Source organism: Sprattus sprattus, assembly GCF_963457725.1.
Source record: "Sprattus sprattus genome assembly, chromosome: 12".
In the NCBI taxonomy this organism is placed as follows: domain Eukaryota; kingdom Metazoa; phylum Chordata; class Actinopteri; order Clupeiformes; family Clupeidae; genus Sprattus; species Sprattus sprattus.
In genome coordinates this window covers 12428416-12495915 of record NC_137910.1, presented here as the reverse complement: position 1 = coordinate 12495915, position 67500 = coordinate 12428416, and the positions used below count along the sequence as shown (strand labels likewise).

The window sequence follows — 67500 nt, the reverse complement described above, 5'->3', positions numbered from 1 at the left end:
GACCCAGCGTCATACCCAAGAGCTCCACAGAGAGGACTCCTAGAGACCCAGCGTCACACAAGAGCTCCACAGAGAGACCCAGCGTCATACCCAAGAGCTTGACAGAGAGGACTCCTAGAGACCCAGCGTCATAACCAAGAGCTTGACAGAGAGGACTCCTAGAGACCCAGCGTCATAACCAAGAGCTTGACAGAGAGGACTCCTAGAGACCCAGCGTCATAACCAAGAGCTTGATAGAGAGGACTCCTAGAGACCCAGCGTCATACCCAAGAGCTTGACAGAGAGGACTAAGACATACGCCAAACCCCAAAGGCAGGCTGCAACATGCCTGTAGAATACTGTGTGTATTAACCAGTCTATTGGATTGACATGCTTGAGGCCACCTTAAGGCCGACGGCCACTGGTGGCGACATTCTGCGGCGAGTCATGGAATGCACCTGATGATCGGAAACATCCATCCGTCACCGTCAAAACGGCTGAAACGAACAGCGCTTTTTGAGCGATAGTTTAAAACAGAACAATGGCAGAGAGTTTCAGTGCAATTAAAATTTAAAATGGCTAGATGGACATTACTGTACCACAGAGTAATCATCTTTATGAGTAAATTACTTGCTATAAGCAGGGTAACGTTAATTCATTTTGTTTACAGGTGGCAACGGTTGCTAAAGGAAGAAATGCTCCTAACCCACTGAGCCATAGAAGTTGGCTCAAATTGTTTAAGACTTTAAAAAGATGTTGATTTACCTGAAAACCAAGCCTTCTCTATGGACCTGAGGCTTAAGAAATAGAACCGTGTTCTAAACTTTGGCGTCGACACGCGCCAGCCGCCGCCAGTTGGCATTGCCACGTTAAAAAGAATTACAGATGTTACTTCTCATAATGTCTGTGCTGTCAGTATGAAGCTTATAATGGATGGCTGAGCCTGAATGAGGGAGGGCCTGGGGGCTGGGGCACCTTGGCAAAGGGCCCTGTGTGATTGCTGCTGATGAGGTGGTGACGGCCACGATCGGTGCTTGTACTCAGACGAGCAGCCGCTGGTTTTCTGTCATCCTGATTAGTGTGTGCTTGTGTAGGAGTGTGTGTGTGTGTGTGTAGGTGTTTGTGTGTGTGTGAGAGTCAGCATGCATTTGAGCCATGTTGGGTACAGTTGATCAGGTCTGTGATAAGCTGTGGGATGCTTGAGGAGGTGGTGGTGGTGGTGGGGGGGTGACTGTTCCAAGGCTGACACAATCATCTCTTTCTTGACTGCACTCAAAACACAAGTCACAATCAGACACACACAAAAACACACACACACACACACACACACACACATGCTCCCAAGCACACACACCCACACGCACAGACACATGCACACAAGCACACACACTGGTTTCCAAAAGAGATGCTCTTCACCAATCAAACAAGGGGGTCTGAAATCTCATCTCCAGCACTGGAAATAGCCAGAAGGAATCCAACACACACACACACACACACACTGCAGCATTGCCTGCCTGCCCAGGAGCCCTGGAGAATAAACAGAAGCTCCTGCCTCCCTCTCCTCTTTTCCTCTCCTCAGTAGGTGCATGCTTGTTAGCGTAGGCAGTGATAGCAGGTGATATTAACCCTTCACAGCCTCCTCACTTCACCCAACACGAGCCGAGCCTTCACTGATCGACACACTGCTAGTGGAACACAGTACTGAGAGAATCCCTTTAATCATGCCTGAGTATGCCTTTTGGAACACCCTAATGGGCCGTAGTCATTTATAAATGACGGTACCCCAAAATAAAGGTCAAAGGTCAAATGTGGAAAGTGAGCTCCAAATATTTATTCTAGACCTAAACACACTTAAAATCAAAGGTCTGTACATTTTTTCCATTAATAATCTCCACAAGGCCCATAGAGGGTTAATCATGCCTGAGTATGCCTTATGGAACACCCCTCGGAAATCTGATGTTATTTTTGTTATGGATTCAACAGTAAACAAATTAACGAAAGCTGTGCAATGTCAAACACACTTGCTTGAGGAAATGCGGAAATCATAGCCGTCTGCCAAAGCAAAGCAGCCATCATGATTGAGAAATGTATTGTGTGTTAATGGCTAATCAGACAGCATCTGCAGGCATCCTAAGTGCTTTAAAACACATACTGGGCCATCATTTCCCCCCATTAAATGGACATAAGTTCACTTCTAGGTGTACAGTATGAGTAAAAATGGAGAATAAACCAATCAGTCTATCAGTGTGTAATAGTACAATGACATTGTCAGGACCATAATAATGCAGCATCTGAATGGTTAATGGTATTCTACCTGGAAAAAAATACAATACTGCAGGTGCATCAAGAGGACACTTGATTGTATTCACAGTGCACACTCTACCACACACTGCCAATACACTCTATCCACTAAATGAGCTTATGTAGGGTGAACATATTTGAGTTTGTGAAAAATGTAATATTTGAGTTTGTGAAAATGTGGTAATGTATAGCATACAGATGACCCCGCCCCCTCAACAAAGTTTTGACATCTTTTCCACATTTAATTTCGGATTCGCCAACACATTTTTTTTGTTTTAATTGTACCATGTACTGTATATAGGCTGAAAACACAAAATTAAAGCAAAACTAAAATGTGTCATTGTTTTTTTTCTTTTAGTTATGTTTCCGTTCATCTCTGATGTCACAATAAATAAAACTATGCAGTCATATTTGTGTAAAACCTACTCTACCTAGTCAGTCAGTGTGACAGTGGTGTAATACCTCGCCACTCTAGGGGGAGCTCAGTAGCAAAACAGGGGTAACAGTTTTAGTTTTGCCTTGTTGCAAAACATGATAGAAGTGACTGCGTTCCCCCTAGTTCAAACAAGGCCACAAGCAACATTGTGTGCAAAGGCCTTGTCAGTGCAATGTCAGTTGTCTGTCATAACTGGCAAAGAGTTGATTCTACACACACTAATGAAATAAGCCAAATATAAGAGCAAAGGCATGTAACATGGAGAGATAGAGAAACCCCTGTGTTCTGTGTGTTTCTACTGTATGTTGCTATGTATTAGTGCCAGGAGGTGGATATCTATTCGCACCCAAGGCAAATACCAGGACCAACTGTTCTGACATTCAGAATAGAAATCAGCTTCCATACTACTGTCGCTGCCAAATATCTCTCTTTCCCTCTTCTATTTTCTGTCTCTGTCATGGAATCTCCCTCTGTCTTTTTCTCCCTGTCACACACACACACACACACACACACACACACACACACACACACAATGCTATCTCACGTTACTTCCATTCTCCTCTGCATACAAACTTCATTATTTTTAATGGCCCCACCAATTACCTGCCCCTGTTTCCTCAATTTCTCACAGCCTCCTCTGCTCATCCCTCATCCCTTGTAATGGAGCTGTGTGGAGAGGAGAGGAGAGAAGAGGAGAGGAGAGGAGGGGGTGAAGAGAGGAGGGCAGGCCAGTGAAGGGGAGGGATGGGAGGGAGGGATGGATGGATGCAGAGCTTCACATTCAGCTGTTCTGAGCAAAAGTCTATCCTCAGCAGGTCTAGGCCACCGAGGCCAGTGTGAACATGGACTCAGAGTGAAGACACACAGCTCAGTAGGCACATTAGACCAAGTGTGTGTGTGTCTGTGTGTGTGTGTGTGTGTGTGTGTGTGTGTGTGTGTGTGTGTGTGCACGCGCCAGTTTGTGGTCCATGCGTACACCTGCTTAGAAAAAGAAAGAGAGAGAGCGAGAGAGAGAGAGAGCGAGAGAGTTCATGTCTTTTTTTCTTTGAGTACACACAAACACCTACACATTCTGACACAATGCTGCTTTGTTACACACACACACACACACACACACACACACACACACACACACACACACACACACACACAAAGAGAAAGATTCAAAGTTGTCTGGGCCCAAAAGCATGAGTCACTCAGCCTCCCCGTTGACGTTCAGCTTCTGAGCGTGCGTCAGCGTGTGAATGGGCAGAGCGCCTTTCTTCTCCTCTCAATTCAGCACAGGCACAAAAATCATGATCTGCTTGCGTCAGTCACCCCTCAGAGACACCCTCCTCCGCTGCCCCCGCTACCCGCGCCCTTTTCAGTGCACACACAATATCGCCCAAGGCAGCATTTTTCACCCAGCACTATTTCAGGTGTTCTCTTTTGGCTTGCAATTCAATCCGGACCTCTCAGATGAAAAGACACCTATATTTGGCCTGTGCTAGCCCAGCTCACCGGCTCCATTAGGCAAACAGGACCGCTGTAAATCACAGCCTTACAGTTACCAGTGAGTGGTGTATACTAGAACTATGGCACCACTGATGTCTTTGTCTGCAGTAACCAGGCCCCACTGAAGACTTTGAGCCACATTTAGTAGCAACGTGATACTCACTCACTGATGAGGTCCTGGAGCCCAATTAACTCGTGTTGTAACAATCACACTACATGAATCTCATCATGTGGTGTGTGTCAGAGCTGCTGTCTTCAAGACCCTATTTTAATTTAAGGCCTCAGGCCCCAACCTAATGGCTTGAGAGCCTTGTCATGGTGTCAGCTAACGCCCCGACAGGTCAAATGTCTCTCTCTCCTTTCCCCGTTAACATAGAAACGAAGGAGACAGCAAGTCTGGCAAGTCCAGCATAAGTCAAACGTCCACCAAAGCAGACATGATCACATTGCCCTCTTTTTAATACTTCGTCTTACTTTCATGCAATAAATTAATATAAAAGTTGCAATGTTATAGTATATAAAAATTATTACCACTACTATCTACATTTCTGCCACATGCAAAGCATAATGACAGGAGTTAATCAAATAATCTAATCGTTCTAACGTTCTAATGTTTATTTGATGCATACTTATTTTGGGTGAGTCCCATCTCCTCTGTACAAGCAGTACATAGCTGTAAGACAGCTCTGGTGCAGGAGGCACTGTGCTCAGTTCGTGCGGAGACGAGAAGCTGATACAGGAGCATTGGCGCGGCGTTTCTGCCTATACTTAGTAATGTGAGCCAGGCAGTCACGGCCAAGCCCAAAAGAGCAGAGCTTTCACAGTGAAAAATGCCCTCTCTTCCCGGGTGCACAAGCAGCATCATTTCTCTCTCCCTCTCTGTCTCTCTCTCTCTCTCTCTATCTCTTTCCCTCTCTGTCTCTCTCTCTCTCTCTATCTCTCTCTCGCTCTCTCTCTCGCTCTCTCATGCTCTCTCTATCTCTCTCTCCCTCTCTGTCTTTCTATCTCTCTCTCTCCCTCCCTCTCTCTATATCTCTCTCTCCCTCTGGCTCTATCTCTCTCTCTCTCTCTTTCACTATCTCTTTCTCTCTCTCTCTCTCTCTCTCTCTCTCTCTCTCTCTCTCTCTCTCTCTCTCACTCTTTCTCTCTCTATCTTTTCTCGCTCCTTGTCTTCCCGTGGTCCGGTTTAGCCATCTGTTGCAGTCCACACCAGAGCTGACCTCAAAGCAACTGCTCCAAATATGCAAAAACAAACTGCTTAGTCCAACCAAAAGCAATCACCTAAGGAACAAACACACACACAAACACACACACAGACACACACAGACACACACACACATGCAGAAAGAGAGAGAGAGAGAGAGAGAGAGAGAGAGAGAGAGAGAGAGAGCTCCATGATAAAAATACCTTATGCAAGCACATCAAACATGCATTAATGCCTAGCCACCAATTCTTCTATCATCACTAATCATGTTAACACCCTCAAGTTCTAAATGGTGCACAATCATGCATGTATAAGGTCAAGAAAACAACACAAAAACAGAGATGCCTTAGCAGGGATGCCACGACTGATCAAGTACAGCCCACAAGCTATTAGCATATTAGCATTTAAGCTATACTGATCTGTGCAAGTAAGAGAATGGGCAGGGAATGAACACTGACGCAAAGCACAGCGGTCATGAAGCCCAAATAAAATAAGTGTATGCGTTTGTGTGTGTGTGTGTGTGTATATGTGTGTGTGTGTGTGTGTGTGTGTGTTTGTGTGTGTGTGTGTGTGTGTGTGTGTGTTTGTGTGTGTGTATGTGTGTGTGTGTGTGTGTGTGTGTGTGTGTGTGTGTGTGTGTGTGTGTGTGTGAATGTGTGTGTAGGTGTGTGTGTGTGTGTGTGTGTGTGTGTGTGTGTGTGTGTGCGTTTACAGTGACACTAGTGCCATGTCTTCATCACAGACGGAATGGAAGCTGTCAGACTCGTGACAAAACCTGCCTTGTAGAGCAGACAAGAACAGGTGCTGTGTGTGTGTGTGTGTGTGTGTGTGTGTGTGTGCGTGTGTGTGTGTGTGTGCGTGCGTATGTGTATGTGTGTGTATTTGTGTGTGTGTGTGTGTGTGTGTGTGTGTGTGTGTGTGTGTGTGTGTGTGTGTGTGTCTGTGTGTGTGTGTGTGTGTGTGTGTGTGTGTGTGTGTGTGTGTGTGTGTGTGTGTGTGTGTGTGTGTGTGTGTGTGTGTATGTATGTTTGTGTGTGTGTGCGTTTACAGACTTGTGTAAGTAAAACTCGCCTTGTAGTCAGACTAGAACAGGTGCTGTGCATCACGGTGCAGTAAGTGAAATGTTAAAGAACATGGCGGAGCAGGCTATGCATGTTCTGCTCTGTCAGACATAGTGCTGGATGTCACATCCCTGAAAGAGGCAGGCATGGTGGAGAGATAGAGGAAGGGGGCGAGAGAGAGAGAGAGAGAGAGAGAGAGAGAGAGAGGGAGAGAGAGAGGGAGGGAGAAAGAGAGGGAGGGAGGGAGAGAGAGAGAGAGAGAGGGAGAGAGGGAGGGAGGGAGAGAGAGAGAGGGAGAGAGAGAGAGGGAGAAAGAGAGAGATGGAGAGAGATTGAGGGAGAGATAGAGGGAGAGAAAGAGAGAGCTGCTCATCTTTTTGCTGCTTGTCATATATAATGTAAAGGCTGAAAATGACAAGGACAGCAGTTAGCATGACTCCCTGTGTGATTACCCAGCATACACCTGTGCAGGGGCGATGGGCGTGCGGAGGGCGTCCCTTCACACGCTGCTGATGTTTATTTTATACCTGCTGGCATGGTCCTCCTCTAAGTCACCGCCCTCTGTTCTCCTCTGTTCTGTTTCGGTGGTGCTCACGATGCCTGACGGATCAGCACTTCTGCTCAATCTGGTCCCTCTCTCTCTCTCTCTCTCTCTCTCTCTCTCTTTCTCTGTCTCTACCGCTCTCTTTTTCTCTGTCTCAGTACCTCTCCTCTGTATCTATCCCCCATCTTCTTGGTCTTTATATAAAAGGCCTCTTATTTTGAAATGAATTGAATTTTGTGTCTTGCTCAAGCTGCCTTTCTGTACTGTATCTATTAATCCATCCATACCTTCACTTTAGACTTCCCATCCCTTCATCCATCCATTCATCAATCAATGTCTTCTTCAGTATTCTTCTACCAAAGATTTTCCCTTGTGACTATCTGATGAAAGTCAGGTCAAGGTCAATGAGTCATTCTTCCCTCCCTCCACACAAACGCATCTATCTCCATGCCAACACCATATAGATTGATGCAGCTCAGCCGGATCGCAGCCTGATGGGCACCAGACCCACGGTCATATTCAGCTACGGTCTGGGATGTCCAGGACTCTTGATGCTCCACCATCCCCCCGACTCTAGACCATGCCTGTGTGCTGGAACTGTACATTCACTGTCTATGGCTAGTCCGGGCTCTAGAGTATCATCCCTCTGGTTCTGGCTCTGGCTCTGGCTCTGAGCTTGTTCTCTGTGTTCTCCGTCAGTGGGGCCGAGGTCAATGAGTCCTGTGTATTCAGCCAGCCAATCTGGAGCTCAGAGAGGCCCAGGGCAGAACACTGTATCCCTGCAGTGGGGAGCGGACAGCGGGCTCAGATCAGCTCACGGCGTGCCTTCCATCCTCATTTTGATGGATGAGATTACTGATACACACTCACACACACACACATGCATATACACACATTCACACAGAGACACACAACCAAAACCGCATCCACCCAAAGAAACACACACACACACACACACACACACACACACACACACACACACACACACACACACACACACACACAAACATATACACAACACAAATAACCACAGACACGCTTCCTTTGCCCCAACAACCTACACACACAAGCAAACACAAAATAGAGACATACCACATTCAGACAACCAAACTCACTTTCAACGCCAACAGTGAATTTGGCAGAAATGGATATGCAGGATGTTCTCTACAAAGCAATCCTGTCATAGGTCAAAAAGTTAGTTTGATAAATGTAAGTATGTGTCAGCTAGACTCTTCGCACAAGGTCTTTCTAGCAGACAAATGCATCAAAATGATAAAGTAGCAAAGGGGAGGCATACGACCTATCAGCCGTTGTACTGCTTGCAAAACAGGAGATTTGACATTGTTAATGCCATGCTCTTTTAACATTGGAATAGATGTATGCAAAGGATATCACCTGTGGTGATATGCATAATGTGACCTTCATGTGTGTGAGGGTAGCCTCTAGTAGTGAAGGCTGCTGAAGCACAGGTGTGTGTGAGGGTAGCCTCTAGTAGGCTGCTGAAGCACAGGTGTGTGTGAGGGTAGCCTCTAGTAGTGAAGGCTGCTGAAGCACAAGTGTGTGTGAGGGTAGCCTTTAGTAGTGGAGGCTGATGAAGCACACATGTGTGTGAGGGTAGCCTCTAGTAGGCTGCTGAAGCACAGATGTGTGTGAGGGTAGCCTCTAGTAGGCTGCTGAAGCACAGGTGTGTGTCAGGGTAGCCTCTAGTAGGCTGTTGAAGCACAGGTGTGTGTGAGGGTAGCCTCTAGTAGTGGAGGCTGATGAAGCACAGGTGTGTGTGAGGGTAGCCTCTAGTAGTGGAGGCTGCTGTTGAAGCACAGGTGTCTGTTCCAGAGAACCTATCCAGGAGGCAAAATCACAGATGCTCTCACTTTTGGTGGTGTGTGTCTGTCTCTCTCTCTCACACACAGACACACACACATCTCACACATATACACACAGACACACAACTGTCACACCCACCTCTATTTTCCCATTGAGTGTGTGGAGATAAGGAGAGGGTTAATCTCATCCCTCTGGGCTCGGTGCTAATGTGAAACGGAGGAATGTTCCGGCAGATTAGGTCAAAGCCCCGCTGCCCGCCTGCCTGCCTGCCGGCCATCCGCCCTCTCACTGCCACTCTCCCGGGGGACGATCGATGCCTGCCCCCTTCCACCCCTCAGCCAGCAGGAAGGCAAGGGGGGTTATGGGTAAAAAGCCAAGCAGGCCGGCTTTTTCCAGAGCCTTCCGCCACTCAGCTCCAGCCTGAGCTCTCAATCTCCCATCTAACACACACACACACACACACACACACACACACACACACATACACTCAATCTCCCATCTAAAACAACCACTGGGCTCCAACGCGCCTTCATTTCCAGACACATATCACATTTCACCAGGAACGCACAAAATCATTTTCTTGGCAAAGTGGATTGTGTGTGTCTATTTGTGTGTGTGTGGGGGGAGCTGATCCGCTGATCATTTTTCAACTCTCAATTCAACTCTCTTTAAGCACACTATTCTAAAAGGATCAGAGAGAGAAGTCCAGCTCACACACACACACACACACACACACACACACACACACACACACACACACACACACACACACACACAAACTGTTATACAAGGCTCAAGTTCAGCACCTTCACCGCCCTTCAGAGCCCTCAGACAAATGACTGGACAGACAGAGAGGGTAGGAAGTAAGGTGAAGACGCTGTAAAGAGATATCCACATTGTTTTTTTGTTGGTGCCATGGCAGAGCACGTGTAAGTGTCATGCTGATGTCAGGAGAGGTTTAAAATAAAGTAAGAAAGGGTGGGACAGTCCAAGACGCACAGTGTTGTTACGCAAAATGAGGAATCATCGGGAACAGTTTTCCTGAGTCATTGTGGTGTTACAGTAATAACCGGAAGGATAAGATGGTTTCTCAGAAGTCAAATCACAGTAAACATCATCTGACTTGCCTCTATTGCTTCTGGGTAACCAGGAAGTCATTGTTTGGTGTGATTGGTGATTGGGGATTTGTGTGAGTATAGCTTACGCATAGGGAGAGGGAATGGTCAACACATACACACACACACACAAACACACATTCACACACACACACACACACATTCACACACACATAAACACACATATACAAACACACAGTCACACACACACACACACACACACACACACACACACACACACACACCACAAATGCACTGTAGGCTTCATGATGAGAATCAAATGCAAGTATTCTTGCAGAGAAAATATGCAGGAATAAACTATCTGCTGGATTTCTGCAGTCAGATCTAAAAGCTTTGCTTATCTCCCTGCAGGGCAGATAAATATGATAAGCCTTTGTGTGTTTGAACTTTGTCTTACTTTGAGTTTGACACAATATTATGTCTATACTTGACGTAATGTCACGACTTTTCATTGTTAGGATTATTCTCTTCTTGTACCCATCAATTATCTTGCACATAAGATTGGAAAAGACCAAAGGGTCTATACAGAGCCTGTAGATTGATGGCAACATGTCAGTATGTTTACCAAAAAGGGAGAGAGTTTTTTGCCTTCCATACTGGGAGCAAAGTTGAAAAACCAACGAATTGAAAAGCTCTGTCCCAAACAGATCCGTCATATCTTCTCTCCTCGTGTTCGGACACACACACACACACACACACACACACACACACACACACACACACACACACACACACACACACACACACACACACAAACACACAAACACACACACACACACACAAACACACACACACACAAACACACACACACACACACACACACACACACACCTGCCAGTCTGTGGGGAAGGGGTTCAGCACATCTAAAGGAGTGGTCAGATTGTCTGTGTGTCCTGTTGGAACAGACTAACTGACTGCAGACTGGACTTCACACTATGATAAATCAACACCAACACCAGGGTGGTCAGGAACAGATATATAACATGACTGAAGATGGCTGTGGACACATGGGCATTTTATTTCAAGTTGCTCAGAGTCTGAAATTATCTCTAGATTTTCTCCCAAAGAAAAGCTATGGGCAGGAATGCCCCTGATCTAGGCAAAGACAACATTACAGTAATATAACCTCTCTCCAAATACTCCTGTCTGATATTTATTAATAACTTAACTTAACAGGGACTAGCTCAATCACACTGAAAATACTCAATCGAAAAAGAGCACATCTTAAATAACATTTAACCTGCTTTTGGAAGCAGATGGGGGATGAGCTTCGAATGCACAGGAGCCTCTGGATCTTTCTATGTGGTCTGCACAGGAGCTTCTGGATCTTACTATGTGGTTTGCACAGTTCCCAGCCTGAAGGAAATAATTTCCAATAACATTCAGCTCATGAACACAGGCAATTATCCTGACAGAGCTACAAGTTAAGGGCCATGTTGTGCATACTTTACAAGAGCTTCTGAACCGCAGCAATAGTTTCCAGAATGTGAAATGGAGAGCTCTAGTCTTTTCACATGGAAGCAATACAATACGAATATGGTTTGGAGGGTTTATGATGCTGTTCTTTTTATCAATATTTACATACATGTGATATTGGCCTCCATCTTCCATCTTTGGTTCATTTTATTTGAAGGTAGATCTTTACTCTGCACAATTTCACCATTTCATCCCAATACATAGATGGTTCAAATTCTTCACACTAATGAATCATTTTCTGAGCTGCACCTATGGTGACGATGAACAATATTCACGAACGACTCAAAGGGACCACATTGTAGTGGTGCAGTCAGCATTAGTCATTCCACAGGGGACTGTGAGATATTACTTCAGAACAGGGGCATTTTAGGGATGATAATAGGAGATGCATTACACGTTCCCGGTTAGAGCACAGCATGGGTCCTTTCTGAGAAAACACATTTCCATAAGAACACAAAAACCCACAGAAAACAAACGAAACAAGAGATTTTTCAATTTTCTCACAGTTCCCATCTTAACTGCAGGACTAGAGAGAGCAATAGCTGTTTGGGGAGGGAGAGATGTAGAGGGGGGGAGGAATCAAATTGCAGGTAAATATAAAAAAAACAAGGGCTCGGAAATGCCTCCTTCCATTCAATCGAGAGAGTGGCTCAGCCTGAAAATTAAATGACTCCAAATAGCCAAACAGTGTATACGTGACATCGGCCCTGGACTGCGACGTACCGTGAAGCGTGAACAGCTAGTGGGCTTGTTCCGTGTCACATTACCAATGCAAATTTGCCACGGCCTCGGCTTCGGTTATTCATTATTTACAGCCTCATTGACAGGGCGGAGCTGACTGACGGACGGTTTGAGAGCTTCTCCAGAACAACATCCAGGGAACGTCAGGGAAATACTGAGAGGTCTCCCTGAAGACAGACCCAGGGCCAGCCCATAGGGTTACACAAGTACACTTAGTGCCAAGATGTGTGTGTGTGTGTGTGGGAGGGGGGGGGGGGGGGGCAGAGAAGTGCTTTCAAGGTCACAGGGCAGCTTCCCCTTCCACTGTGAAATATCTGACCTGACCATAAATGGCCCTCCCTGGGGTAAAGACAGTGTGGGGGCACTGTGAGGAGGAGATGGGGGTTGGGGGGGGGAGGGGGGGATTGGGGGGGGGGGGGGGGGGGGTGGTGCCCAGAGGGACTGTGATATGGCCAGAGAGCACTTCGCCTGGCAGAGAGAGAGAGTCTACTGGTGCAACAGAAGCGTGCATCACCAACACTTTGCTGATGCTGTGTGTCTCTGTATGTGTGTGTGTGTGTGTGTGTGTGTGTCTGTATGTATGTGTGTGTGTGTGTGTGTGTGTGTGTGTGTGTGTGTGTGTGTGTGTGTGTGTGTGTGTGTGTGTGTGTGTGTGTGTGTGTGTGTGGGCCTGTGTGTGTCTGTGTATGTGTGTGTGTGAGTGTGTGTGTGTGTGTGTGTGTGTGTGTTTGTGTGTGTGTGTGTGTGTATGTGTGTATATCTGTGTGTGTGTGTGCGTGTGTTTGCATGTGTGTGCATGTGTTTGTGCATGTGTGTGCGCATCTGTGTGTATGTGCGTGCACGTGTTTGTGTGAGTGTGTGTGCACGCATGCATGTTTATCTGGGCCTGAAGTGACTGCACAGGGTGTTCTGTTTTATCTAGAAACAGCACATCACCAACTCAGTTAGCTGATTAATCTTGAGCCAAATCCCACCCCTTACTGTTTGGATCTAGCAGAAACTGTAATATGGTGAAACACACACACACACACACAAACACACAAATACAAAGAAACACACAGACACACACACACACACACACACACACTCACACACACACACACACACACACACACACACACACACACACACACACACACACACACACACACACACACAGACACACACACACACAGACACACACACAGACAGACACACACACACACACATACACACAACTTTGTATGATGAACCAGTGTCAAACGCCATGACTGAGCCTGTGATAATTCTGCTAATCTCATGGGAAGAGTTCACATGACCCGAGCCTGAATCCACCTCTGGTTCAACATCTATGCTCTCAGCCTCCAGGTCCCACTGAAACAAGTACACAAAGGCTGCAGCAGATGTACCTCCATCACACACCTTCATTAGGTCGAAACGCAATCAGAAAACGCTTAACATGCCGTTCCAATGACTAATGACGAGCCTCCTGCTGCTACAGCATCCACCCTGTGTCTTATATCACAGAGCCCGTCTCCTGCATAATTCAGCAAAATGGGTGTGGGAAACAACCAGGCCTATATAAGTAAATTAAGGCTATTTGTTAAGGTGCCAGGGGCTGCCATGGGGAAGTCGGCGGGGGTCGGTGTCGGCTAGCTGCTCTTTAAATGAGCTCTTAACATAAGCCATCAAAGATGTGGGGGGGGGGGGGGGGGGCTGTGAGAAGTTTGGTTTTACAGCTGAGTTTGTTCAGGAATTAAGCGCTGGCATTGCTGACTGTGGGGGGTGGGGGGGCGATGTGAGGCCGATTAACAGTACATTCCAAATTGCTTTGTTTGGATGTGCTTTTTGCCAGGTTCAATATTCCATTTCACAACACAGAATAGCTCATGTAGGCTAACGGCAGTCACAGCGCACTAGCCTTCGAAGTTGAGCTATAAACAGCTGGCCTTTTGGAAAATGGACCCCTCCCCTGAGGGATGATGCGGGTGAAGAAGGGGTGGGGGGGGGGGGGGGGGGTATAAATCTGTCTGTCAAAACCCTCTTAAGAGATAATCCTGCCTGACTGGCCATGGGCAGCGTGGACATACTGCTGTAATTCCCTATTCAGTGCTGTTCTGTTCTGATTTTGGCAGGAGGCAGGGGAGAGGGTCACATAAGAGGACATTAGACAGATAGATAGATAGATAGATAGATAGATAGATAGATAGATAGATAGATAGATAGATAGATAGATACATACATACATACATACATACATACATACATACATGGATAGATACATGGATAGTTAGATAGATTTGCACAAAGAATATCAGAGGTAGTTTAGGAAAATATGAGGAGGAAAAAATAAGAGCAAGTAAAGTCATCATATGACTGTGATGTAACATTCTACCACTCTAAATTCTGTTCTGTTCTCTTTACCTGCTTTCCTCTGTGTGCAAACTATGACATAACAACTTAACCGCCAAAGCCCTAATTCACCAAAACACCAGTGTGTTCAGGATGGGACTGGCCCCACTGACTGAAATGATTTAATTTGCAGTTTGGAGGAAGAGGATGTCATGGGGAGAACTCCCTGAGGCTGGGCGGTCTGGGGAGAGAGGCTGCTCTGAAACATGCAACCCCAGAATGTGTCGCTCTGCTGCCTTATCAGTGTGCCGGAGCTAAGTTTCAATCCTCCGTGCACTATGCATCAATCCTCCGTGCACTATGCCTCGATCCTCCGTGCACTATGCATCAGTCCTCCGTGCACTATGTATCAATCCTCCGTGCACTATGCCTCGATCCTCCGTGCACTATGCATCAATCCTCCGTGCACTATGCATCGATCCTCCGTGCACTATGCATCAGTCCTCCGTGCACTATGTATCAATCCTCCGTGCACTATGCATCGATCCTCCGTGCACTATGCATCGATCCTCCATGCACCCATGCACTATGCTGCCCTCACCTGTCATGCAAACTCGGCTCGGGGGCTTTGAGGCAAAGGGCAGCTAGTCCCAAAGAGGAAGCTTTGACTGCCTTCAGGAGAGGCAGGTGTGCCCGTGACCCTGGCAACACGCAGCATGGCGCTGCATCAGCAGTGGTGCCACACGGCCATCGCAGCAGAATGCCATTTTTTTCCATTTACACTAATAAGAATGATATTTTTAACGATTTTTCAACAGGATAAAACGATAAAAGATAAAGAGATGAAGAGCGAAAGAGAGCTGAGGAGGACAGGTGTATGAGATAAAAGGAGTAGAATGTGTGTGAATGTGTGTCTGTGTCATGAAAGAAAAGGAAAATTGTCTCTGTGTGTGTGTGTGTGTGTGTGTGTGTGTGTGTGTGTGTGTGTGTGTGAGTGTGTGCGTGTGTGAGTGTGTGCGTGTGTGCGTGTGTGTGTGTGTGTGTGTGTGTGTGTGTGTGTGTGTGTGTGTGTGTGTGTGTGTGTGTGTGTGTGTGTGTGTGTGTGTGTGTGTTGTGAGAGAGAGAGAGAGCCAGAAAGAAAAAGAGACTTTGAGAGAAGCAGGCACAGGAGACAGAGAGAGGGAGGGAGAAAGAGAGGGAGAGAAAAAGCGTGAGGGAGGGAGAGAGAAAGAATAAAAGAAAAGGCAAAGTCGACGGTACAGTGCTAGGCGCCGGCCTCTCCTGCAGCCTCTGCCTCGTTAGCCGGCCATGTCACAGAGGTGAACGGACAGCAGACAGGAGCATCCATCTCAGAGCAAACTGTCTATGCTCCCTGCCGCACACTGAAAAGGGCCTCTGTTCTCCCCGGAAGCATCCGGAACAACAGACCCCCAGAACCCTAAAGGCCGCTGACAGATTGATTAAGAATGCCTATCATTTTAATTCACTTCCAAATTATCTAGCAACAGATAAGAGACAAAAGCTGAATTTTCCAGATTCATATGTGACTTATAAAATGCAAACATAGTGCTGCCCTATCCTCTCTCAGGTTAGAGGATTCAGGCGTTAATTAGGCACCATTGTATCACCCCTAAACGCAGAGTAAGGTAAACAGGGTCTTGATGCCAGCGAATCGACTCAGCACTTTTCTAGTCCAAGAAATCATTAGCAGCCTACTGCTGGAGAGAAAACCGCACCGGGCGACGATACAGCTCCCCTGTTCCGCTTTCTCTCGCCTTTCTTCTCGCTTACTTTCTCAGTTTCTCACACAGACACACACACACACACACACACACACAAACACACACACACACACACACACACACGCTTTCTCTCTGTCTCTCTCTCTCTTTCTCTTTTTCACACACACACACACACACAAATCTCTGCTCATCTACAGGGCGACAAGAATATCAAGGTCTGAAAATGATCCAAAGGCAATGACTATGGCTTTGCACAGGAGTCTGATCTGTATGCTAAAGGAGCTCATTAACGTTAGTTACACAAGACATGAGACATGCCCACAGCACTGAGGACCCTTCCCATTACACACAAGCGGCCATTTACTGGGAGAACATTTAGATTGCCAGGGGTGCTCGAACTCCACACGCAGTGGAGTGCGTTGCCAAGATCATAGCTTCTTGTGAATGTCATCTGCTTAATGATTTGTTGAATATATCTAACAATCTATAAAACAACTGCTGTTAGCCTCCTGATATATTTCTCTATTTCTGTTACATCGACTAAGCATCAGCTGTCCCCTGAACCTAGAGCAAAATAACGGGTTGGTTTTGAAGGTTAGAAACTATATTTACTGAAACTACATTTTAATGAAGTACTGTGAAAGGACCCTGCTGTGCTCAGTGGTGTACTCCAGGATATCTGTGTGTGTGTGTGTGTGTGTGTGTGTGTGTGTGTGTGTGTGTGTGTGTGTGTGTGTGTGTGTGTGTGTGTGTGTGCGTGCGTGCGTGCGTGCGTGCGTGCGTGCGTGCGTGCGTGCGTGCGTGCGTGCGTGCGTGCGTGCGTGCGTGCGTGCGTGCATGTGTGTGTGTGTGATTCATTCATCTGACTCATCCACCTACATATGCACAAGGGTTACCTACACTGTCAACAGACACCCTGGGAGCAGCAGAGTCCTTGGGACTGTTCTGTACCTGAGACAGTGTGTGTGCATATGAGAGAGAGAGAGAGAGAGGCAGAGAGAGAGAGAGAGAGAGAGAGAGAGAGAGAAAGGCAGAGAGACAGACAGATAGACAGACAGATAGACCAATAGACAGAAAGACAGACAGACAGCTAGACAGGCAGACAGATAGACAAACAGACAGAAAGACAGACAGACAGACAGAGCACAGTGGTTCCCTATCTGCAAACCACCAAAGAGTTTCAGGGAGAGTCCTTATGCATCACCTGCATCTACTGCCCTTCACATACCTGGGAGCTTTTGATAAAAACTGTGGTGTCCATTCCTGGTCTTGGAGGGCTGCAGTGTCCCCGGGCTTTGTTGTGCCTCTGCTCATAATGGTTTAGCTCAGGTCCCTGATCAGATGGACTGGATGAGTTCCCCTCTCCTGGCTTTTCCCCCAAAGCGCAAAAAAAAAAAAAATGGATCCCAGGATGTTTGCAAATGAGAGGCTGGTTCAAAGCCGAACAATGAAAGCCTGCAGGAAAATTGTGTCCCTCCAGGACCAAGACTTGACACCACCGGTCTGCACCATAGCTCAGGAGTTGCTCGAGCCAGACACTAAAACATTTAGCTTCATTGATTTGACTCGCTCGCCATTGCAAAATAAAGGAGCAAGAAAATGAGTTCAATTAAGAGCGAAATTGGATTTAAATGCAATGGGTTAGTGTCTGGCTGGATGGCAAGACTGCAGACTCTTATAAGGCCCTTTTTTCCAGGTCCATCATTGCCCATGTTTTGCCAAAGGCTGCATATTTTTTACAGACACAGTGCTCCGTGGTCGCTTTCTGCATGAATAAAACAGAGCTACAGTAGGCTCCAGTCGGACCCACCATTCATGCCATTGTAGAGGCTCCGGTGATGGGGCGACATTTCCTCTCCTCCCTTCCTCTTCTGGACTATCTCCCTGCCAGGGCTGCCGAACCTGCCGTGCTCCGGGCTGGCACTGTACTTGTGCCTGATGGACTCGGGGCTCCCGGATATCACCCGTCCCTTCTGCAGGTGCTCGGGTGTTCCCGTCAGCACCTGCTTGGTTTCGGGGCTCCCGCAGACACTCCCCATGTTCCCCCTCTGCTTCCTGAAGAGCTCGGGGCTGCCGGATACCAGCAGGTGCGGGTGTTTGGAGTACTGCTCCGGGCTTCCCCGGGCCAGGCCCTTGCCGTGCTGCTTATCCGGGCTGAGGCCCCGGAGGAACTGGTGGTCGGGGCTAGACAGCGAGCCGCAACGGGGCCGACACACCTGGGGCAGGGTGTGGGCCGCGTACTCCGGGCTGGTGCTCCTGCGTCGGCCCGGACGGTCCCCGCCCAAGTCCTCTCCTCCAGGCATCAGCCCGGCCCGTGGCTTGTTGAGATGGTCCGGGCTGCCGGTGCCAGTGCCAGTGCCAGCACCTGTGCCAGCCAGCAACTGCTGCTTGTGGTGCAGGTGGTCGGGGCTGTCGGTGCTGCCCGCGCTGGAGGTGCTGCTTCCATCGCCCACGTCCCTCAGCAGCCCCGGCCCCGGCGCCGTCATATGCGACAGGCTGCTCTGGCTATCGATGGAGTTCCGACACCCAGCCACGCCCGTCCCTCCGCCCAGCATGCTGCCCTGCTGTCCCCCCAGGCCACCCCCGACACCAACACCACCACCGCCGCCAACACCACCTCCTTTCTCCTCGTCCAGCATGAGGCAGAGCTCCTTGAGCTCCAGGTTCTCCTTGATCACCTCCTCCTGCCGCTGCTCCAGCTCCTTCAGCTTCTGCAGGTAGAGCGTCACCTCCTTGCGCATGATGCCGGTGCTGTAGCGGCCCAGCCGCTGCCACTCCCGCGACACCTTCTTGCCCTTCTGCCGGTCGTCGTCCAGGAAGCAGCAGAGGTCGCGGAGCTCCTGGTTGTCCTCCTGCAGCTTCTGGTTGATATCCTTCAATGACAGGAAGTGGCAATGAGACAAGCATAGTAAAACAGATAGACACGTCCTTACTTTAGCAACATAGCAGTAGTGTTACGGAATGTTCTTGTTAAATCTAGCATAGCTTGCACCTCATAATGATTTGCACCTCAAGCATCAAGGTTTCCTCAGAACAGTCTATCTATCTATCTATCTATCTATCTATCTATCTATCTATCTATCTGCCTCTCTATCTATCTTTCTATCTGTCTGTCTGTCTGTCTGAGGATAGGTCCTTGATCTAAGGTTTCTCTTATTTGCAAGTAGAATTTGATTCACACGAGTGTAGTGCATGTAAAGCTAATTTTACTTTTGAACCAGACAGATTTTCTCAAAGGGATTATGATTTCATTCCATGTCTACCATGCTCTTTCATGATTGGTTCAAGATAGGACTAAAACCGGGACCCAGGACACAGTTAAGAGTCCAACTGACTAACTACCAACATTCTAGTTTTGGCTGTGGTTTGAACTGAGATTTTGTCTAACTAACCTACATTTTCATGTTGTTGGATTATTCTCTAAACTGTTTACCCACTACCCCTACCCCCTAATCCCTATCCCATGTCTAGGCAATGACATTTCTCCATTTTTGTATAGGCCGTGAGGTCGCTGTTTTGTCCACTAATGCACGAAATTACTGCAAAGCATAGCAGGCGTTAAACTTTACATTGCATACTATACAGATTAGCATTGTTTTTCCCGTTTGAGAGTCCATCTTAAATCACATAAACCGAACAGCAACAAGTGTGAGTTTCATGCGCATTATTGTTGGAGGAATGAATCAGAGAGGGCAATTAAGGCCCTTTCATTTTTAAATTCTTAAAAATGTAAAATGTGATCATCAAGAAAGACACTGAGTTCCGTCACGCTGTCTGTATTATGTTTGCATGCATGATGTGCATTCAACTATATTCGATTATTCACCTGCATTGCCAGATGCAAGCCGAGAAAAAATATTGCCACAGGCACATTTGCTGCGAGAATGTATGGCTTAAACCGAATCACTTTTGCTCTGTATTTCTAAATGCTCTATATTTATTAGAGTGTAGGCCACCTCGGTGCTTTGAGTTAGTGTCCTCATATGCTCTGGGCGCGTCTTACCTTCAACCCGCGAATCTCATTAAGATGCTGCTGAAGCCTTCGGTTCACTTCTCGGATGAGGTTCCCGTGGTCCAGAATGGCACTCATTTTATCTGCTTCGGCTCTCCTCAGCCGGCGAACTAAGTCCTCCTTACTCGACTTCATTAAATCCTCATCCGACAGTTTGGACAGGTCCTCGGATTGACTTTCTGTGTTCTTTGCCATGGCCGCCTGGTGCTGAGGCTGCGTCGGTTTCTCCATCAGAACAAACTTACTCTGACAACTGGAAAAGTGCGTCGGAAGAACGGAAGGAAACTGCCGGAACCCCCTCGCCTACACTCAGCCGAAATACCCTCTTTTCGATGGCCGGGGATACTGTACGTTGGCTATAACATGGTCAATCCCTCTGTAATACCCATTCCGCCTCCTAAATCTAATCGAATAAACCCCAGTGCTGAGGGACTAGCCCAAATTCAGCACCTTCTCCAAATGGGTGAGCAGCCCGTCTCAGGGAGAGCCACCGGCCGACTTCAGCACTGCAAGTGAGCATGTCTCCCCATACCGTGTCCACCCTAACGGAGGCGCGGCCCGGTAGTGCGCGCGTGGAGAGACGCAGAGGACTCGCTGCTGAAGCACCTCCGCTCTTAAACGTAAAGTGCAACGGAGTGATTCGGCTGAGTGGCTGACTCGTGGTTTAGCGCTCTCTCGCGCTCTCTCTCTCTCTCCCTCTCTCTCGCTCGCTCTTTATTACACACACACGCGCGTGCACTCGGTGATTTGAGAATCAGGGACTGAATACTGGAAAACTAGCGACATCTGCTGTTTTTTGTAGCACTGTGAAATACTCTGTGATGCAGTGTACAAATTACATACATGTGCGTTTTGAACTACTAATAGTAGAAACGCTGTCTCAACATCAACATCAACACATAACATTTATCAAATGTACTCAGACATACTGTAACGAGGGGCACTTATAACGTTTATCAAATGTTGAAATGAATTATATTAAAGTTTATTTAAAATGATAAATGTTTTGAGGTATAACCACATGGATGGATTGACTACACCAAGCATAGACCCACCACTACTTAACAGTAGATGGAGCCTAATTGTAAATGGTGGATTGCTTTCCTACTCAAAGCACTTTCTGTACAGTCAAAACAACTAGATTACTACTGTGCTCAGACAGACTATTTATCTATCGCAAGATATGCACTCAAGACATAACCAAAATACCCCAATACTTAGTCTTGTGTTTTCTATTCTGCTTGAGAGCTGGGCCCCCGTCTGCAAGTTGGTAATAAACATTTAATCCTTTGCAGGGTGTGCTTATGTTTGTGTGTGTGTGTGTGTGTGTGTGTGTGTGTGTGTGTGTGTGTGTGTGTGTGTGTGTGTTTGAGTTCATATAAATTCAAAGGCCATTTAAGCAAATGCTTCAAGATACCCTAAAAATGGGGAAGCATGTGGACACACACACACACACACTCACAAACGCACACGAACACACGCACACACACACGCAGACACACACAAGCAATCAGCCACACTTGGACACACAAACCTCCAGTTTTTTGTAACATATCGAGTTATAGTACATTCTCTACATAGATACCAGAAGCAAGGTTTAACCTAGGAGAAAGTTTCTGGTACAGGCATCACACTAAGAGGTAAGATAAGATGGCTCCTATCAGGCTCTGCTGTGTGATATGAATAAGCGTCACATGCTGACCTAGCTCATTGGCAAATGTCAAAGTGTCCATATCCAGCCCATTTGCATGAAGGGAGAACACAGTATTTGAACACTACATATAACTGGCTGAAACACAAGGAAACATAACATTTTTCTTGCACCTGGGTGCCATTTTCTGCATCCAACGACTGTCCTCCTCTTAAGGGAAACTATTTCTGAAGCTTCCTGAATTTTTCACAGCTTATTCCATGTGACAGTTCATTCAGAAGCAACAAATAAGGTGGGTACAGATGCTACATCTTATTTTGTTTTTATTGTCTTGATGTCATTTCTGTGAGCCCTGTGTGTTGATCTCAACTGCTCTAGCAAATGAATTCCCTCTTAAATAACAAGCAGAGACAAAGGATTTGGTCACCTTAGCATCCAAGGTACTTTAGGGTTTCCGTGTAAAGCAAAGCCAAGCATGTCATTACATTTGTGGCTGTAGAACTGGCTATAATCGAACTACACCTTTAACCTTTTGCCTGGCAAACAACCCTGTTGCCACTGAAGCCAGATAGCTAATTGATCTACTTTATATTTTGATGTATATTCTTATATTTTTTCAAAGCATATTGTATATAGCCTGGGCGGTTATTGGGAAGATCACGTGTTTTCAAATAAGTTTGCTGATAGTCTGTACTCCTTCAATAATGGTAATGTTTCATAAGCTGAAATAAAATATCCTAATGAATCCTAATTTCATCTCAAGTACATGCTTTATTTTTTTTGTTCAAGAGAACCAGCACTTTGTTTTGAAAATAGTAAAATGGTTAGTATTTAAACAGAATGATGATAAAGATTGAAGAAATGGAGCACAAATCATTGTCTATTTATCATATCTTGATAAATGTAGTTTTAGGGGACTCTGATATTTTGTCATGATTCCATGAAAATAAAACCCATTTCGCTATAATTCATTACAGCAACACAACTTGATTTGGTCAGTGTTCCTGGAACCTGTGTGACCATGACGTTCCAGAGGCTCATAGCTCTGTTCCCTCTCTTCATGGTTCCTGTCCAAGGGTGGGAGGCTCCCTGGTTCTGCCATGGAGAAGACTGTCCCCAGTTCAGCGTTGTTGACACCTATGAGGTAAAGATCATTTACAATAATAACCAATGGAAGACATCTTATCGTGTGAGTCATTCTTTTCAAACAACAACTTGACCTGTGAAACCGGCATAAAAATGAAATGTATTTTTCTTATTTTCAAACAAGGGCTTTGAGGAGCGCTTATATAATGCTTCTCATTGGATCACTGTGGATGTTGGAATCTCTACAAAGGAGGAGGTCCAAAAAGCCATTTGGAAGCTCCGTGATTACACGAAAGGAGAGAATGAGGAAAGTATGTGTCATCTGCTTAATAACATCTGTTATTGAAGAAAAGATGTGAACACACTATCTCCTTCAGTGTACTCACTGACATGTCATGGTGATAAATGTGACCAAAATGCTCTGAAATCTGAGTTGAATGTTCTGAGACTGTTCTCTTGCTGTGATTGCACAGAAGAGCATGTAATCCTGCCCTGGCCTTCGATTATCTCAGTGAAGGGGGATGGTGATGAGAAACACGGGTCTGTGTCCTGGCCAGTCCCTTTTGGCACTCACCTTCCCAAACCTGACGATGCCACCATCAGGGAGACAGACATGCCCGCTGCCACGGTCTATGTCAGGTAAGAAGCTGTACCCAGATACGTTTTTTGTCGATCTGCCTCTCCCTCTGTCTTTGATTCTTTATCTAGCTATCTATCTATCTATCTATCTATCTATCTATATATCTGTCTCTCTTTACCTGTCTGGCTGTCTGTCTGTCTGTCTGTCTCTCTCTCTGTCTCTCTGTCTGTCTGTCTCTGTCCTTTACCTGTCTCTTTAATTCCATGTATCTTTCTGTCTATTAATTTCCATCCTGACTTTCAGTCACGGCTCGTCACTGTTACACAGGAAAAAATATTCTCTCTCTGCCCCTCCCTCTGTCTTTGTATTTGTCTGTCTGTCTGTCTGTCTCTCTCTCTTGCTCTCTCTCTCTCCTTTACCTGTCTATTTACCTCCTATTTATCTTTCTGTCTATTCATTTACTTCCTGACTTTCACAGTCACCAGTGCACACACTACCTCCATCCTCAACACTGTGACCTCATCTTTGCCTTTCTCTCTGTTTTACCCTTTTCTTCATCAGGAGTTTTGGTGGGTTGGCAACAGAGACTAATGGCCGTGAGAACCTCGAGAAGCTGAAGGAGTCCATTGAGGCTGCGGGGAAGAGCTTCGTGCCGGACCGATTTGTGGTTGCAGGATACGACCCCCCCTTGCGACTGTTGAACCGTCACAATGAGATCTGGATCTTCGCAGACTAAGTGACCCTGGGGTTGAGTTGCGTTTAGATTTGTTGAGTAGGGAACACAATTGTAGCAGGTGTAAAAAGTTGAGTTGATGAGAAAATAAAGAAAACTAAAAATGAGATAAAGCTTATTCATGCATGCAAAAACCTGTTTCCATATGAATGCCAATGGCATAGCATTGTCATTCCGCATAGGTAATCTAAAATGAGTTCTCTCGTTGAATTAATTGTTTCTTTACATCCCATTAATGTGGATAGTTACTGTAAGCACATCTCCTTCAAATGATGTCTTTATGCTTTTATATGTATATATGTACCGTTTCCTGGAACAGAGCTCAGGAGAGAATGACACGACACATTCTTTTGTGTGTTTGCTCATCAGTTCCCTAGGAGACATCAGCATTGAGGTGTGTGCTGACGTACTGATACTGAGCTGACGTCATATCACAGCTGACCTTGATCACATAAAACATATAAGTAAAACAACTGGAAAAAAGACTTGACAAAGGACTTTCAAAAAGATTGTAGCTCTGTAATGGATTGTGATGTGACTCCCTCCAGTGGCTATTAACCTTTTTATATGGAATCCGCTCTGCTTACTAATGAGGCCAGTGTGATGCTACTCTTATTTAACCCCCTCGTTTGACCCTTGATGGTCCTCCTACCATCTTCAGCGTGTCCATTATCTCACCCTGCACCCAGCTACATTACTATACTGCCCATTGGGAAAAAGTTGAAATGGACTGTAGGCTGTAGTTTGTTCAAAATGATATAATTATCATGTTAGTTTGAATAACATTTCTTTGAGGTATAAACTCATGGATGGATGTACTACACCCAGCATAGACCACTTCACACCAGCAGATGGAACCAAATAGTAAATGGTGGATTGCTTTCCTCCTCAAAGCAATTCCTGTCCAGTCGAAACAACTAGTGCACTACTAGGCTCAGACACACTGCAGTATTAATTGTATTTTATAGTGCTGCTCAGGATACCAAGGTGCAGGGTGCAGTTTACATGTATAAGTATACATTATAATCCCTTCTAAGCACTTTCTAGTTCAAAATAACTGTGCTCAGACAGACTATCTATATATCTACCGCAGGACATGCACTCAAGCGTGAGAGTGACCCTATAGCCTCAAGACATAACTGTTACGCCCCAACTTAAGTGGCCCTATGGGCCGAACAAACAATCCACCACTGACCAAAGTAACAACTAAAACACCTTTTAAAAGTACCAAATCCATGGGATTTATTACAAACAAGTACACAAAAACAACATGACAGACTATCAAGACACTACAAAATCCCAGGATGAGGCAGCAAGACCAGCGCTCTGTTCCGTTGTCCATACCCTCCGTACCTACCATCCTTAGTGTGAGTATGTAGGGTGTTCCGTTTTCCGATTTCCCATTTCCGCGTCGAAAAGAAGTATACCCAAAGGACCCGTATCTGTACTCATAACGGTCAAAACGCTGAGTGTGGAACCAGGGTACACTTTCCACACTCAACGGCCGCCATCTTGTCAACGTAGCGGAAGAGGCGGACCCAGGCAGAGCCGCTCAGCTCGAAAAAGACGAACACGGGGCTTGTCGCGATCGTAATTTCCGGTAAGTGCACCATGGAGTATTAGATCTGGAACAGCACTCACCTGCTGAGAATCTGCGTACCTAGTGAGTGTGTACTGTGTACTGCGTATAAGTATAGGTACGGTAGGTACGGTAGGTAGGGAAAATGGAACATAGCGCAGCAGTCCCCAACCTAGAAGCGTCTCTACTGCAGCAGGAAACTGGAGTCTTTATCTGCTGCTTGATCACCTGGCCAGGTGCATTTCATCTGGTCAGGTGCATCTCATCTGGCCATCAGGGGAACACCACATGGGCGGAGCAACAGAAAAGGGAGGGAAAGTGACAAAGAACACAACACATGTGGTCGTAACACCCCCACCCTTAAAACAATGAATATACAGTGAGTCACATACAATAACACTTACAAGTTCATTGTGACAAATTTTTAATCATTGCAGTCTAAAAATAAAGATAGGGACTGCTTCTTACAAAAAGGTTTTAACTTAAGGTCAGAGGGGAATCAAAAAGCTTGCCGTTATGACAAACAAAGTCTAACAAGGTCTAAGTTCTTTCAAAAAGGCCAACAAAACTACTGCTACTTAATGGAAGCATAGCAACCGAACAAACAGGTAGCCATACAAAGTGGGTCCCACTCCCACAAGACAAAATGGCTACCACCATGAGGTGAACAAACTAAATCCAAACAAAGTTAATGCATCTTCCCACAACCACACAGCCACATAGGTGCCTAACACAAAGTGGAGTGCCACAGCCACCAACCCACAAAGGTCACACAGTAGTCATCACTACAAACCAAAATGTTGCCGGCTTACACCTAAGCTGCAACCAAACAGTGACCCAAGTGAAGTGAACTGCCACCACCACTACACAAAATGGACACCACGTGGTCTTCAACCACATAAACAAGTTACCGTGATGGATGGAAACACAAAGTGACCTTATGTAGTGGGTATGGCCTTCCAAGCCAAGATCCACTGATCTCTGGAGCGACCACCTCCCACAAACAAAAAGGGCACAACACAACTGATTAGCTGCAATTAAAACATGTAAGGGAATCAACACACAAGTGGACCAACCAACCGTGGATTGCAACAACCACAACTCACAAATGGGTCACACAGTAGTACTCACTACACACAAAATGTTGCCAGCTTACACCTAAGCTGCAACCGAAACAGTAGTTCTCATTACACACAGAATGTTGCCAGCTTACACCTAAGCTGCAACCGAAACAGTAGTACTCATTACACACAGAATGTTGCCAGCTTACACCTAAGCTGCAACCGAAACAGTGACCCAACCAATATGGAGTGCAGTATCCACCTCTCAAAGGTCACACATCACAAGTCATTACTCCGCATACAATTCCAAATTTACAGCCGCACAAGACAAAATTACCATATAACAAATATCAACCCACTCAAAGATAGACCCGTTGCTGTGAAAGTGCAAATGACTGGAATTTCCTCCTTAGAGAAAACACCCCAACCTGTCTACAAAGATGGCTAATGTTCCTAGCTAGTATTCAGTGGCGCCCCGGGAGGCTCCTTTAAACGTTGAGCTCTGTAAGCAGGCAGCAGACCCAATACAAAGCCTACTGCCACACTCAGAAACCTACCCACGTCCAGGTATACCACCAAAAACAAAAAAGGCAAAATAACAAAGTGGCAAGACTCTATTGTCCTGCCCGACGTCTATCTAATTAGGATGCTCTCCAAACCTCCAGGTCACTCAGGCAACTACCAGTCACAAGCACTAAGCAAACAACAAATTATCTAACAAAAGGATGACCACTACTCAACACAAAGGCCATTAGCTACACACAAAAAGCCTTACACATCTCCCTCATAGATGTTCAATCCCGGACGAGCCCCCATATTTGTTACGCCACAACTTAAGTGGCCCTATGGGGCGAACACACAATCCACCACAGACCAAAGTAACAACTAAAACACCTTTTAAAAGTACCAAATCCATGGGATTTATTACAAACAAGTACACAAAAACAACATGACAGACTATCAAGACACTACAAAATACCAGGATGAGATGCCGCAAGACCAGCAGTCCCCAAGCTAGAAGCCTCTCCACTGCAGCAGGAAACTGGAGTCTTTATCTGCTGCTTGATCACCTGGCCAGGTGCATTTCATCTGGTCAGGTGCATCTCATCTGGCCATCAGGGGAACACCACATGGGCGGAGCTACAGAAAAGGGAGGGAAAGTGACAAACAAAGAACACAACACCTGTGGTCGTAACATAACCAAAACACCCTAGTCTTTAGTCCTGTGTTTTTATATTCTGCTTGAGAGCCGGGTCCCCGTCTGCAAGTTGGTAATAAACATTTAAACCTTTGCGGTGTGTGTTTGTGTTTGTGTGTGTGTGTGTGTTTTTTGTAACGTATCCAGTTATACCACATTCTCTACATAGATACCAGAAGCAAGGTTTAAACTAGGAGAAAGCTTCTGGTACAGAATCAGGTTTTATCGGCCAAGTAAGTTTGCACAAACCAGGCCCACCCAGCCGACCACCAGATACTCTGCCCCTGTTTGGCCACCTGACAGGCCAGCCACCAGACACTCTGCCCATGCTTGGCCACCAGACTCTTCGGCCGTCAACCCGGCTGGTCGCTTGACCCTTGGTCCCTATCCCGCCTGCCTTGCTCTTGACCCCCTCCACCTACCCTATGTGGACTTGTTCGGTTCATTTTGGGCCGTCTGGCATCCGGCCCATAGAGGGGGGTACTGTAAGGTCTGTGCTCTGTCCCTGTCCTGTTTCCTAGTATGTATCCCTTGTGTTCTCGCGTGTTCTTCATTTGTGATTGTTTACCTTTGTCTCCGCGTGTCTGACTCCTCACGCCCTCCCCTTGTTATTCTGCCGTTCTGTCTCTAAGTTTGTCTCCCTTGTGTTGTCATGTTATCTTTGTTTCACTGTCTAGTCATTGTGCTTCCTTGTTCCCGCCATGTGCTTTCCTGTGTTTGTTTGTGTATGCCATGTGCCCTCTTGTTGTTGTCCGTGTCTCCACCCCTCACCTGTTCCCAATCCTCACTCGGTTTGTTAGTCTGATTGGTTTGTCCTGTGTCCTGTTAATTCCCCTTGTTAAGTCCACCTATGTTTTATTGTCTGCCCCGCCTTGATTGTTCTCACCTATCCCTCGTTATCTGTTGTGTGTGTATAGTCCATGCATTCTTGTCTCTCTTGGGGTTCTCGTCATAATTGTTATGTGTTTGAATCTCTTTGTCTCCTCCGTGTTTTCGCCGTGTTCCTCCGTGTTCACAGTAATTATTTATGTTTCTTGTGTTGCTGACCCTGGACAGTATATGACTTCTCTTTTGCCCTTGCCCATTTGGATTGTTTGCCTGCTTCTTGGACTGCCTTACTGTGTACCGAAACCTGAAAAGTAAACGTTTATTCTGAAATCTACTGCTGTTTTTTGAGTTGTGCAATTGAGTTCTACACACCCACCCGCAATCCGTAACAGTCTTGAGACAAAGAAGATGAGGGTCCAGAAAGTGCAGGAATAAATAAATTCTATACAGCATGAGTATGATGGTTATGCAGTTGTGTGTGCGTTTGTGTGTGTGTGTTTTTTGTAACGTATCCAGTTATACCACATTCTCTACATAGATGCCAGAAGCAAGGTTTAAACTAGGAGAAAGCTTCTGATACAGAATCAGAATCAGGTTTTATCGGCCAAGTAAGTTTGCACAAACAAGGCCCACCCAGCCGACCTCCAGATACTTTGCCCCTGTTCGGCCACCTGACAGGCCAGCCACCAGACACTCTGCCCATGCTTGGCCACCAGACTCTTCGGCCGTCCACCCGGCTGGTCGCTTGACCCTTGGTCCCTATCCTGCCTGACTTGCTCTTGACCCCCTCCACCCACCCTATGTGGACTTGTTCGGTTCATTTTGGGCCGTCTGGCATCCGGCCCTTACAGGGGGGTACTGTAAGGTCTGTGCTCTGTCCCTGTCCTGTTTCCTAGTATGTGTCCCTTGTTCTCACGTGTTCTTCATTTGTGATTGTTTACCTTTGTCTCTGCGTGTCTGACTCCTCACGCCCTCCCCTTGTTATTCTGCTGTTCTGTCTCTAAGTTTGTCTCCCTTGTGTTGTCATGTAATCTTTGTTTCACTGTCTAGTCATTGTGCTTCCTTGTTCCCGCCATGTGCTTTCCTGTGTTTGTTTGTGTATGCCATGTGCCCTCTTGTTGTTGTCCGTGTCTCCACCCCTCACCTGTTCCCAATCCTCACTCGGTTTGTTAGTCTGATTGGTTTGTCCTGTGTCCTGTTAATTCCCCTTGTTAAGTCCACCTATGTTTTATTGTCTGCCCCGCCTTGATTGTTCTCACCTATCCCTCGTTATCTGTTGTGTGTGTATAGTCCATGCATTCTTGTCTCTCTTGGGGTTCTCGTCATAATTGTTATGTGTTTGAATCTCTTTGTCTCCTCCGTGTTTTCGCCGTGTTCCTCCGTGTTCACAGTAATTATTTATGTTTCTTGTGTTGCTGACCCTGGACTGTATATGACTTCTCTTTTGCCCTTGCCCTTGCCCGAAACTTGGAAAGTAAACGTTTATTCTGAAATCTACTGCTGTTTTTTGAGTCGTGCAATTGAGTTCTACCCCGCAAACAGGGAACGTCCCCAGGACGTTAACAGGACATTCGCAAGGTCCCCAATCGTCCCCAATTGGTCCCCGCCTCAACGTTCGCTAGAGGACGTTACCAGAACGTTGTTGACGTTCGTAGCAAGTCTACGTTTGGTCCTTCTGTGACGTTCGCATGAGTCTTAAATCGGACTTTTAGAGAACCTTATAATTTGGTCTGTCAGCACACCTCCCCAGGACGTCATTTAAAAACGTCCCCGTAACCTTTACCTGCAGGTCCTCTGCGTGACGTTCGCATCAGCCTTAAAACCGACTATTAAGGAACGTTATAATTTGGTCACTCAGCACACGTACCCAGGACGTCATTTAAAAACGTCCCCGTAACCTTTACCTGCAGGTCCTCTGCGTGACGTTCGCATGAGCCTTAAAACGGACTATTAGGGAACGTTATAATTTGGTCACTCAGCACACGTCCCCAGGACGTCATTTAAAAACGTCCCCATAACCTTTACCTGAAGGTCCTCTGCGTGACGTTCGCATGAGCCTTAAAACGGACTATTAAGGAACGTTATAATTTGATCAGCACATGTCCCCAGGACGTCCTTTAAAAACGTCCCCGTAACCTTTACCTGCAGGTCCTCTGCGTGACGTTCGCATGAGCCTTAAAACGGACTATTAAGGAACGTTAGAATTTGGTCACTCAGCACACGTCCCCAGGACGTCATTTAAAAACGTCCCCATAACCTTTACCTGTGGTCCTCTGCGGGACATTCGCATTTGGTCCTTCCAAAACGTCCCCTTGACGTCCTCTGATGGTCCTCTCTGAACCAGAAAAATGTTTTTCATTTGACCGACATTTTAATGAAAAGCCGGCCAAATATCTAACCTATTTCTGCTTCTAAATTAGCCTATTGAAGAAAACTGACCGCCTGCATAGCTTAAATAATAACATAATCAGGTAGTTTAGAATGCAACATGTTTATTTTCCTAAGTTTACAATGGGAAACAAAAACATTTATGTCTGATGCGCGTCAATAAGTGGCCTTTAAGCGCAGCCTGCTGTGGCGTTAAAATGAGCGCCGCAACATGGTCATTGCTCTGTTCAATGAGTCAGGTATTCAGTGTTTGGAAAGTTCACTTTCTACATGAACTTGCTCAGTTCATTGTTCATAATTCAAAATTTTGAACTAAGTTCAAAGCTCCAATTTTCAATATGCTGCGAGTGCTATAATTTTTCGAAATCTCTGTCTGCAATACCGCTCGCGGCTCTTCGGCGCGCAGTAGGCCTATAATAAAAGGAAACGCGCAACACTGCAGGTATTACAGGACAGGTTCATCCTCGTCAGAAGGTTTACCCTCATCACTGTTGTTCAGTTCAGTTGGCCTCTGAAAAAAAGCTTTTAAGGCTAGTCTGCTTGGCCATGTTGGATCCTTCTCACTCAGTTCGCTCCTCGTTTGAAACCGAGGGTTTGCGCTTTATTTAAAATGCAGCATATGCGTGTTGTTAAATAACTTTCTAACGGCATATTAGGCTGTTCCTTTAAAACATAATAAGGGCAGTGCACGTTTGCTTTATAGGCCTAAATATTAGAATTGTTGTCAAATCCAGATTCTGCTTGCGAGACGGGATTTTTAAAGAAATTTCAATCAGACAATTTGACCGGTGAGCTCTTCGTTCTGTTGCAGCATCTTTGAAGGCCTATGGAAAGCTCAATATGTTAAAGCTAGACACTTGGTCACCTTCCTATGTATGCATTGTATTGGAATCATGCAGACATTACATTTATAGCACAGATCAGTAAAGAAGCATTCATATTTATTTTATTTCATCATTCTTAGTTTGGCTAGTTATTCTGCCTCCCTGCCCGCACGTCCGTGATGTGCCATGGATGTTAATTTAAAAAGTAATCATTACGGAAAACCCTCAATGCGTAGTGACTGAGATTGCTACAATATGCTTTTCCTCAAACCCTCGGAAAAAAGACTAAGTTTGTTGGCTGTCTCACACTGTGATAAACCTGTTAAAGTGACACAATTGTAATCAGACAGTGTTAGGACAGTAGGTAGCGGTCTCGTTTAGTAATAGGAAGGTTTACGGTTCAATTCCCATGCCCGTAATCGTCTGTGTATGTGTCTATGCATATCATATGAAATGTGTAAAATAAATGAACTTGTGTGTGTGTGCTCCCTGTAAGCAAAATGACGGCTCCGCGATCTATTATTATTTTATTTTCTTCATTTAGCTCAGCAAAAACGGTCGTGCCTGCTACGTCCGCGGTGCATCCTTGAATAACGTGCCCAGGACGTCTAAAACACGTTTCCCAGATGTCACCACAATGCCCTCAGGACGTTCTTGCAACTTCCTGCAGAACGTCCCCAGGACCTATAGAAACACGTTCCCCAGACGTAACCACAATGCCCTCGGGAGTAGTGATGGGAATTTCGATTCACTTAGAAGATTCATAGTCCTTTGAGTGAATCACTAAAAAGATCCGAATCTGTTGAGTCCTTTGAATCTGAATCAGTATAAATTTTGTCGCTGAATGAGCCAGCAGCCCACTCCCTAGTGCCTAATGCGCACGCTCCCAGCAAACCACTGTAATGCAGTGCACACACACACACACACACACACACACACACACACACACACACACAGTAAGCCTAGATACATTGAACAAATTGTAACATGATAGGCTTGGCTGGTTAGGCAGCTTATCAGAATTAAATATGTTATTTCGGAAATTGTGAATAGATACTTATTTTTTATTCTTACTTAATTTAATAATTTAATTGTCACGTTTACAATAAACAAATTTCAAGAAAATTGGTTCAGACGAGTTACAGTCGATTTTGACTGAAATAAGTCATCAAATGATTTAAGTCAGCTTATCTACCTTACACGTTAAACACGGCCTGAAAGTAGCGTTAATGCTGTTACAAACGTAGAAAATGAATCTGACGACGGGCCTGCTTGCTGTATCAATCAATTGAGGTTGGGTGAAAGACTTACTCAAAGGACTCAGGTGAAATGGGTCGGACTCGTAGGCTATCCGTTTGGGTGAAAGACTAACTCAAAGGATTCAGGTGAAATGGGTCGGACTCGTATCCGGCTGGGTGAAAGACTAACTCAAAAGACTCAGGGGAAATGGGTCGGACTCGTATCCTGTTGAGTGAAAGACTTACTCAAATGACTCAGATGAAATGGGTCGGACTCGTATCCGGTTGAGTGAAAGACTAACTCAAAGGACTCATATTGAATGGGTCGGACATATTTGAATATTAAAAAGTATGCAAACATCGGAGGTGTCGACAACGTTATATCAGTCTCAGATAGCAGTCACGTTGGCGACATCTCCGATGTTTGCATCCTTTTTAATTTCACCTGAGTCCTTTGAGTTAGTCTTTCACTCAACCGGATACGAGTCTGACCCATTCCCCCTGAGTCTTTTGAGTTAGTCTTTCACCCAGCCGGATACGAGTCCGACCCATTTCACCTGAATCCTTTGAGTTAGTCTTTCACTCAACCGGATACGAATCCGACCCATGAATTCGCTCAGTCTATGGATCTGGATCTGTGTATGTGCTCTATCTACAGGAAGTTCTTATTCAACCACGCAGCTGGCAGCAGGGTCCGTATATCAATAGCTATGCTTAATCTAAGTTACTATGCAGATGAAAAACGGATGTGTTAATGTTGTTATATATAGTTTGATGACATTCGTGCAATGTTTTAATAATGTCGTCCGTAGCAGCCAGAACCGAAAGATTCGGGTTAATTGAGACCACGGACTCGTGACTCATGGGTGAATGTAAGGATTCGGATCTTTGAATCCGATTGACTCAGATTCAACCACCACTACTCGGGAGGTGCTTGCAACGTCCTGCATAACGTCCCCATGACCTATAGAAAACGTTTCCCAGTTGTCACCGCAACGTCCTCGGGACGGTCTTGGAACGTCGTGCAAAACGTCCTAAAGTTGTCACGGGAACCATACACATTTACGTTTTTAGAACGTTCAGAGAGACCATTACAGGACGTCTAGGGGACGTCATTTTGCTTACAGGGTACACACCCACCCGCAATCCGTAACAGTCTTGAGACAAAGAAGATGAGGGTCCAGAAAGTGCAGGAATAAATAAATTCTATACGGTATGAGTATGACGGTTATGCAGTAAGGGTGAAATAAATAGATGTGGTTGAGGGAGTAATTGTACATTGGTTATTACACAATACCATAGTGTGTTAGCTGTTCAGTAAAGAGACGGCGAGAAGGAAGAAACAGTTTTTGTGTCTGGAGGTTTTGGCGAACAGAGATCTGTAGCGCCTACCAGAGGGGAGGAGTTGGTATAGGTTGTGTCCAGGGTGTAAGGGGTCTGCAGTGATATTTCCAGCCCGTTTCCTGACTCTGGAGGTGAAAAGGTCTTGGCTGGTGGGCAGGTTGGCACCAATGATCTTTTCTGCAGACCTGACTGTCCGTTGAAGTCTATGCTTATCCAGTTTGGTGGCCGATCCAAACCAGACAGTGATGGCTGTGCAAAGAATAGACTCAATGACTGCGGTGTAGAATAGGATCAGCTGGCGCAGGAAGTACATCCTCTGCTGGGCCTTCTTGATGATGGTGTCGATGTTGGTTTCCCATTTCAGGTTCCAGGAGATTGTGGATCCCAGAAACCTGAAGGATTCTATAGCCAACACAGTACAGTTGAGTATGGTGAGGGGGGGCAGTGCTGGGTGGCTCCTCCTAAAGTCCACTGTCATCTCTACGGTCTTAAGTGCCCACCACAGGGCCAGCTGCTCAACTTCCTACCTATCTGCAGACTCATCGTCAACACGGATGAGGCCCGTGACGGATGTGTGGTCTGCAAATTTAAAGAGTTTAATAGATGGGTCACCTGAGGTGCAGTCGTTTCTGTAGAGGGAGAAGAGCAGTTGGGAGAGCACGCAACCCTGAGGTGCACCAGTGCCGACTGACTGGGTGCTGGACACTGATCTCAAAAAGAAACTGGATAGCGCATCCCATGGTTTCTGACAGTTTCAAAGTGAGGCCACTCGAAAAATCGTGCCGGCCATTTTGTTGGGACCACTTTCCTGCTTGAGACTTATGATTATGACAGGCGATGAATATTATATATAAGATATTTAATGAATTAGCATATTAAGCCTTAATTGGCCAGGTTCTAATCATCAACACTAATAAAATACGATAGAGGAACAAGTTTCAATATTTGTATTCAAGCAAACACAAACTATATAACATGCTATAAAACAAGGTTTATGAAAACTTGAAATTACTATAAGGCTTAATATGCAAATTCATTAAATATCTTATATCTAATATTCATCGCCCGTCATAATCATTGGTCTCAAGCAGGAAAGTGGTCCCAAAAAAATGGCCACCACGATGCCTCACTTTGATACCTTGGGATGCGCTATCATGTTTCTTTTTGAGATCAGTGGTGCTGGATGTTATTTCACCCAGCTTCACCTGCCGCTTCCTGTCTATCAGGAAGTTGGTGATCCACTGACAGGTGGAGGCGGGCACAGTGAGCTGGGTGAGTTTGGTGAGGAGGACATCTGGGATGATGGTGTTGAACGCCGAGCTGAAGACCACGAACAGCATTCTTGCATTCAGGCATCACACTTAGAGGTAAGATAAGATGGCTCCTATCAGGCTCTGCTGTGTGATATGAATAAGAGTCACATGCTGACCTAGCTCATTGGCAAATGTCAAAGAGTCGTAATCCAAAGAACATATCCAGCCCATTTGAATGATGGGAGAACACAGTATATGAACATTAAATATAACTGGCTGAAACACAAGAAAATGTTGAAGAAATTACATTGAGAAAGTTTTTTGCCATTTTCTGCATCCATAGACTGTCTTCCTCTTAAGGGAAACTATTTCTACATTTCTGTAGCTTCCTGCATATTTTACAGCTTATTCCATGTGACAGCTCATTCAGAACCAACAAATAAGGTGGGTACAGATGGTACATTTTATTTTGTTTTTATTGTCTTGATGTAATTTCTGTGAGCCCTGTGCGTTGATCTCAACTGCTCTAGCAAATTAGTTCCACTTACACAACAAGCAGTGACATAAGATTTGGTTACTTTAGCATCCAAGGTACTTTGGTGTTTCCGTGTAAAGCAAAGCCAAGCATCTGAAATACATGTACTTTATGAACTATAACATGAACTATAATACAAGTATCGAAAAGGCTCACTTGAAAATAATTACATTATAATATAATAATAATAACATTAATCAGATAATGAGTGGGACAGCCCATTGAATCACTCTACAAATAACTTCTGGAATAAATCAAATGCCTATCAAGAAGCTTTAGCTGTTTTTATGACCATGCCCAGTGGCATAATGAGTAACGACGTGCCCAGGTGCAGGCTATCACAGACCCTAGTCAGTGGCTTAAGGCAGTTGTTCCCTAACATTTTACAGTCCCGTACCCCTTCAGAAATTCAATCTCCAGCTACGCACTGCTCGTTTTTTTTTTCTTGTTTGTCCCTCACCCCCCAGCACATATTCAGCCTTTAACACTTGAAACTTTCAGGAAAGGTCACTAACCGCTAACGCCACGCCTCCTCCCCCCGTGCACATATTAAGCCTATAGCCATATTTGGCCGCATATGTACATCAGTATTTTTGCCACTGCGTCTTGGCTTTTCAGACAATTTTGATTGACATAAATATGTCTATGGGCCCCTGCTACGGGTCCCCAAGACCCAGGGGCCCAGGTCCGACCGCACCTGCTGTACCCCCTATAGTTATGCCCCTGACCATGCCGTAACATATCCCTTACCCTTGACTCACCCACCCCCAACCTGACCTCTTTGTGTCATAAAACTTGTTTCTCCACCAATTAGCATTTTTTTTTGACATCCGAACAATAGGAGCGGAGTGAAGACCTGTTGCCAGACCATCTGTAGCCACATCAGGAAACACGCACAGGTAAAAGGGTACCTTTGTCTCTGTGATCTTCCTTTTAAACTGTGTCATAAAACTTGTTTCTCCAACAATAAGCATTTTTGTGACGTCCGAACAAGAGGAGCTGAGTGAAGACCTGTTGCCAGTCAGCCTGACAGACCATCTGTAGCCACATCAGGAAACACACACAGGTAAAGGGGTAAATTTGTCTCTGTGATCTGCCTTCAAACTGATTTACACTCGTAACTTTGGATTTTATTTCACTGTCAAGTTTGTCCTTTGGAATAGTTATATATAACTTTAAAAAAAAAATCGGTGCATTAGCTCATTTTCATCTAAAACTAAGATCTAATCTCAAGTGCATATTTTTTTTTCAAGCGAACCAGTGCCTTATTTGGCTGCGAAAATAGTAAGTATAAATAGAATGAAGATGATGAAAATTGAAGAAACACAAATCATTGTCTATTCTTCACATCTTGATAACTGTTTAAGGGAACTGATATTTTCTCATGATTCCACATGTAGCAGTGAGTTCAGTAAAGTTGTGTTGCTGCAAAGGATTATAGAGAAATAGGTTTCATTTTCGCTCTCCCTTCATCTCCAGACGAAGCTCAGTGCCTTGTTTGGACAGTGTTCCTGGAGCCTGTGTGACCATGACGTTCCAGAGGCTCATAGCTCTGTTCCCTCTCTTCATGGTTTCTGTCCGAGGGTGGGAGGCTCCCTGGTTCTGCCATGGAGAAGACTGTCCCCAGTTCACCGTTGTTCACACCTATGAGGTAAAGATCATTCACATTTACAATAATAACCAGTGGAAGAAATCTTATCGTGTGAGTCATTCTTTTCAAACAACAACTTGACCTGTGAAACCGGCATAAAAATGGAATGTATTTCTTATTTTCAAAACGAGGGCTTTGAGGAGCGTTTCTATAAGGCTTCTCATTGGATCACTGTGGATGTTGCCATCACTACAGAGAAGGAAGTCGTAAAAGCCCTTTGGAAGCTCTTTTCTTACACAAAAGGAGCGAATAATGAAAGTATGTATCATCTGCTTAATAATATCTATTATTGAAGAAAAGATATGAACACACTTTCTCCCTCACTGTCATGTCATGGCGATCCATGTGACCAAAATGCTCTGAAATCGGAGTTGAATGTTCTGTTTTCTTGCTGTCTTTGCACAGACGAACACGTAAACCTGCCATGGCCTTCATTTGTCTCAGTGGAGGGGGATGGTGATAAGAATCATGGGTCTGTTTCCTGGTCTGTCCCTGTTGGTACTCACCTTCCCAAACCTAACGATGCCACCATCAGGGAGACAGACATGCCCGCTGCAACGGTCTATGTCAGGTAAGAGTCTTTACACAGGAAACATATTTCTCTCTCTGCCCCTCCCTCTGTCTTTTTTTGTCTGTCTGTCTGTCTGTCTGTCTGTCTGTCTGTCTGTCTGTCTGTCTGTCTGTCTGTCTGTCTGTCTGTCTGTCTGTCTGTCTGTCTGTCAGTCCGTCCGTCCGTCCGTCCGTCCGTCCGTCCGTCCGTCCGTCTCTCTCTCTGTTCCCATTCTCTATCTATCTTGCTCTCTCTCTTATTTGCTCTTGCTCTCTCTCTCCTTTACCTGTCTCTTTACGTCCTATTTATCTTTCTGTCTATTCATTTCCATCCTGACTTTCAGTCACCAGTGCACACACTGCCTCAATCATCAACCCTGTGACCTAAACTTTGCCTTCTCCTCTGTTTTGCCCTTTCCTTCAGGAGCTTTGGTGGGGTGGCAACAGAGACTAATGGCCGTGAGAACCTCGAGAAGCTGAAGGAGTCCATTGAGGCCGCGGGGAAGAGCTTCGTGCCGGACAGATTTGTGGCTGCAGGGTACGACCCCCCCTTGCGACTAATCGACCGACACAACGAGATCTGGGTCTTCGCAGACTAAGTGACCCTGGGTTTGAGTTGCGTTTAGATTTTATTGAGTGAGAAACACAATTGTAGCAGGTGTAAAAAGTGGAGTTAACAGGAAAATAAAGAAAACCAAAAAAACATTAATGATTTTTAGAAGCTTATTCATGCATGCAAAAACCTGTTTCCATTTCAATTACAATGGCATAGCATTGTAATTCCACATAGGTAATCAAAAATATGCTTTCTCGTTGAATTCATTGTTTCTTCACATCCCATCAATGTGGATAATAAAACACATTTCCTTCAAATTATGTCTTTATGCTTTTATGTATAATGTACTGTGTGTGTGTGTGTGTGTGTCTGTGTGTGTGTGTGTGTGTGTGTGTGTGTGTTTGTGTGTGTTTGTGTGTGTGTTTGAGTTCATCTAAATTCAAAGGCCAATTTAGCAAATGCTACAAGAGAACCTAAAAATGGGGAACACACACACACACATGCACACACACACTTGCACACACGCACACACACACACACACACACACACACACACACACACACACTCAAACACACAGCCACACGTGCACATACACACCTTCTGTTTTTTGTAACATATCGAGTTATACTACATTCTCTACATAGATACCAGTAGCAGGGGACTAGGAGAACGTTAGACACTATAGATGTAAGATAAGATGGTCCCTATCAGGCTCTGTTGTGTGATATGAATAAGTGTCACATGCTGACCTAGCTCATTGGCAAATGTCAAAGAGTCATAATCCAAAGAGTCATAATCCAGCCCATTTGCATGACGGGAGAACACAGTATTATGAGTCATTCTTTTCAAACAACTGGCATACAATTTGGCATACAAATGGAATGTATTTGTCACTTTACAGTGTCATTGTGGGTTTTCACATGTATATTGGTGAACTGAAAATAACGTGCAAATGCTATGTGTTGTGCGTGATGTCATTAACAATGATTGGGTGCTGGTGGTATGATGGCACGTGAATTGACATTGATCATGGACACCTGTTAAGGGAAATCTTGCTGGCGTTGGCCAGTGAATGGATTGTCTCCAGCTGGCGAATGCTGCTTAAGGTGGGGATGCATCAATGCGAGGCAGGCTCGGTTGAAGGCAGAGAGACGGAAGACGAGTAAAGTGTCACCGGCCTCACCCTGGATATACACGGGAACTACACCTGCGGGAGTGCATCGGCGCAACTACGAGAAGACAAGGAGGAAGCAGAGAACCCATGATCAACGCTCGATAAGTAACCTATCCCTTGAAGGGAAGTTCTAGTTCCACCACGTAACCCTTGCATAAGGGGTATGGTGTGTGCGTCATGGCGACAAATAACTAATAAGTGTTTCTGCTTGACAGTTTATCTTGTGACCAGCGGACTGGGAGACAACGCAACCACGAAGAGGCAGTGTTCCTCGCGATCGTCGAGGGGCAGTGCCTGCTTAAAGGGATAGTTCGGTTTTTAAGACATGAATCTGAATAGCTTCTCCGTCACCAGTGTCATGCAATCATGCATCACTTACCCCCGACAGCCAGGTAAGGCCAAAGCTGGGAATTGGTACAATTCGCATGTGCGAGAGTCGCCATTCGCTTCAGAATTGGTACAATTCGCATGTGCGAGAGTCGCCATTCGCTTCACGTGAATCAGGCACAATTCGAGTGGGCGAGAGTCGACACTTTGGGCGCATATGAGACATACAGTATGGCGCATATGACACATACAGTATAGGCTACGTTTTTGACAATTCTCACAAAGACACGCGATCTGAATTGCACAGAGACGGGCGCATATGAGACATATACGTTGTTGACTCACAAAGACAAAACAAATAGCTACACGTAGCCTATAAACGTTGTTGAGACTCGTATTAAAGATTTGACTCATTCTCGTGGTTGAAAGTCGGTAACAAAACAGAGACAAATAGCTACACGTTCAAGCAATGTCATTTCATGTCATTTATTTCAAAAACAAACAATCAGAGTGTAAGAGCTCTGGTTCCAAGACACAAAAAAGCCAGGAACCAGGTCTGATGGCCCATCAACCTAAACAATAGGCCAGGAGCCGCCTTGATGGTTGTAACCTGGTGCTGTGTAAACTAGCTTGTGGGTGTTGAATTGGTATTTTTTTTGTTCAGCCACTTAACATTTTATAGTGTATTCATATCTATTTATGTCATATCATGCCTCATGACTCTTACCTCATATTCATTGTACTTATATATCTTATCATGTCTTACCTCATTCATAACCTCTATTGCTACCTTCACCTGTACTTGTATCATATCTGCACTAATGACCAACTATTGCTGCCAATGTTAATACTGCTCATACCCCATATATCTTGTACTGTCATATCATACTGTATACATCCCATCTATTTATTTTTATATTACCACTATGCAGAATACTCTGCACTCTTCTGCTATGGTTCCTTTGGTTAGATTCCGTTGCATTGTACTTATATCATATCAACATCAGCAATGATTTCACCTGGTCTGCCCACACTGACAAGGTGGTCAAAGCTGCCCGAAAACGCCTCTTCTTCCTGAGGAGACTCAGGAAGTTTGGCATTAATCCAGACATCCTCACCAACTTCTATAGATGCACTATAGAAAGCATCTTGACTGTTAGCATCTCAGTGTGGTTTGGAAGCTGCACAGCCATGGACCGTAAGGCCCTACGCAGTGTGGTCAAATCCGTTGAGTTCATCATCGGCAGGGAACTCCCATCCCTTCAGGACATCTACCTTAAAAGATGCCTCCGAAGAGCTGGCAGGATCCTAAAAGACTGTCATCACCCATCCTTCAGACTGTTCACCCTGCTGCCTTCTGGTAGGCGGTTCCGAAGTGTCCGGTTTCGCACCCGCAGACTGGAGAACGGATTCTACCCTAAGGCCATCAGGCTCCTAAATGAACAATAATGCACTCCTCACTTTACACTTGCCACTTTACTCTTCACTGGCTCACTTTTACTGCTGTTTGCACTACTTTCTCAGTCCAGCTCATGTTCAGTTTAGCTCATGTAGGTTGTTTATCTGTTTAATATGTGTATTTATGTTTAGTATCTATGGTAGTGTGGTATGGTGTCCTGTCTTAAGCATTTCAGTGCCCAGTCCAACTCTGTTGTTCTGTGTATCTGACAATAAAAGAGTTGACTTGACTTGTACCTGTATCATATCTGCGCTAATGACCAACTATTGCTGCCGATGTTACAACTACTCATACCCCATATATCTTGCGCTGTCATATCATACTGAATACAAACGCTATACAATACATTATCTGTAAGGTTGTGAGTGTGCAGTGGTAATGTAAGTTGATATTGATTATGTTTTTATTCAGTCACACACAGTAACAACAAACAAGTTCAACACAAATAATAATACATTCAAAGTGACTGAAAAGGCACAAGCTGAAGCATAATGCTTGTATTTAAGCCTGTCCTGTTTGACCAATTTAAGCTACCCATCAACATATGCATTTTTATTTTATTTTTTACAAGTAATACATGTAATGGAAATAAAAAAACAAACAAAAGAATTGCCTCCAAAAAGTTAGTCACAAGAAGAGCAATGAAGCAAGATCCCAAATAAACAGCACAAAATCCTGCATACATTATGGACACTTGTAGCCCTCAAAAATTGCTTTAGCTACCATCCCTTTGAAAACAAAAAATGTCTTACACTTTCTTAAGATTATGTTAGCATCATTCCATAATGAAATTCCAACAACAGATATACATCTCCTTTTAATTAATTTTTTGGCATTTGGTACACTAAATTTACAGACATCTCTGAGATTATATTTTGTCTCTTGAAATGAGAAAAACCTTTGTATGCTGACTGGGAGTTGGTTTGATTTAGCTCGATACATTATTTGCATTATTTTATAATATACCAGATCATTAAATTGCATTACAAATGATTTCATAAACAATGGGTTAGTGGGTGCATAATAATCAACCTTATTTATTATCCTTATGGCTCGTTTTTGTAAAATAATGATTTCATTCAGACTTCCACACAATATGATATGTAGGGAAGTATAAGTGAACAGTAAATAATATGTAAGGCCTTTTAGTTTAACATGCATCTTGATTTGTATAAAATTGCTATCATCTTAGAGATCTTTCCTTTGATATAATAAACATGTGGTTTCCATGTTAATTTATGGTCAATGACCACTCCTAGAAATGTTATCTCGGTCACTCGTTCAGCATCACTTATTTTTAATTGAATGTCCTTACCTATTTCCTTTTCGATTTCCAAAGACCATGAATTAGTTTTTTATTTTTCTATTGAGTGACAATCTATTAACATCAAACCAGGTTTTGAGGATTTCTAAATCTCTTTCAATAGAAGTCAAGAGTTGCTGTAGATTATTACCCGAACAGTAGGCTACATGTTTGTATCAGTTGGATTCGTAGAACGTAATAAATTACATTGCTGGACCGTGTGGCTATTTGTCTCTTTTTTGTTATTGTTGTTGTTACCGACCACGAGAATGAGTAAGATCTTTAATAAAAGTCTCAACAACGTTTATAGGTTACGTGTAGCTATTTGTTTTGTCTTTGAATGAGTTGTCGTCTTTATAGTTCGCGTCCTAAGTGAAGCGCGCTTCATTCACAAAGTGGCGACTCTCGCCCACTCGAATTGGGCCTGATTCGCGTGAAGCGAATTGTGCCTGATTCGCGTGAAGCGAATGGCGACTCTCGCACATGCGAATTGTACCCGTTCGCAGACAAGACCTTAGCTCCGACAGCGTCTTGTGAGCAGAGTTCTCGTCCAGTTTTGGTCAAACCGAAAGTAGTCCGGCAGGTTTGCTAGACCCAGCAAAATAAAAAGTTTCTCTTCCCAAAACATTATGTGTTCAAAAGAGTGATATATTTGCATCCCAAAAACATTGTAGTGGAAAAAGTCACACCTCGTTATCACTTGGCCCTATTTTCAATACGTTCGATACTGCAGACTCTACGGCAGATACTAGCCTACTAGTAGAGTCTACCTGTTTGATTCCTGTGATGGACGTTTCTCTCAGGCAACTTTAGTGAATCAAACTTTCGCGAATATAAAGCTTCCCATGGATCACTGTGGATGTTGCGATCCCTAGAAAGGAAGAAGTCCAAAAAGCTCTTTGGAAGCTCCATGATTACACGAAAGGAGCGACTCTGTTATTGAAGAAAAGATGTGAACACACTAACTCCTTATCCCTCCTATTACCTTCAACTTTATTAACATCTTTTATCCTTGGTGTCAATTTGACCCCAGCAATTTAAACCTCCGAATTTTTTTTTTTTTTACCAAAGTGTATGTGTCAAGTACTTTAGGTTTGTTGACTACCTAAATAGCCCTTTAAATAAACAATACCCCCACCCTCCCTCATATACATCTAGAAAACATGTTACGGGACTGGAGAAATATGCAGATCACCATAAAATCTCACTGATTCACCTTAAATTGAAAAGAGATATTCTTCTGGTGTTTTTATCGTTTCATAGTATTTCTAAGTACATATTGTTATCTATAACATTTGGAATAAAAAAAACGACGTGTTATCAAGAATAGTAACAATGTGATATTTCTTATATATTTTATACAATTAAAACAGCCTGGTGTCAAATTTACACCCATTGAAACATTGAAAACATATCATGTTCATTTTGTGTTTTGTCCCCATTAAATTAGGAAAAGTCATTAAATATAAAGCAAAAAATGATGTCAATCATTTATTTAGAGATGTTAAACATTGAATGGGGTCAAATTGACCCCAAACATAGTAGGAGGGTTAAGTTCACTCACTGACATGGCATGGTGATAAGTGTGACCAAAAGGCTCTGAAATCTGAGCTGAATGTCAAGAGACTGTTGCTGTTGTTTGCACAGAGAAAAATGTCAACCTGCCATGGCCTTCGTTTGTTGTCACTCACCTTCCCAAACCTAACGATGCCACTACCAGGGTGATAGACATGCCTGTTATGTGTGCAAACACTACGCGAAACACGGGAGCCTCATAAGTTCAACTGTTTACTGAAACGTATTCCAGTGGACACACTGACCAAAAAAACACATCATCCGTTACATTAAAATACAGGCATGCTATCAAAATACGGGCATGCCGTAAACACTGTCATAACAATGCCCGCTGCCACGGTCTATGTCAGGTAGAGTCTTCACCCAGAACACATTTTTTTCTCTCTGCACCTCCCTCTGTCTTTTATGCTTTCTGTCTGTCTGTCCCCCTTCTCTCTCTCATTTGCTCTCTCTCTCTCTCTCTTGCTCTCTCTCTCTGTCCTTTACCTGTCTCTTTACCTCCTATTTATCTTTCTGTCTATTCATTCCCATCCTGACTTTCACAGTCACCAGTGCACACACTACCTCTATCCTCAACACTGTGACCTCATCGTGACCTTCCTCTCGGTTTTGCCCTTTTCTGAAAAGAGGAGCAGAGTGAAGATCTGTTCCCAGTCAGCCTGAAAGACCAGCTGTAGCAACATCAGGAAACACACACAGGTAAAAGGATACATTTTCCTTCAAACTTGTTAACACACGTAACTTTAGATTTGATTTCACTGTCAAGAGTAGTTATACGTGAGTTTTTAATTTGAATTTGTTTTCCTGTTTATTAGCTCATTTTCATCCAGAACTTAAAGATCTCATCTCAAGTACATGTTTTTTTTCAAGAGAACCAGTACTTTGTTTTGCTGCAAAAACAGTAGGCATATATATATATATAGAATGATGATGAGGATTGAAGAAATGGAACAAAAATCATTGTCTATTCATCACATCTTGATAACTGTAGTTTAAGGGAACTCTGGTATGTTGTCATGATTCCAAATGTAACAGTGAGTTCAGTATAGCTGTGTTAATAGATTATAGAGAAATAGGTTTCATTTTCCCTCTCCCTTCATCTCCAGACGGAGCTCAGTGCCTTCTTTGGACAGTGTTCCTGGAGCCTGTGTGACCATGACGTTCCAGAGGCTCATAGCTCTGTTCACACTCTTCATGGTTTCTGTCCAAGGGTGGAAGGCTCCCTGGTTCTGCCATGGAGAAGACTGTCCTCAGTTCAGCGTTGTTCACCGCTATGAGGTAAAGATCTTTCACATTTACAATAATAACCAGTGGAAGACATCTTATCGTGTTAGTCATTCTTTTCAAACAACAACTTGAAACTAGAATAAAAATGGAATGTATTTCATATTTTAGAACAAGGGCTTCGAGGAGCGGTTCTATAATGCTTCTCATTGGATCACTGTGGATGTTGCGACCACTTCAAAGGAGGATGTCATGAAAGCCCTTTGGAAGCTCTTGTCTTACACGGAAGGAGAGAATGAGGAAAGTATGTGTCATCTGCCTAATAACATCTGTTATTGAAGAAAATATATGAACACACTTTCTCACCTCACTGACAAGGCATGGTGATGAATGTGACCAAAATGCTCTGAAATCGGAGTTTAATGTTCTGAGACTATTCTCTTGCTGTGTTTGCACAGAGGAAAATATAAACCTGCCATGGCCTTCGTTTGTCTCAGTGGAGGGGGATGGTGATGAGAAACATGGGTCTGTTTCCTGGTCTGTCCCAGTTGGAACTCACCTTCCCAAACCTGACGATGCCACCATCAGGGAGACAGACATGCCCCCTGTAACGGTCTATGTCAGGTAAGAGTCTTTACACAGGAAACATTATTCTCTCTCTGCCCCTCCCTCTGCCTTCTTTTATTGTCTGCCTGCCTGCCTGCCTGCCTGCCTGCCTTCCTGCCTGTCTTTCGTTCTGTCTCTTTACCTCCTATTTATCTTTCTGTTTATTCATTTCCATCCTGACTTTCACAGTCACCAGTGCTACTACCTCTATCCTCAACACTGTGACCTCATCTTTGCCTTTCTCTCTGTTTTACCCTTTTCTTCATCAGGAGTTTTGGTGGGTGGGCATCAGAGACTAATGGCCGTGAGAACCTCGAGAAGCTGAAGGAGTCCATTGAGGCCGCGGGGAAGAGCTTCGTGCCGGACAGATTTGTGGTTGCAGGATACGACACCCCCTTGCGACTGTTTTACCGACACAACGAGATCTGGGTCTTCGCAGACTAAGTGACCCTGGGGTTGGGTTGCGTTTAGAATTGTTTGAGTGAGAAACACAATTTTAGCAGGTGTAAAAAGTTGAGTTGATGGGAAAATAAAGAAAACCAAAAGAAACATTAAAGATGCAAATGCTTATGCAAAAACCTGTTTCCATTTCAATTACAATGGCATAGCATTGTCATTCCACATGAGCTAATTTTAGATGACCTTAGTTGAATTCATTCTCAAACGCAGTCGAGAAGAATTTAAGAAGGATTGTCTTCTGAACTCCTCTCTTGGATTTAGGAAAATATTTGGCATTCATTAAAGTTTTCTGATCTGGGATTTCTTCTGAAATTCAGAAGACTTTCAGAACGTGGAATAGCAGTCGTGCGCCATCTTGTGGTTTTCTGAGGAATCCCATTTAAGAGCTGAATTTGTGAGAAACCATTTGTGATTGCGTTCACGTCAACTCAACAGACATCCTAGGATTAAAATAATTATAATAATAATAAATACGAGAATATTTGTATCATTAACAATTACGCTTCACATTTTATAGTCATGAGTCTACAAGGCATCGTGATAAAATAAATAAAAGGACACCAGGACGCTAATCCATTCTCATTTGTAGATCCACGTTGGTGAAGCGAACTGCCTAGCAAGCACTACCAGAGCAGGCGCATCCCTCCCTACTTTTAGGAGCTTTTAAAGACCCAACTCTTCAGAGAGCACCTCCCTTCCTAACTGGCACAAGTGCTTTACTTGCACTTACAGCAGTTGCATTCCTGCACTTTTTTCTTTTCTACCTCATTTTTCTATTTCTTATGTAAGTATTTATTAGTATTTATTGTTACACTAGGTCTCTATTGCTGGTAGCTTGACTGTTCTCTCACTAAATGTAAATGTACATGAACATTGCAAATGTTAACTCAATCGCGTTGATATAGCTATAGTGGAATAGAATGGACACATCTACATCCTGCAAAAGCACCTCCACCTTAGTTAGATCTGCGTTTACTCGACTGGCTCGCTTTCAGCTTTCACTATTAAGGAGCTGGCGGGGCGTGTACGTATGCAAATTCACTTTCACGAGAACGCGCACCAATTTAAGAAAACTATTCCGGCGCTGCACAGCTGAGAAGATTTCTGCTGCTTATGAACACATTTTCAAGCGTTCATGAATTTGGTGGAGGTCTTTTTCTTACGTTGTTTTTCCGAAGCCCGGAAGAAACATTTCAGAAGAAACTTGAGAAAATATTCGAGACAGAGAGACCCATTGTTTCTTCACATCCCATCGATGTGGATAATAAAACACATCTCCTTCAAATTATGTCTTTAAGCTTTTATATTTATATACCATTTGCTTTAACAACTGTTCACCTTTTGTTACTTAAATCAATTGGCCTTTTGCTCAGATGCTCATAGACAAACCAGCACACCTGTAACACAGAGCTCAGGAGAGGACGACACACCATTTTGTGTGTTTGCTCATCAGTTCCCTAGGAGACATCAGCATTGAGGTGTGTGCTGACGTACTGACACTGAGCCGTCAGATCACAGCTGACCTTGATCAGATACAGTGTATTGGTAAAACAACTGAAAAAAAGACTGGACAAAGATTACAGCTCTTAATGGATTGTGATGCGTCTCCCTCCAGTGAGGACTCCTTTCTGGCTTAAAAACTGTTATATATGGAATCTGCTCTGCTTACTGATGAGGCCATTGAGAGGCTACTGTTTTTTAACCCCCTCACTTCACCTTTGATGGTCCTCCTACCATCTTCAGTGTGTCCACTATCTCTCCCTGCACGCAACTTCTTTTGCTATACTACCCATTGGATGTATTTTTAAATGGACTGTAGGCGGTACAGTCGTGGCCAAAGAGTTTTGAGAATGACACAAATATGCATTTTAACAAAGTTTGCTGCTTCAGTGTTTTAGATATTTTTGTCAGATGTTACTATGGAAGGCTGAAGTATAATTACAAACATTTAATAAGTGTCACTGGCTTTTATTGGCAATAACATGAAGTTAATGCAAAAAGTCAATATGTGCAGTTTTTACCCTTCTTTTTCAAGACCTCTGCAATCTGCCTGGCATGCTGTCAATTAACTTCTGGGCCACATCCTGACTGATGGCGGCCCATTCTTGCATAATCAATGCTTGTTTGTCAGAAATAGTTTGGTTTTGTTTGTCTACCCGCCTCTTGAGGATTGACCACAAGTTCTCAATGGTATTAAGGTCTGGGGAGTTTGCTAGCCAATGGACCCAAAATATCAATGTTTTGTTCCCCGAGCCACTTAGTTATCACTTTTGCCTTATGGCAAGGTGCTCCGTAATGCTGGGAAAGGCATTGTTCATCACCAAACTGTTAATGGATGGTTGGGAGAAGTGGCTCTCGGAGGGTGTTTTGGTCCAGCAAGCGCCAGGTCCGTCTCCTAAACATGATTCATAACTTCATGTAATTGCCAATAAAAGCCAGTGACACTTATTAAATGTTTGTAATTATACTTTAATCTTCCATAGTAACATCTGACAAAAATATCTAAAGACAGTGAAGCAGCAAACTTTGTGAAAATGCATATTTGTGTCATTCTCAAAACCTTTGGCCACGACTGTAGTCAAAATGATATAATTGTCATGTTATTTTGAATAACACTTCTTTGAGGTATAACCTAATGAATGGATCGACTACACCAGGCATAGACCACTTTACACCAGCAGATGGAGCCTTAGTAAATGGTGGATTTCTTTCCTCCTCAAAGCACTTCCTGTCCAGTCGAAACAACTGGTTCACTACTAGGCTCAGACACACTGCAGTATAAAGTAGTATTCATTAATTATTCATAAGCGTCTTTTAGAACTTTGAAAAGCGCTATATAAATCTGATGGTTCATTATTTGTATTATTTTCATCATTAATTAGTATTCATTGTATTTTATAGTGTTGCTCAGGATCCCCAGGTGCAGGATGCAGTTTATATGTAGCTTATCATACCTAACTACTATTCATGTATTCTTCAACAGGGATGACAGAAAAAATCTCTTCCTTCCAGTGCTTCACTCTAGTTCATTTTATAATACCTTCCAATAATACATCTGTGTACTGATAGTATTTCTAGGATAGAGACCTCAATCAGGCAATGGTGGAAAAATCGGGGACAAGGTTTTATTTACAATGAGGCGCATCACGGGAGAGAGAGAGCTTGGCTTCACTTAACCATTCACCAGTTTCTTTGATTAGAACAGAGAAAGTCTTAGTTTAAGTATCCTAGGTCTGACAGAAGAGGAGGGTGTTAATTTTAGAGCTCAGTTTAAGTATCCTTGGTCTGACAGGAGAGGAGGGATCTTAATCTCAAAGCTCACTTTAAGTATCATAGGTCTGACAGGAGAGGCGGGTGTTAATATCAGAGCTCAGTTTAAGAAACCTAGGTCTGACAGGAGAGGAGGGATGTTAATCTCAGAGCTCGGATCACGTGGGCCACCCTGGGTCTAGATACCATACGCTCTCAAGCGATAGAATGACCCAATGGCCTTCGCGACATAACCAAAACACCCTAATCCCCATCACTGAGAAACACAAAGGCACACAGATAGAAATGGCCCATTCAGGGACACACATATAGCTACTTAACCATACTTCTAATTCTAAGCAACATAAAATAAAACAAATGTATGACTAGTCATAAGTCATACATAGGAATCATAATACTTTAGTTCTGTCTGGAATCTGCCTCATTACAGTACTATAATCAACGACTGTGTACTGGACTTTTTGAGTAGACAAAACTTCACATGAGAGAGTTTTCTATGTTATTCTTGGCTAAACACTCTTTCTATTGGAATCTATTTGTTCTGCCCTGTAACATTCCACAGTTGAGAGAGAAGGTGGTCAAAGTGAGCTCAGCCATTTCCTTCCCTCCCACAGAACAATATTTCAATGTATCGTTTGTCCTTGAGGGGTTTTGCTGCCCGGGGGCTGTGTCATACCAACAGGCCTCATGGCCCAATAGTACCATTCCACTGAAAACAAATTGTGTGTGTTTCCTATTCTGCTTGAGAGCCGGGTCCCCGTCCACAAGTTGATAATAAACATTTTAAGATGTCACATTTTTCATGAGCGCAACCCACATACTCAGCTCTGCTGCTCATCCCCCCAAATGCATGTTCCTAACAAATGTGGCACCATTTAAAAAGGTAAATAAACAGGCTTTCCAACTGTACAAGATGTATTGCCAAGAAGCATTGTTACAACAAAGAAATAATCTACCAAACACAAATTTCCTTACTTTTTGTGTAAAATATAATTTACTAGGGCACTGCAACCAATTTAACTAGAGGGAACCCACCCTTGAACCTAGCCCAACCAGCACCCCCTTAACTTGGGATCCCCCAATGGCTATGGAAATAAAGGGGGGGGGGGGGGGGACAAACACACACAAGACAGAAAACATGAAAGTTAAAAAAAAAAAATGTTCATTAGTTGTTTACCGCGATGCTGCTTCCCTCCGATATGGGTCCTAGTGACGTCATCCACTGCTCTGCGTCAGCGACCAGGGCAAAAGGAAACCGGCAGGAGGACACCTGGTGGACAGCACAGCAGAGAAACCTGAAGAGTACGACGCCTTCAGTTCTTATAACGACAAGAGGCAAAAGAGAGGCTAGGCACCAGGAGAGTAGGAATGGGACACGTTCCTTACTGGTTGGAGCTTAACTCCAATTGTGCGGTGTATAACCTCGTAGTCACCGATCTCCCCCCCTGTGACTGCTACCTCGTCCCGATCACGAACCGGGAAAGCAGCCGCCGCCCTTCTCCGTGGAACCAGCCGACACACACAGACAGGACACGTACAGGGAGAACCTCTATTCTTTCGCTTAGCAGTTAGCAAGAGACAATAGTAGTTGGCTGGACAGAGTGACGACCTGCACCAAACTCCACCGCCCGCGCACACCAAACACAGTGTACAGCTCTTCCAATCACTGGTATTAGCAACAGCCGGGTACAGCTCCCTACCAAAGGCAATTACTGGTATGGGCAACAGCTGGGTCTAACTCCCGACAAATTCATCCTGTGACACATTTCTCATAGTTTGTGGCTGGGAAAACTGGCTATTAAAATATAAAATAACTACACCTTAAACAGCCAACAAACTCGCCTGGCAAACAATCCTGTTGCCACTGAAGCCAGGTAGCTAATTGATCTTTATATTTTGATGTATATTCTTGTATTTTTTTCAAAGCATATTGTGAATAGCCTGAGTAGTTAGTGGGAACATCGTGTGTTTAACTCAGTTTGTTGATCTTATAAAAGCCTATATCAATAATGGTCATATTTCATAAACTGAAATAAAATATCCTAATTTCTCCATGCTCATAAAAAGCCAATTTATCTCATTGTGTGCAGTAATTTATGTTTGTAGCCATAGTTGAGTTCATAGTTTACTTCATAATGCATTCACTGAATTCACATTCACTTTATGAATTGTGAAACGTTTTTATCCATTTTGTGTTTATATTGTTTTTCAGTATAAAAGATATATGTGACTTTTTACATAGGATGATGACAAATATGTGTTATCTGATGTAGAGAGAGAGAGAGTCACCAAACTTGTTTCTCCACCAATCAGCATTTGTGTGAGTTTTGGAGTAAAGAGCAGATTGAAGACCTGTTCCCCATACTTGACCTGAAAGACAAGCTACAGCAGCATCAGGAAGCACACACATTTGTCTCAGATCTTCACTTGTTCACACTCGTAACTTTGGATTTTAGTTCACTGTCAAGTTTGTTCTCTGGAATAGTTGTTCCATGTGTTTTTCATCAACAGTATTGTAAGTTTCTCATTTCCTTCTATTCATTAGCTCTTTTACATCCAAAACTTTAAGATTCCATCTCAAGTACATGTTTTTTTTTGCTTCAAAAGAACCAGTGCAGTGTTTTGCTGCGAAAATAGTAAGTGTATAAATATAATGATGATTAAGATTGAAGAAATGGAACACAAATCATTGTCTATGTATCACATCTTGATAACTGTAGTTTAAGGGAACTGATATTTTCTCATTATTCCACATATAGCAGTGAGTTCAGTAAAGCTGTGTTGCTGTAAAGTTTTGTAGAGAAATGGGTTTCATTTTCTCTCTCCTTTCATCTCCAGACGAAGCTCGGTTCCCTTTTTGGTCAGTGTTCCTGGAGCCTGTGTGACCATGACGTAACCGGCACTCATAGCTCTGTTCACTGTCTTCATGGTTTCTGTCCAAGAGACGGGAGGCTGGGAGGCTCCCTGGTTCTGCCATGGAGACGACTGTCCCCAGTTCAGCGTTGTTGACACCTATGAGGTAAAGATCATTTACAATAATAACCAGTGGAATACATCTTATCATGTGAGTCATTCTTTTAAACAACAACTTGACCTGTGAAACGGGCATACAAATTGAATGTATTTCATGTTTTCAAACAAGGGCTTCGAGGAGCGGTTCTATTATGCTTCTCATTGGATCACTGTGGAAGTTGCAATCACTTCCAAGGAGGAAATCAAAAAAGCCCTTTGGAAGCTCTTTTATTACACAAAAGGAGCAAATGAGGAAAGTATGTGTCATCTGCTTAATAACATCTATTATTGAAGAAAATATGTTAACACACTATCTCCTTTAGGACTACTGACTGACATGACATGGTGATAAGTGTGACCAAAATGCACTGAAATCTGAGTTGAATGTTCTGAGACTATTCTTTTGATGTGTTTTCACAGAGAAAAATGTAATCCTGCCATGGCCTTCGATTGTGTCAGTGGAGGGGGAGGGGGATGGTGATGAGAATCATGGGTCTGTTTCCTGGCCAGTCCCTGTTGGCACTCACCTTCCCAAACCTAACGATGCCACCATCAGGGAGACAGACATGCCTGCTGCCACGGTCTACGTGAGGTAAGAGTCTGTACCCAGGAAACATTTTTCTCTCTTAGCCTATCCCTCTCTCTTTTAATGTTCCCTATCTATATATATATATATATATATATATATATACATTTATTAGGGATGTAAAAAAAAATAACCGATACGCATATCGGTTTTGAGCTTGCAAGATACGACTACATCGATGCGTGAAGTCCCGTATCGGTATTAAAATCCGGTCGTTACCCAGATTTAAAAGTTATGAACCGATTCAAAAAGCGTTTGCCACTCCGTTAAATTGCTACGCTAAACACTCAGTTGCTGACCTGGTACATTTGTTATCAGTCAGAACAATGACAGCCTATCATTGGCCAAAGTCCGCATAGCATAAGCCTATCAGGTGTGCCGCTATCCCTTATCATAACATGCCAGTGAAGAATCAATGCCTGACCACACCAAACACATTTCAATGCGCCATCGAAACTTAAGACGAGAGTTTGGAAGTCCTTTGACTTTTACAAGAAAGAAGGTTAAGGCATTAAAAGTGAAGCCATTTGCAAGTTATTTAGGGCAGTAGAGACTGAGGCATTGTGATGTCTTAAAATAAATACAAGCACTTTACGAACACGGCAAATGGCAGTGAATAAATAAACAAGCACTAAACTCAACAGCGTGGATATAGCCATAGTGGAATAGAATGGACACATCTACATTCTGCAACAGTACCTCCACCTCTGCACCGGTGAAGTTAGGTCTACGTTTACTCGACCGGTGCTCACTTTCCGCTTTGACATGATTTGATCATTCTGAAATTGCTTTCGTGTTGCCTGTGGATTGTGCACACATCGCTTCAGTTGCATGCCCTTATAAGGAGCTGGCGGGACGTTTCTGTATTATCATCCCTCAACAAGGAACTTATTTGGGTGTAGAACATATATTTTATTTTACTATTTTTATTTTTCTAATACATATTTTATACCGAAACTATTTATTTATTTGGCTGCAATGTGTGCTGTTACTTAAATTTATTTTTATTTTGATATGTAAGACAAACCTCAACATTTAATTTCACAATAAAATGTTTGTTCATGTTCTTACAGAAAGTTTTTCTTTCTTTATTGACAACCATGTAAAATGAATGTGCACATTGAACAAATGATAAGAACTTTCAGAATGTTTTCAACTAATGAACTGCATCGAAACGCATTGAATCACTTTTTATCAACATGCATTTTTTTCTTGTATCGTATCGAGACATTTGGCACGATGTGATACAAGAAAAAATGCATGTTGATAAAAAGTGATTCAATGCGTTTCGATGCAATCGGATTGTCTTTCATGAGAGATTCACACCCATTCTATCTGTGTATCTGTCTATCTATCTGTCTGTCTGTCCTCCATCCTCTACCTGTCTCTTTACCTCCTATTTATCTTTCTGTCCATTAATTTCCATCCTGACTTTCAGTCACCAGTGCACACACTACCTCCATCATCAACCCTGTGACCTAATCTTTGCCTTCCTCTCTGTTTTGCCCTTTCCTTCAGGAGTTTTGGTGGGGTGGCAACAGAGACTATTGGCCGTGAGAACCTCGAGAAGCTGAAGAAGTCCATTGAGGCCGCAGGGAAGAGCTTCCTGCCAGACCGATTTGTGGCTGCAGGGTACGACCCCCCCTTGCGACTGATGAACCGTCACAACGAGATCTGGGTCTTCGCAGACTGATTGACCCTGGGGTTGGGTTGCGTTTAGATTTGTTTGAGTTAAAAACACAATTGTAGCAAGTGTAAAAAGTTGAGTTGATGAGAAAATAAAGATGACAAAAAATGAGATGAGGCTTATTCATGCATGCAAAAACCTGTTGCCATTTGAATGACAATGGCATAGCATTTTCATTCCACATACAGTAGGTAATCTAAAATGAGCTCTCTAGTTGAATTCATTGTTTCTTCACATCCCATCGATGTGGATAATTAAACCCATCTCCTTCAAATTATGTCTTTATATGGATATGTACCGTTTACTGGAACAGCATTTCACTTTTTGTAACATAAATCAATTGGCCTTTTGCTGGTGAAACTGAAAGACGCTCATAGACAAACCAGCACGCATGTAACAGAGAGATGGGGAGAGGATGAGACGACACATCATTTTGTGTGTTTGCTCATCAGTTCCCAAGGAGACATCAGCATTGAGGTGTGTGCTGACGTACTGACACTGAGCTGACGTGTCTGGTCACAGCTGACCTTGATCAGATAAAACATATCAGTAAAACAACTGGAAAAAAGACTTGACAAAGGACTTTCAAAAAGACGCTCATAGACCAACCAGCACGGATGTAATGTCTCCCTCCAGTGAGGACTCCATTCTGGCTTAAAAACAGTTTAATATGGAATCTGCTCTACTAACTGATGAGGTCATGAGATGCTACTCTTATTTAACCCTCACTTTACCTTTGATGGTCCTCTTACCATCTTCTGTGTGTCCACTATCTCTCCCTGACAGTAACTTCTTTTGCTATATTACTAATAGTAGAAAAAAATACTGTATCAACATAACTTTTATTGTTATTTTGAATAACATTTATTTCAGGTATAAATGAATGGATCGACTACACCAGGCAAAGACCACTTTACACCAGCAGGTGGAGCCTAATTGTAAATGGTGGATTGCTTTCCTACTCAAAGCACTTCCTATCCTGTTCGAAACAACTAGAGCACTACTATCCTCAGACAGACTGCAGTATTAATTGTATTAATTCATTATTATTATTGTATTTTATAGTATTGCTCAGGATCACCAGGTGCAGGATACAGGTTATGTAGCGTATCATCTGGTTATCATACCTGATTACTATTCATGTATTCTTCAACAGGGATGACAGAAGTCTCTTCCTTCATATGCATCACTCGAGTTCATTTTATAATCCCTTCCAATAATAAATCTGTTATCTGAGTGATGCAATCAGGCAATGGTGGAAAACCATCTTGACGCAGGATATGCTCTCAAGCGTTATAGTGATCCATACATACAGTGCCCTCCGCAATTATTGGCACCCTTAGTGAATGTGACCAAAACAGGCTATGAAAAAATATTTGTTTGCTGTTTATCCTCTTGGTCTTTCACTCAAAATACTCACAAAAATCTTACTTTTTCATTGAAATAAAATTATTGAAAGAAAACATTTTTTTTTCATTAAATAAATACTATTCTCCTAAACAGGCGTGTGCCACAATTATTGGCACCCCTTAATTTAATGTTTTGAGCAGCCTCCCTTTGCCAAGATAACAGCTCCAAGTCTTCTCCTATAATGCTAGATGAGGTTGGTGAACTAATGGGACAGACCTGAGACCATTCCTCCATACAGTATCTCTGCAGATCCTTCAGATTCTGAGGTCAACACATTTGCAGATTCGGCTCCAGCTCTTTCCACAGATTTTCTATGGGGTTTAGGTCTGGGGACTGTGATGGCCATGGCAAAACCTTTATTCTGCTGTCGGTGAACCATTTTTGTGTTGATTTTGAGGTGTGCTTCGGATCATTGTCCTGCTGGGAGGTCCAACCACGGCCCATTTTAAGCTTCCTAGAGGGGGGCTGTTAGGTTTTTATTTAATATCTGCTGGTATTTGATGGAGTCCATGATACCATGTATCCTAACAAGATGTCCAGGGCCTTCGGAAGAAAAGCAGACCCACAACATCAGAGATCCGCCACCATACTTCAAAGTGGGTATGGGGTGCTCTTCTGTATGGCTATCTTTCTGTCTACGCCAAACCCACCTTTGATGTCTGTTGCCAAGAAGCCTTATTTTGGTCTCATCTGACCATATTACTCTAATATAAAAGTCTGACTTACATTTGGCAAACTGTAGGCACTTTAGTTTGTTGTTGATTAACAGCAGAGGCTTTTTTCTGATAACCCTCAAAAACAACTTGTGGTGATGAAGGTGCAGTCTGATGGTAGTTCTGGAGACTTTCTGACCCCAGGACTTAACTAACCTCTGCAATTATCCAGCTGTGATCCTTGGAGATTCTTTTACCTGTCAAACCATCCTCCTCACGGTGCGTGGGGTCAATTTACAGATAGGTCCTCTTCCAGGATGATTCCTTACATCTCCTGTCGCTTTTAACTTCTTAACTATTGCCCTGATTGTGGAAGAGGGTATTTCCAACTGTTTAGATATTTTCTTATATCCCTAAATCCGGGTTCCAGCAGCTCAACAACTTTTTGTCGCACTTTGACACTGAGTTCTTTTGTCTTTCCCATCTTGATGAATGACTAAGGGTATTTCGCCTGTTTCACCTCATATTTATACCTCTGTGAAGCAGGAAGCCATGGTTGACCACTTAAGAGTTCCTAATGAAACAGGTGAACTCAAAAATATAAAACATGACTGGTAATATACTTCAGTTAGATTTTAATTATTGGATTTTCTAGGGGTGCCAATAATTGTGGCACCCATGTTTTGGAGAAAAATATTTTATGTAATTTCAAAAAAATAAATTCTTTCAAGAATTTTACTTCGATGAAAAGGTAAGATTTTTGTGAATATTTTGAGGGAAAGACCAAGATGATAAACAGCAAAGATATATTTTTTCATAGCCTGTTTTGGTCACATTCACTAAGGGTGCCAATAATTGTGGAGGGCACTGTAACCAAAACATCCCAATCCCTATCACTGAGAAACAAGGAGGCACACAGATATAAATGGCCCATTCAAGGACACACAGATAGCTAAAAACCTTAATTCTAATTCGAAGGAACATAAAAATGATATGACTAGAGTCACAAGACATTCATACTGTAGATAGGAATCATAATACTTTAGTTCTGTCTGAATTCTGCCTTGTATCACAGTATTATGACCGACTGTGTACTGGAATGTGTGAGCAGACAAAACTTCACATGAGAGTTCTTCTTGGCTAAACACTCTTTCTATTGGAATATTTTGTTCTGCCCTGGAACATTCCGCAGTTGACAGAGAGAAGGTGGTCAAAGTGAGCTCAGCCGTTTCCTTCCCTCCCACAGAACAATATTTCAATGTAACATTTGTCCTTGAGGGGTTTTGCTGCCCGGGGGCTGTGTCATACCAACAGGTCTCTTGGCCCAATAGTAAAATTCCACTGAAAACAAGTTGTGTGTGTTTTCTATTTTGCTTGAGAGCTGTGTCCCCATCCGCAAGTTGATAATAACCATTTAAACCTTTGAGGTGTGTGTGTGTGTGTGTGTGTGTGTGTGTGTGTGTGTGTGTGTGTGTGTGTGTGTGTGTGTGTGTGCTTGAGTTCATCTTAATTCAAAGACCATTTTAGAAAAAGCATATGGAAGAAGACTTATACAGAAATATAGTGCTTGTGCTTATCTTGCACGCATTCATATAAGCACGCATGCACGCACGCACGCACGCACGCACGCACGCACGCACGCACGCACGCACGCACGCACGCACGCACGCACGCACGCACGCAAGCACGCACGCAAGCACGCACGCAAGCATGCACGCACGCACGCGCACACGTACGCGCGCACGCACACACACACAGCAACACACACACACACACAAGTCCTGTTTTTTGTAACATATCGAATTCTGCCACATTATCTACATACAGCCGCGGAAAAAATTAAGAGACCACTTCAAAATTATCAGTTTCTCTAGTTTTACTATTTATTGGTATGTGTTAAAGTAAAATGTACATTTTAGTTTTATTCTTTAACCTACTGGCAACATTCCTACCAAATTTCAAATAAAAATATTGTCATTTAGATCATTTATTTGCAGAAAAATGACAATTGGTCAAAATAGCAAAAAAGAGGCAGTGTCTTCAGATCTCGAATAATGCAAAGAAAACAAGCTCATATTCATTTTTAAACTACACAATACTAATGCTTTAACTTAGGAAGAGTTCAGAAATCAATATTTGGTGGAATAACCTTGATTTAAAATCACAACTTTCATGTGTCTTGGCATGCTCTCCACGAGTCTTTCACATTGCCGTTGGGTGACTTTATGCTACTCCTGGCGCAAGAATTCAAGCAGCTCGGCTTCTTTTCATGGCTTGTGACCATCCATCTTCCTCTTGATCACATTTCAGAGTTTTTTTTATGGGATTCAGGTCTCGAAATTGGGCTGGCCATGACAGGGTCCGGATCTGGTGATACTCCATCCACACCTTTACTGGCCTGGCTGTGTGGCATGGAGCATTGCCCTGCTGGAAAAAACACTTCTCAGAGTTGGGGAACATTGTCAGAGCAAAAGGAAGCAAGTTTTTCTTCCGGGACAACGTTGTACTTTGCCTGGCTGAGGTTTGTAAAAGACCATAAGGATTGAACCAAAGCGGACTGGAGGGTCTCCTAGTTCGTCTTCTCTGATGAGTCCAATTTTCAGCTTTGCCCAACACATGGTCGTCTGATGGTTAGACGGAGACCTGGAGAGGCCTACAAGCCACAGAGTCTTGCACCTACTGTGAAATTGGACTCATCAGAGAAGACGAACTAGGAGACCCTCCAGTCGGCTTTGGTTCAATCCTTATGGTCTTTTACAAACCTCAGCCAGGCAAAGTACAACGTTGTCCCGGAAGAAAAACTTGCTTCCTTTTGCTCTGACAATGTTCCCCAACTCTGAGAAGTGTTTTTTCCAGCAGGGCAATGCTCCATGCCACACAGCCAGGCCAGTAAAGGTGTGGATGGAGTATCACCAGATCAGGACCCTGTCATGGCCAGCCCAATTTCGAGACCTGAATCCCATAAAAAAAACCCTGAAATGTGATCAAGTGGAAGATGGATGGTCACTAGCCATGAAAAGAAGCCGAGCTGCTTGAATTCTTGCGCCAGGAGTAGCATAAAGTCACCCAACGGCAATGTGAAAGACTGGTGGAGAGCATGCCAAGACACATGAAAGTTGTGATTTTAAATCAAGGTTATTCCACCAAATATTGATTTCTGAACTCTTCCTAAGTTAAAGCATTAGTATTGTGTAGTTTAAAAATGAATATGAGCTTGTTTTCTTTGCATTATTCGAGATCTGAAGACACTGCCTCTTTTTTGCTATTTTGACCAATTGTCATTTTTCTGCAAATAAATGATCTAAATGACAATATTTTTATTTGAAATTTGGTAGGAATGTTGCCAGTAGGTTATAGAATAAAACTAAAATGTACATTTTACTTTAACACATACCAATAAATAGTAAAACCAGAGAAACTGATAATTTTGAAGTGGTCTCTTAATTTTTTCCGCGGCTGTAGATACAAGAAGCAAAGTATAGACTAGGAGAAAGTTTCTGGTACATGCATCACACTTAGAGGTAAGATAAGATGGCTCCTATCAGGCTCTGCTGTGTGATATGAATAAGAGTCACATGCTGACCTAGCTCATTGGCAAATATCAAGTCGTAATCCCAAGAACATATCCAGCCCATTTGCATGATGTGAGAACACAATATATAAACACTGAATACAACTGGTGGAAACACAAGGAAACGTGGAAGAAAATACATTCAGAACGTATTCCTTGCACCTTGATGCCATTTTCTGTATCCATCAACTGGTTTCCTCTTAAGGGAAACTATTTTTTAGTTTATTTCATTTCGACATTTTATTCAGAAGCAACAACTAAGGTGGGTACCGTTGGTACTTTTGATTTGGTTTTTGTTGTCTTCATGTCATTTCTGTAAGGCCTGTGTGCTGACTCAACTGCTCTAGCAAATTAATTTCCTCTTAAATAACAATCACATGACATAAGATTTGTTCATCTTAGAATTCGAGGTACTTTGGGGTTTCCGTGTAAAGCAAAGCCAAGCATCTAAAATACATGTCATTACATTGACATTTAGCCATTTAGCAGAAAATGGTGCAGGAATGTAACTTCTGTAAGTGTGAGTTAAGTACTAGTAGGACTATAAGGAGTCCATTGTTAAACTATGTATACCTATCAAAATAACTGCACCTGTAACAGCCAACAAACTCGCCTGGCAAACAACCCTGTCGCCACTGAAGCCAGGCAGCTAATTGATCTACTTTATATTTTAATGTATATTCTTGTATTTATCAAGGCACATTGTGAATAGCCTGGGTGGTGGGAAAGATCATGTGTGTTTAAATTAGTTTGCATATCTGTATGCCTTCAGTAATGGTAATGTTTCATAAACTGTAAAAACATATATTCTTATTTCTCCATGCTCATAAAAAGCCAATTTCTCTCAAATTGTGTGCAGCAATTTATGTGTTTAGCCAGACTAAAGTTCATAGTTTACTTTATCATGCATTCACTGAACTGAAACGTATATGAATTGTGACTCGTTTTTATATTTATCCATGTTGTGTTCTTACTTGTTTACACGCGTAACTTTGGATTTTATTTCACTGTCAAGTTTGTCCTCTGGAATAGTTGTATGTAAGTTTCTAAAAAAAATCTGTGTATTAGCTCATTTTCATCCAAAACTTTAAGATCTCATCTGAAGTACATGTTTTTTTTTTTTTCAAGAGAACCAGTAGCCTACTTTGTTTTGCTGAGAAAATAGTAAGTATAAAAATAGAATGATGATAAAGATTAAAAAAATTACACGTATCATTGTCTATTTATCACTTGTTGATTTACATTTCGTCATTTTAGCAGACGCTTTTATCCAAAGGGACTTACAAGGATGTATTCACATTTTATATTTTGCACTGATGGCACACTGTACATCAGGAGCAATTAGGAGTTCAGTGTGTTGCTCAAGGACGCTTTGACAGGGAATCGAACATTCTGATTACTGAACGACTTCTCTACCTCCTGTACCACTGTTGATAACAACAGCTTAAGGGAACTCTGATATTTTCCATTTTTTTATAGTTCATTACAGCAACACAGCTTTACTGAACTCACTGTTCTCCCTTCATTTCCAGACGGAGCTCAGTGCCTTCTTTGGTCAGTGTTCCTGGAGCCTGTGTGACCATGACGTTCCAGAGGCTCATAGCTCTGTTCCCTCTCTTCATGGTTCCTGTCCAAGGGTGGGAGGCTCCCTGGTTCTGCCATGGAGAAGACTGTCCCCAGTTCACCGTTGTTCACAGCTATGAGGTAAAGATCGTTCACATTTACAATAATAACCAGTGGAAGACATCTTATCGTGTGAGTCATTCTTTTTTTAAACAACAATTTGACTTGTGAAACTGGCATTAAAATGGAATGTATTTCTTATTTTCAAAAAGGGCTTTGAAGAGCGCTTCTATGATGCTTCTCATTGGATCACTGTGGATCTTGGAAACACTACCCACGAGAAAGTCAAAAAAGCCATTTTGAAGCTTTTTTTTTACATGAAAGGAGAGAATGAGGGAAGTATGTGTCATCTGCTTAATAACATCTATTATTGAAGAAAATCTATTAACACACTTTCTCCTTAATTGACATGGCATGGTGATAAGTATGTTAAAAATGCTCTGATATCAGAGTTGAATGTTCAGAGACGGTTCTCTTGCTTTGTTTGCAGAGGAAAATGTAAACCTGCCATGGCCTTTGATTCTCTCAGTGGAGGGGGATGAGGATAAGAATCACGGGTCTATGTCCTGGCCAGTCCCTGTTGGCACTCACCTTCCCAAACCTAACGATGCCACCATCAGGGAGACAGACATGCCCGCTGCCACGGTCTACGTGAGGTAAGAGTCTTCACCCAGGACATTTTTTTCTCTCTCTCTCTCTATCTATCTGTCTGTCTGTCTGTCTGTCTGTCTGTCTGTCTGTCTGTCTGTCTGTCTGTCTGTCTGTCTGTCTGTGTCCTTTAACTCCTATTTATCTTTCTTATTAATTCATTTCCATCCTGACTTTCAGTCACCAGTGCACACACTACCTCCATCATCAACACTGTGACCTCATCTTTGCCTCCCTCTCGTATTTGCCCTTTTCTTCATCAGGAGTTTTGGTGGGGTGGCAACAGAGACTAATATGCTTGAGAACTTCGAGAAGCTGAAGGAGTCCATTGAGGCCGCAGGGAAGAGCTTCGTGCCAGACCGATTTGTGGCTGCAGGGTACGACCCCCCCTTGCGACTGTTTAACCGACACAACGAGATCTGGGTCTTCGCAGACTAAGTGTCCCTGGGGTTGGGTTGCGTTTAGAATTGTTTGAGTGAGACCCACAATTGTAGCAAGTGTAAAAAGTTGAGTTGATGGGAAAATAAAGAAAACTATAAATGAGATGAATACAAATGGCATAGCATTGTCATTCCACATAGGTCTTCACATCCCTTCAATGTGGATTATAAAACACTTCTCCTTCAAATTATGTCTTTATGCTTTTTATATAAACGTACAGTTTACCTTTACAACTCTTCCCATTTTGTAACTTAAATCAATTGGCCTTTTGCTGGTGAAACTGAAAGATTCTCATGGACAAATCAGCAGAGCTCAGGAGAGGCTCTGACGACACATCGTTTTGTGTGTTTGCTCAGAAACATCAGCATTGAGGTGTGTGCTGACAAACTGACAATGAGCTGACATGTCAGATCAGACCTGACCTTGGTCAGAAAAACTAATCAGTATAACAACTTGACAAAAGATTGTATAATGGATTGTGATATGACTCCCTCCAGTGAGGACTCCTTTTTGGCTAAAACACAGTTTCATGTTCATGTTATTTTGAATAATATTTTTTTGAGGTATAACCACATGGATGGATCGACTACACCAAGCATAGACCACTTTACACCAGCAGATGGAGCCTAATAGTAAATGGTGTATTGCTTTCCTCCTCAAAGCACTTCCTGTACAGTCGAAACAACAAGTTCACTACTAGGCTCAGACAAACTACAGTATTAATTGTATTTTATAGTGTTGCTCAGGATCCCCAGGTGCAGGATGCAGTTTATATGTAGCGTATCCTCTGGTTATCATACATAATTACTATTCATGTATTTTTCAACAGGGATAACAGAAATAATCTCTTCCTTTCAATGCACTCTATTTCACTTTATAATCCTTTTCAATAATAAGTCTGTTATCTGATAGTATTTTGGTATCGATGTTGCGGTGTATGGCCTGTTTGGCTGGGAAGACACACAGTTCCGTTTTAGCCGGATTAAGTTGAAGATGGTGATCCTTAATCCATGTGGATATATCACAGAGACAATCCGTGATCTGGCCGAGACAGTGGTGTTGTCAGGTAGGAAAGACTGATACAGTTGGGTATCATTTGCATAGCAGTGATAAGAAAAACCATACTAGTGGATGATAGGGCCCAACCAGGTGGCAAAGAGATGTGGTCCCAGCACCGATCCTTGGGGCACCCCTGAAATACATCTAATTTATGTACTATATCATGAAATATATTACAAGTATCGTATAGGAAATTACCTCTTGAAAATAACAGCATTAATCAGTTAATGAGTGGCACAGCCCATTTTAATCACTCTACAAATAACTTCTGGCACACAACAAATGCCTATCAAGTAGTTTTAGCAGTTTTTACGACCATGCCGTAACATATCCTTAACCCTGACCCAAATTTCAACCTCACCATGTCTTTTCTGGCACATCCCCTTTATATAAGGTCTCATATTGCTTATACTGTGAACAGCATGTTTCATAGTTTGTGGCTGGAGAACTTGCTATCAAAATAACTACACCTTTAACCTTTTGCCTGGTAAACAACACTGTTGCCACTGAAGCCAGATATCTAATTGATCTACTATATATTTTGATGAATATTCTTATATTTCTTCAAAGAATATTGTGGGTGGTTAGTGGGAACATCATGTGTGTTTAAATTAGTTTGCTGATGGTATAAAAACTGTTACGACCCTACTGAGCCTGGGCCTCCATTCCTCTGTGCTATGTCTTGTTGCTGGTCGTTCTCTCCTGCAGGGTGCTGAGTGCAGTGGTGGCGCCTAGGAACTAATGGGCGGGTCTATACAATGCCGGGGTTTGCCATGGACGGTCTGTGGCTTGCTCTGGTGTTGAGAGACTGGGGAGTGCCTTTTCCGACCGCTTAGCTCCATGCCGGCTGCTCCCTCCGTCCTCAACACGTTTTGAACTTTTGTATGTCACTTCATTACCCCTAGACACATTGTACGACATTTTCCTTTTAACTCACTATACTGATGTTTACCACTTATGTAAATAAACCTTATTTATTATTGAAAGCTACAGTGTGGTCTACCCAGTTAATGCCAGGTTTGCCATGAGCCAGGCAGTCGTGACAAAACCAATATCTATATGCCTTCAATAATGGTAATGTTTCATGAACTGAAATAAAATATCCTAATTTATAAATGCTCATACAATGCCAATACCTCTCAAATTACGTTCAGTAATTTATGTTTGTAGCCATAGTTGAGTTCATAGTTTCCCTTCAAATGCATTCACTGAATCCATAGTTTTACTTCATAATGCCATCACTGAACTTAACCTTTTATGAATTGTGACTCGTTTTTTTATTTATCCATGTTGTGTTTATCTTTGATCAGTATAAATTAAATATGCAACTTTTTATATAGGATGATGACAAATATGTGTTATCTGAGAGACAGAGAGAGAGAGAGAGAGAGAGAGATAGGGGGAGAGGGAAAGAGAGAGAGAAAAAAAACTTGTTTCTCGACCAATCAGCATTTCTTTGAGCTGAGTGAAGACCTGTTCCCCATACTCTCAACCTGAAAGACCAGCTACAGCAGCATCAGGAAACAAACACATTTGTCTCCAATCTGCGTTCCAACTTTAGACTCATAACTTTGGATTTGATTTCACTGTCAAGTTTGTCCCCTGGAATAGTTACATGTAAGTTTCTAATTTTTTTCTGTGCATTAGCTCATTTTCATCCTAAACTTTTAGATTTCATCTCAAGTGCATGTTTTTCTGTTTTTCAAGAGAATCAGTACTTTGTTTTGCTGCGAAAAAAGTAAGTATATAAATAGAAAGATGATAAAGATTGAAGAAATGGAACACAAATCATTCTATCTATTCATCACATCTTGATAACTGTAGTTTAAGGGAACTGATATTTTCTCATGATTCCAGATGTAGCAGTGAGTTCAGTAAAGCTGTGTTGCTGCAAAGGATTATAGAGAAATAGGTTTCATTTTCCCTCTCCTTTCATCTCCAGACGAAGCTCAGTGCCCTCTTTGGACAGTGTTCCTGGAGCCTGTATGATGATGGCCTTCCAGAGGCTCATAGCTCTGTTCACCCTCTTCATGGTTTCTGTCCGAGGGTGGGAGGCTCCCTGGTTCTGCCATGGAGA

The 67500-nt window shown here is 43.3% G+C and overlaps 7 protein-coding genes across 7 annotated transcripts in view; 6 read left to right on the top strand and 1 right to left on the bottom strand.

Annotated features, from left to right (window-relative positions):
• Positions 1–18053: 18053 nt before the first annotated feature.
• Positions 18054–20512, bottom strand: ccdc85a (coiled-coil domain containing 85A; the record flags this gene model as incomplete). The annotated part of the gene is made up of 2 exons (XM_080848611.1): positions 18054–19142; positions 20273–20512. The coding sequence occupies 2 exons, from the start codon at positions 20510–20512 to the stop codon at positions 18054–18056; spliced, it is 1329 nt and encodes a 442-aa protein (XP_080704737.1).
• A 2441-nt stretch (positions 20513–22953) lies between these two features.
• LOC308373326 (heme-binding protein 2-like) lies at positions 22954–24334 on the top strand (the record flags this gene model as incomplete). The annotated part of the gene is made up of 4 exons (XM_080848776.1): positions 22954–23076; positions 23203–23329; positions 23492–23657; positions 24160–24334. The coding sequence occupies 4 exons, from the start codon at positions 22954–22956 to the stop codon at positions 24332–24334; spliced, it is 591 nt and encodes a 196-aa protein (XP_080704902.1).
• Positions 24335–38107: 13773 nt separating this feature from the next.
• On the top strand, positions 38108–39378 carry LOC308373450 (heme-binding protein 2-like; the record flags this gene model as incomplete). The annotated part of the gene is made up of 4 exons (XM_080848957.1): positions 38108–38230; positions 38362–38488; positions 38636–38801; positions 39204–39378. 4 exons carry the CDS (start codon positions 38108–38110, stop codon positions 39376–39378), a joined length of 591 nt encoding a protein of 196 aa, XP_080705083.1.
• Positions 39379–46329: 6951 nt separating this feature from the next.
• LOC308373322 (heme-binding protein 2-like) lies at positions 46330–47448 on the top strand (the record flags this gene model as incomplete). The annotated part of the gene is made up of 4 exons (XM_080848771.1): positions 46330–46452; positions 46576–46702; positions 46857–47022; positions 47274–47448. 4 exons carry the CDS (start codon positions 46330–46332, stop codon positions 47446–47448), a joined length of 591 nt encoding a protein of 196 aa, XP_080704897.1.
• Positions 47449–51914: 4466 nt separating this feature from the next.
• LOC308373194 (heme-binding protein 2-like) lies at positions 51915–56024 on the top strand (the record flags this gene model as incomplete). The annotated part of the gene is made up of 5 exons (XM_080848610.1): positions 51915–52035; positions 53628–53752; positions 53876–54002; positions 54166–54337; positions 55850–56024. 5 exons carry the CDS (start codon positions 51915–51917, stop codon positions 56022–56024), a joined length of 720 nt encoding a protein of 239 aa, XP_080704736.1.
• A 7209-nt stretch (positions 56025–63233) lies between these two features.
• LOC308373789 (heme-binding protein 1-like) lies at positions 63234–64361 on the top strand (the record flags this gene model as incomplete). The annotated part of the gene is made up of 4 exons (XM_080849427.1): positions 63234–63356; positions 63488–63614; positions 63766–63931; positions 64187–64361. The coding sequence occupies 4 exons, from the start codon at positions 63234–63236 to the stop codon at positions 64359–64361; spliced, it is 591 nt and encodes a 196-aa protein (XP_080705553.1).
• Positions 64362–67414: 3053 nt separating this feature from the next.
• Positions 67415–67500, top strand: part of LOC308373452 (heme-binding protein 1-like) — a gene marked incomplete at both ends in the record, with an annotated part of 1276 nt that continues 1190 nt past the window's right edge. The window contains one exon of the mRNA XM_080848959.1: positions 67415–67500. This exon is cut by the window's right edge and continues 37 nt beyond it. Coding sequence (XP_080705085.1) covers positions 67415–67500 — 86 coding nt within the window.